The sequence below is a fragment of the Mesoplodon bidens genome (genome assembly GCF_964165515.1).
Source record: "Mesoplodon bidens genome assembly, chromosome: 2".
NCBI lineage: Eukaryota > Metazoa > Chordata > Mammalia > Artiodactyla > Ziphiidae > Mesoplodon > Mesoplodon bidens.
Genome location: NC_138177.1, coordinates 181,216,080 through 181,288,158, shown reverse-complemented (window position 1 = coordinate 181,288,158; position 72,079 = coordinate 181,216,080). Strand labels below are relative to the sequence as shown.

The 72,079-nt window shown below is 41.0% G+C and overlaps 2 protein-coding genes across 4 annotated transcripts in view; one reads left to right on the top strand and one right to left on the bottom strand.

The window, feature by feature from the left end:
- Positions 1 to 23,685: 23,685 nt before the first annotated feature.
- On the bottom strand, positions 23,686 to 50,360 carry TNFRSF9 (TNF receptor superfamily member 9). The gene is made up of 8 exons (XM_081225406.1): positions 50,296 to 50,360; positions 49,386 to 49,566; positions 48,321 to 48,428; positions 47,564 to 47,701; positions 46,955 to 47,021; positions 45,274 to 45,404; positions 44,623 to 44,757; positions 23,686 to 25,194 (listed from the first exon to the last, which is right to left on the bottom strand). Exons 2-8 carry the CDS (start codon positions 49,498 to 49,500, stop codon positions 25,106 to 25,108), a joined length of 783 nt encoding a protein of 260 aa, XP_081081532.1. The 5' UTR covers positions 49,501 to 49,566; positions 50,296 to 50,360; the 3' UTR covers positions 23,686 to 25,105.
- Positions 50,361 to 66,675: 16,315 nt separating this feature from the next.
- Positions 66,676 to 72,079, top strand: part of PARK7 (Parkinsonism associated deglycase) — a 16,083-nt gene continuing 10,679 nt past the window's right edge. The window contains exons 1-4 of one of the 3 annotated variants that reach the window (XM_081225649.1): positions 66,676 to 66,775; positions 67,889 to 68,006; positions 69,412 to 69,513; positions 71,307 to 71,366. In XM_081225649.1, the coding sequence (XP_081081775.1) occupies positions 67,917 to 68,006; positions 69,412 to 69,513; positions 71,307 to 71,366 (252 nt within the window). In that variant the 5' untranslated portion in view covers positions 66,676 to 66,775; positions 67,889 to 67,916. Of the gene's footprint in view, positions 66,891 to 67,888; positions 68,007 to 69,411; positions 69,514 to 71,306; positions 71,367 to 72,079 lie in introns of all 3 variants that reach the window. The other 2 variants (XM_081225648.1, XM_081225650.1) reach the window with 2 other exon arrangements.

Genomic DNA, 72,079 nt, shown 5'->3' with positions numbered 1-72,079 from the left:
TGGTCTCTGGGTTTGCACCTCTTCACTGATTTCTTAGTGTAAAGGCTGGTGGATAATCAGCTCACTGGTCCTTCTGCCAGGGATGCCAGGGGACAAACAGCAGTGCGGTTTGGATGCGCTGCTCACCTAGAACTATTAACGAAGGAAAGACACTGGGGTACCAGAGCCTGCTCAGGACCACCTGAAAGCTCTCAGAGAACCCATCTGAAATTTGTAGTTCACGTTCCTTTACATTTTGAGAATGTTAAAATTGTGTGTTTAATAAACATTGAACCTGGCTCTCACTGTGCATCAAACTCCCTGCAAACGTTAACTCATGCATCCTCACGACAGCCCCTACCTTCTCATCTCATCCTATGGATGAGAACATGGGCACGGTGAGGTGAGGGGGCAGGTCCAGGACTCAGCAATGAAGTAGGGAGAAGAGTTTGAGCTCAAGCGGAATCTTGTTCTTGACCGCGCTGCTCTGGCTGCCTCTATAACACCAGCTTTAGAAATGAACGACAGGCAGACTGATGGGGCACAGCTCACTGAGAGAACAGCACTGAGTACCAACGTGGAACACTGAGCGTTTGGTGCCACATCTACCTGTGTGAGTCCAGGGATGGATGTCCAGGGACCCCATAGCTGGTTTTGCTCTGGCGAGATGTTCAGTGAATGATCCCCCCAAGTGTTTCCTTCCTGCGTGATCCATATACCTTCCAAGCCCCCACATACTTGTGAGGGAAGAACACACCTGAGAGAAGATCAACTCTGGGAACAGGGAAGCGGCCACTGAGAAGGCTGCAAGAGTCCAGATGGAATCCAGAGGGTCTGGATGAGAAGTGCATGGATGACATCAAGGGACCCTGCTCACAAAACCAGAGATGGAAACTGATGTGTTGTGAAGTGTATGGAGGGTCCCTCTGTGAGAAGAAAAGAAAGAGAAGGTAGGGAGGACATGGATTATGTTAGTTTGATCTCTAACTGACACAAGCTGACGATGAGCTCATGCTGTCTGCCGTCCCCCACTTTGCTAAAGGATGCACAATTCCTCCAGACACCTGTTCTGTGAGAGTCAGGGATCAGACCCCCTCGGGGCCGACCTTTCAGGCTCTGGCAGCACATGGCAAGAAGAAGGCCCCTCCCTCGCCTTCCCTCTCATGATTGGCTCCTCACACTGTGCCTCCCAGCCCCACCCACTTCATCTGGGACAATGACCTCCTTGCCCTTGAATCCATGGCACCATCAGATTGAAATCCAACAGTGGGATTTACTTTAACAGATCCAGATGCTTCTATGGGGTCTTCACTACATTCATTGGGAAACATCATACAGAAAAGAAACAAAGTCAATAGAATATGTGAGAAGTTATAGGAAGGAGTTTTTCAGATCACTGAGAAATAGAGGGGAAAAAAACATGCTGCTCTTCAGACCTGGAAATTGCTTTTAATCTTTTATTAATTTTTTGCCTTCTATTACTTTTTATGTCTTTAAAAATGGCTAGATGTTTAACTTAGATCTTCTTCATCAGCTTTGTGCAGAAAAAGAAATACACCATTCAGTGCATCAGTTACAATTGGCCACATGGTAACTGAAAACGTCTGAAGGCGTTATTACCTTAAAGGTGATGGTATTACCTCTTAACACCATCACCTTTAACTCTCAGGAAAAAGAGTGATTCAAAGCTGGGGCACTCAGGAACTTCCCTGGTGGTCCAGTGGTTAGCCTCTGTGCTTCCATGGCAATGCTCCCAGGTTTGATCCCTGATCGGGGAACTATGATCCCACATGCTGCTCAACACGGCCAAATAAATACATCAATTAATTAATTTTAAAAAAAGACCTCCCTGGTGGTGCAGTGGTTAAGAATCTGCTTGCCAATGCAGGGGACACGTGTTCAGGCCCTGGTCCAGGAAGATCCCACATACTGCGGAGCAACTATGCCCGTGCACCACAACTACTGAGCCCGTGCTCTAGAGCCTGCTGGCTGCAACTAATGAGCCTGTGTGCTGCAACTACAGATGCCTGCGTGCCTAGAGCTCATGCTCCACAACAAGAGAAGCCACTGCAATGAGAAGCCCACGCACCACAACGAAGAGTAGCCCCGCTCAATTCAACTAGAGAAAGCCTGCACACAGCAACGAAGACCCAATGCAGCCAAAAATAAATAAATAAATAAATTTACTTTAAAAAATTAATTTAAAAAAAAGCTGGGGCACTCAGTTCAGGAAGAAATTCACAGGACAGACACTGTTGGCAAAAGGAGGTGAGGAGCAGTGCAGTGCTGTTTAGAATCAGTAACTTGTCAATGATTAATTTAAAGACAACTATCATCTGACATGATCAAAACTGAGAAATAGTCCTCCATAACAAGAGTCAAACAAGGGCGTGAATGGCCCAACCCTTGAGAAACAAAAATGGAGCTGGAGGAATCAGGCTCCCTGACTTCAGACTATACTACAAAGCTACAGTAATCAAGGAAGTATGGTACTGGCACAAAAGCAGAAATACAGATCAATGGAACAGGCTAGAAAGCCTAGAGATAAATCCACTCACCTATGGTCACCTAATCTATGACAAAGGAAGCCAGAATATACAATGGAGCAAAGATAGCCTTTTCTTTTTTTTTTTTTTTTTTTTTTTTTTTTAAATTCATTTATTTATTTATTTTCGGTTGCATTGGGTCTGCGTTGCTGCGCGCGGGCTTTCTCTAGTTGCAGCCAGCGGGGGCTACTCTTCGTTACGGTGCGCGGGCTTCTCATTGTGGTGGCTTCTCTTGTTGCTGAGCACGGGCTCTGGGCGTACGGGCTTCAGCAGTTGTGGCACACAGGCTCAGTAGTTCTGGCTCACGGGCTCTAGAGCGCAGGCTCAGTAGTTGTGGCACACGGGCTTAGTTGCTCCGTGGCATGTGGGATCTTCCCGGACCAGGGCTCGAACCCGTGTCCCCTGCATTGGCAGGTGGATTCTCAACCACTGCGCCACCAGGGAAGCCCAAGATAGCCTTTTCAATAAGTGGTGCTGGGGAAACTGGACAGCCACATGTAAAAGAATGAAATTAGAATGCTCCCTAACACCATAAACAAAAATAAACTCCAAATGGATTAACGACCTAAATGTAAGGCCAGACACTATAAAACTCTTAGATGAAAACATAGGCAGAACACTCTATGACATAAATCACAGCAAGATCCTTTTGGACCCACCTCCTAGAGCAATGGAAATAAAAACAAAAATAAACAAATGGGACCTAATGAAACTTAAAAGCTTTTGCACAGCAAAAAACCCCATAAACAAGACAAAAAGACAACTCTCAGAATGGGAGAAAATATTTGCAAATGAAGCAACTGACAAAGGATTAATCTCCAAAATATACAAACAGCTCATGAAGCTCAATATCAAAAAAAAAAAAAAACAACCCAATCAATAAATGGGCAGAAGACCTAAGTAGACTTTCCTCCAAAGAAGACCTACAGATGGCCAACAAACACATGAGAAGATGCTCAACATCATTAATTATTAGAGAAATGCAAATCAAAACTACCATGGGGTATCACCTTACACCAGTCAGAATAGCCATCATGAAAAAATCTACAAACAATAAATGCTGGAGAGGTTGTGGAGAAAAGGGAACCCTCTTGCACTGTTGGTGGAATGTAAATTGATACAGCCACTATGGAGAACAGTATGGAGGTTCCTTAAAAAACTAAAAATAGAACTACCATATGATCCAGCAATCCCACTACTGGGCATATACCCAGAGAAAACCATAATTCAAAAAGACAGATGCACCCCAGTGTTCATTGCAGCACTATTTACAACAGCCAGGACATGGAGGCAACCTAAATGTCCATCAACAGAGGAATGGATAAGGAAGAAGTGGTACATATATACAATGGAATATTACTCAGCCATAAGAAGGAATGAAACTGGGTCATTTGTAAAGACGTGGATGGACCTAGAGACTGTCATACAGAGTGAAGTAAGTCAGAAAGAGAAAAACAAGTATTAACGCATATATGTGGAATCTGAAAAAAATTGGTATAGACGATCTTATTTACAAAGGAGAAATAGAGACACAGACATAGAGAACAAACGTATGGATACCAAGGGGGAAAGGGGAAGGGGTGGGATGGATTGGGAGATTGGGATTGACATATATACACTATTGATACTATGTATAAAATAGATAACTAGTGAGAACCTACTATATAGCACAGAGAACCCTAGTCAGTGCTCTGTGGTGACCTAAATGAGAAGGAAATCCAAAAAGAGGGGACATATGTATACATATAGCTGATTCACTTTGCTGTACAGTATAAACTAACAGAATATTGTAAAGCAACTATACTCCAATAAAATTTTTTTAAAAGAGAGGATGATTCTGGAACAGACTGTTACACTGATGAAACAGGTTACTTCTGTACTTTTTATTTATTGTGAATTTTTTAAAAAAATTATTGTGATATAAATTGACATTAAAATTTTTTAATGCTAAAAAAAGAAGGTGAGGAGCAATGCAGTGCTGTTTAGAATCAGTAACTTGTCAATGATTAATTTAAAGACAATGATCATGTGACACGATCAAAACTGAGAAATAATCCTCCATAATAAGAGTCAAACAAGGGTGTGAATTGCCCAGACATCGTTTCTTATTCAAGAATCACTAGAGTTCATTCAGGAATTTCATTTTGTAACTGAAATAAAAGAGTTGAATGTACATTGCAGGATGCTCTCTCCAGTTTTCAGGCCAGTGTTTGAGATGCTAAATCTCAAAGGCAACAGAGATTTTTGTATCAGTGCTTGAGATGATAAATGACATTCTGTGTTCTGTCATCCAGACAAGAAACGTGGCAGGGGGGTGGGGTGTAGTGAATGTCACTTTCCTCCTTTCAATTCATTCTGAAAACCCCTTCCAAGGGAAATATAACAAGTGCTTAGTGGAACATTTTTCTAGGCTTTATTTGATTTTAATGTGTTAATTAAGCCCCCAAACTCTGTTTTCACTTCATCTGTAATTAGATACTTGAGTTTTTGAAAGTGACATTGCAGCTAAGTGGGGAAAGATTAGTCATCTAGTAACCAAGCAGGACCCTATGAGGCCTTCCCAGAATAGACCCCCCCACCCATGTCCTCCGCCTGCCTTTTGTCTGTAGAAAAACTTTAGCCAAAGAATAAATTTAATCAGAGAAGTGAGAAAATGCAGAAAAAATGGGAAACAGTCAATCAAGACAAAATAATAATAACTTAGCCATTAAACAAGTCAAGGACATTTAGTTTTTCCTCAAGGACTGTAGATAATATTCTGAGCCATGTCATTTAAGTTGTTTTGCAGATACTGACACTCCCACCAGGTGGAAGAAATTAACTATATGCTGACCCCAAGCACATTTTTGCTGTGGCGCACAGTTTGCGGGACCTCAGTTCCCTGACCAGGGATTGAACCCAGGCCAGAGCAGTGAAAGCACCAAATCCTAACCACTAGACCACCAGGGAACTCCTAGGACACACAGTCTTGAGCGTACTAGCCAACTGTGGCCCCCTTTGCCTGGCAAAGCAATAAATCTACTCTTTTCTACTTCACCCAGCACACTGTCTCCACATTTCTACTTGGCACTGGTAAACAGAAAGCAAGTTTTGGCAACAATCCATGTAGGAGAAAGAATGAAATGGAATCCCTACCTCACACCAAACATAAAGATCAGTTCTAGATGAACTAAGTAAAACAGGTAAAAACTTCATCAAATTAAACCCTGAATCCAAATGGCTTTACTGGTATAATGCTGTTCATAGTATTCTCTTACTATATGACCAAGTTCTATAGTTTATAGAATCAACCCATATTACAGGCATACCTTGGAAATATTGCAGGTTTAGTTCAAGACCACTGCAATAAAGTGAATATCCAAATAAAGTGAGTCATACAATTTTTTTTGGTTTCCTAGTGCATATAGAAGTTATGTTTATACTGTAGTCTATGAAATGAGCAATAGCGTCTTGTCTAAAAATATAATGTATATACCTTAATTTTAAAAAATACCTTCTTGGGAATTCCCTAGCAGTCCAGTGGTTAGGACTCTGAGCTTTCACTGCCAAGGACCTGGGTTCAATCTCTGGGCTAAGATCTCACAAGCCACATGGCATGGTCAAAAAAAAAAAACTTTCTTGCTAAAAAATGCTAACCATCATCTGAGCCTTCAGCAAGTCATAATCTTTTTGCAATAGCAACATCAAAGATCACTGATCAATGAGCCAGCTCTCTCTACCTGTGACTTGTGAGAGTGGCACCTCCAGTGGAATCCTGTGGGACATAACTCATTTCCCATGTGGATAGGAATTACCAAAGCAAAAACTGCACTGGGCAGAGTTATAGAGATTTCAAAAATTTTTTCTTGAAGTGGACCTTCAGGATGGCGGAGGAGTAAGATATGGAGATCACCTTCCTCCCCACAAATACATCAAAAATACATCTACATATGGAACAACTCCTACAGAACACCTACTAAACACTGGCAGAAGACCTCAGACTTCCCAAAAGGCAAGAAAATGCCCACGTACCTGGGTTGGGCAAAAGAAAAAAGAAAAAACAGAGACAAAATAATAGGGACGGGACTTGCACATCTGGGAGGGAGCTGTGAAGGAGGAAAAGTTTCCACACACTAGGGAGCCCTTTCACTGGAGGAGATGGGGGTTGAGTGGGGGTGGGGTGCGGGGAAGCTTCAGAGCCACAGTGGAGAGCACAGTAACAGGGGTGCAGAAGGCAAAGCGGAGAGATTCCCACACAGAGGAACAGTGCCAACCAGCACTCACCAGCCTGACAGGCTTGTCTGCTCACCCACCAGGGCAGATGGGGACTGGCAGCTGAGGCTTGGGCTTCAGAGGTCAGATCCCAGGGAGAGGACTGGGGTTGGCTGTGTGAACACAGCCTGAAGGGGGCTACTGCACCACAGCTACCCAGGAGGGAGTCCGGGAAAAGGTCTGGAGCTGCCTAAGTGTCACGAGACCATTTTTTTCGGGGTGCACGAGGAGAGGGGATTCCTTCCCTGTCTGCCCACAGAAGGCAGAGCACCACCTAAACGAGCTCCAGAGACGGACGCGAGCCACGGCTATCAGCTCAGACCCCAGAGACGGTCATGAAATGCTAAGGCTGCTGCTGCAGCCACCAAGAATCCTCTGTGCAAGCACAGGTCACTATCCACACCCCCTGGGAGCCTGTGTAGCACATCACTGCCAGGGCCCTGTGATCGAGGGACAACTTCCCAGGGAGAACACACAGCGCGCCTCACGCTGTTGCAATGTCACGCCAGCCTCTGCTGCCACAGGCTCACCCTGCATTCCAATTATAACTACTGTACCCCTTCCTCCCCCCGGCCTGAATGAGCCAGAGCCCTCTAATCACCTGCTGCTTTAACCCCGTCCTGTCTGGGTGGGGAACAGACGCCCTCAGGCGACCTACACACAGAGGCGGGGCCAAATCCAAAGCTGAACCTCAGGAGCTGTGCGAGCAAAGAAGAGAAAGGGGAATCTCTCCCAGCAGCCTCAGGAGCAGCGGATTAAATCCTCACAATCAACATGATGTACCTGCATCTGTGGAATACCTGAATAGACAACGAATCATCCCAAAATTGAGGCAGTGGACTTTGGGAGCAACTGTAGACTTGCGGTTTGTTGTCTGTGACTGATTTGTTTCTGATTTTCATGTTTATCTTAGTACAGTTTTTAGCACTTGTTATATTGGTGGATTTGTTTATTGGTTTGGTTGCTCTCTTTTTTAAATTATTATTTTATTTCTTTATTTTAATAAATTTTTATTTATTATTATTTTAAAATTTTTTCTTTCTTTTTTCTCCCTTTTCTTCTGAGCTGTGTGGCTGAGACAGGGTCTTGGTGCTCCAGCCGGGTGTCAGGCCTGAGCCTCTGAGGTGGGAGAGTCAAGTTCAGGACATTGGACCACCAGAGACCTCCCAGCCCCACATAATATCAATCAGCAGGAGCTCTCCCAGAGATCTCCATCTCAATGATAAGACCTAGCTCCACCCAATGGCCAGCTAGCTCCAGTGCTGGACATCCCATGGCAAACAACTAGTAAGACAGGAACACAACCCCACCCATTAGCAGAGAGGCTACCTAAAATCACAATAAGTTCAGAGATACCCCAAAACACACCACTGATCACAGCCCTGTACACCAGAAAGACAAGATACAGCCCCACCCACTAGAACACAGGCTCCAGTCCCCTCCACCAGGAAGCCTACACAACCCACTGAACTAACCTCACCCACTGGGGGCAGACACGAAAAACAGCAGGAACTATGAACCTGCAGCCTTCAAAAAGGAGACCCCAAACACAGTAAGTTAAGCAAAATGAGAAGACAGAGAAATATGCAGCAAATGAAGGAGCAAGTTAAAACCCACCAGACCAAACAAATGAAGAGGAAGTAGGCAGTCTACCTGAAAAAGAATTCAGAGTAATGATAGTAAAGATGACCCAAAATCTTGACAATAGAATGGGGAAAATACAAGAAACATTTAACAAGGACCTAGAAGAACTAAAGAGCAAATAAACACTGATGAACAACACAATAAATGAAATTTAAAATTCTCTAGAAGGAACCAATAGCAGAATAACTGAGGCAGAAGAATGGATAAGTGACCTGGAAGATAAAACAGTGGAAATAACTACAGCAGAGCAGAATAAAGAAAAAAGAATGAAAAGAATTGAGGACAGTCTCAGAGACCTCTGGGACAACATTAAACACACCAACATTCGAATTATAAGGGTCCCAGAAGAAGAAGAGAAAAAGAAAGGAACTGATAAAATATTTGAAGAGATTATAGTTGAAAACTTCCCTAACATGGGAAAGAAGGTAGTCAATCAAGCCCAGGAAACGCAGAGAGTCCCGTACAGGATAAATTCAAGGAGAAACATGCCAAGACACATATTAACCAAACTATCAAAAATTAAATACAAAGAAAAAATATTAAAAGAAGGAAAGGAAAAGCAACAGATAACATACAAGGGAATCCCCATAAGGTTAACAGCTGATCTTTCAGCAGAGACTGCAAGCCAGAGGGAGTGGCAGGACATATTTAAAATGATGAAAGGGAAAAACCTAAAACCAAAATTACTTTACCCAGCAAGGATCTCATTCAGATTCAACTGACAGAGAATTTAAAACCTTTACAGAAAAGCAAAAGTTAAGAGAATTCAGCACCACCAAACCAGCTTACAACAAATGCTAAAGGAACTTCTCTAGGCAGGAAACACAAGAGAAGGAAAAGACTCACAAAAACAAACCCAAAACAATTAAGAAAATGGTAATAGGAACATACATATCTATAATTACCTTAAATGTAAATATATTAAATGCTCCAACCAAAAGACATAGACTGGCTGAATGGATACAAAAACAAGACCCATATATATGCTATCTACAAGAGACCCACTTCAGACCTAGGGACACATACAGACTGAAAGTGAGGGATGGAAAAAAATATTCCATGCAAATGGATGTCAAAAAAAAGCTGAAGTATCAGGGCTTCCCTGGTGGCACAGAGGTTAAGAATCCACCAGCCAACTTAAGTGTCCATTGACAGATGAATGGACAAAGGAGACGTGGCACATATATACAATGGAATATTACTCAGCCATAAAAGGAAACGAAACTGAGTTATTTGTAGTGAGGTGGATGGATCTAGAGTCTGTCATATAGAAGTCAGAAAGGGAAAAACAAACACCGTATACTAACACATATATATGGAATATAAAAAAAAATTGGTTCTGATGAACCTAGGGGCAGGACAGGAATAAAGATGCAGACGTAGAGAATGGACTTGAGGACATGGGGAGGGGGAAGGGTAAGCTGGGATGAAGTGAGAGAGTAACATTGACATATACACACTACCAAATGTAAAATAGATGGCTAGTGGGAAGCAGCTGCATAGCACAGGGAGATCAGCTCGGTGCTTTGTGACCACCTAGAGGAGTGAGATAGGGAGGGGGGAGGGAGATGCAGGAAGGAGGGCATATGGGTATATATGTATGCATACAGCCGATTCACTTTGTTATACAGTAGAAACTAACACAACATTGTAAAGCAATTATACTCCAATAAAGATGTTAAAATTAATTAATTAATTAATTAATTTAAAATGCCTGGAGAACAATGAAAATGGAAACACAACCATCCAAAATCTATGGCACACAGCAGAAGCAGTTCTAGGAGGGAAATTTATAGTGTTACAAGCCTACTTCAGCAAACAAGAAAAATCTTGAATAAATAATCTAACATTATGCCTAAAGAAATAGAAAAAGAAGAAAAAAACAAAACGCAAAGTTAGTAGAAGGAAAAAAATAAAGATCAGATCAGATAAATAAAATAGAGACTAAAAAATAGAAAAGATTAATAAAACTAAGAGCTGATTCTTTAAAATATAAACAAAATTAATAAACTTTTAGCCAGATTCATCAAGAAAAAAACAAGGTCTAAATAAATAAATTCAGAAACAAAAGATGAAACATTACAACTGATATCACAGAAATACAAGGGATCATGAAATATTACTATCATACACCAATAAAATGAACAATCTAGAGTAATGGGTAAATTCCTAGAAATGTGCAGTATCCCAAGACTGAATCAGGAAGAAATAGAAAATATGAATAGACTGATTACCAGTAATGAAATTGAATCAATAATAATAATTTTAAAAACTCCTAACAAACAAAAGTTCAGGACCAGATGGCTTCACAAATGAATTCTACCAATCACTTAAAGAAGATTCAACACCTGTCTTTCTCAAGCTGTTCTCAAAAAATTGAAGAGGAGGAAATGCTTCCCAATGCTTCAAAGCTAGCATCACCTTGATACCTAAACCAGACAAAAACACCACACACACAAAAAGTATAGGACAATATCACTGATGAACACAGAGGCAAAAATCCTTAAGAAAATATTAGCAAACCAAATTCAATAATACATTAAAAGGATCACACAGCACGATCAAGTGGAATTTATCCTAGAGCTTCAAGGATGGTTCAATATCTGCAAATCAATCAGTGTGATACATCACATTAACAAATTGATTAACAAATTCATTTTCAAAGAATGAAAATCATATGATCATCTCTATAGATGCAGAAAAAGCTTTTGACAAAGTCCAATATCCATTTATGATAAAAACTCTCAACAAGTGGATATAGAGGGAACATACCTCAACATAATAAGAGTCATATATGATAAACCTACAGACAACATCATACTCAAATGTGAAAAGCTGAAAGAATTTCCTCTAAGACAAGGAACAAGCAAGGATGCCCAATCTTGCCACTTTCATTCAACAAAGTATCAGAAGTCCTAGCCATAGAAATAAGACAAGAAAAAGAAATAAAAGATAATCAAATTGGAAAGGAAGAAGCAAAACTGTCACTGTTTGCAGATGATGAAATATTATTATATATAGAAAATCCTAAAGACACCAACAAAAAACTATTAGAATAAGCAAATTCACTAAAGTTGCACGATATAAAATTAATATACATAAATCTGTTGCATTTCTATACACCAACAACCATCAGAAAGAGAAATTAAGAAAGCAATCTCATTTACAATTGCATCAGAAAAATAAAATACCTGGGAATAAATTTAACCAAGGAAGTAAAAGACTTGCACTCGGAAGACTATAAGGCACTGATGAAATAAATTGAAGACAACACAAACAAATGGAAAGTTATACCTTTCTTATTGATTGGAAGAATTAATATTGTTAAAATGACCATACTACCCATGGCAATCTATAAATTCAAAGCAAAGTGTGTATGGAAACACAAAAGACCTCAAATAGGGGCTTCCCTGGTGGCACAGTGGTTGAGAATTCTTCTGCCAATGCAGGGGACATGGGTTCGAGCCCTGGTCTGGGAAGATCCCACATGCCGCGGAGCAACTAAGCCCGTGCACCACAGCTACTGAACCTGCACTCTAGAGCCCATGAGCCACAACTACTGAAGCCCGTGCACCTAGAACCCATGCTCCACAACAAGAGAAGCCACCGCAATGAGAAGCCTGTGCATGGCAAGGAAGAGTAGCCCCCGCTTGCCACAACTAGAGAAAAGCCCTCATGTAGCAACGAAGACCCAATGCAGCCATAAATAAATAAATAAATAAATAAATGAAATTATTTTAAAAACAAAAAGACCTCAAATAGCAAAAGCAATCTTGAGAAAGAAGAACAAAGCTGGAGGTATCATGCTCCCTGATTTCAAACTATATTACAAGGTGAATGTAATCAAAACACTATGGTATTGGCACTAAAACAGACACATAGATCATTGGAACAGAATAGAGATCCCAGAAATAAACCCACATGTATATGGGCAATTAATCTGCAACAAAAAAGGCAAGAAAATACAATGGGGAAAAGATAGGCTCTTCAATAAATGGTTTTGGGAAAACTGGACAGCTACATGCAAAAGAATCAAACTGGACTACTTTCTCTTACCATATACAAAAAAAAATTCAAAATGGATTAAAGACTTAAATTTAAGACCTGAAACCATATAACTCCTAGCAGAAAATATAAGCAGAACACTCTTTGACATCATTCTTGGCAATTTTTTTGTTTTATCTCTCAGGCAAGGGAAACAAAAGCAAATATAAACAAATGAGACTACATCAAACTAAAAAACTTTTACACAGCAGAGGAAACTATCAACAAAAGGAAAAGGTAGCCTATAGAATGGGAGGAGATATTTGCAAACAATATATCCAATAAGAGGTTAATATCCAAAATATACAAGGAACTCATTCAACTCAACATCAAAAAAACCCAATTAAAACATAGGCAGAGGACTTGAATAGATATTTTTCTATAGAAGACATACAGATGTTCACAGACACATGAAAATATGTGCAACATCACTAATTATTGGGGAAATGCAAATCAAAACCACAATAAGATATCATCCCACACCTGTCAGAATGACCATCATTAAAAAGAACAAATACCAAGTGTTGGCAAGGATGTGGGGAAGAGGGAATTCTTGTGCACTGTTGACAGGAATGAAAATTGGTGCAGCCACTGTGGAAAATAGCATGGAGGTTTCTCAAAAAATTGAAAATAGAACTACCATATGATCCAGCAATTTCACTTCTGGGTATTTACCTGAAGAAAACAAAAACACTAATTTGAAAAGATATCTGTACCCCAATGTTCACTGCGGCATTATTTACAATTGCCAAAATATAGAAGCAACCCAAGCATTGATAAATAGATGAATGGATAATGAAGATGTGGCATATGTACAATGGACTATTACTCAGACAAAAAAAATAGAAAAAGAAGAAATCTTGCCATTTGCAACAACATGGATGAATCTAGAGGATATTATGCTAAGTGAAATAAGTCATACAGAGAAAGACAAATACTGTATGATCTCACTTATACATGGAATCTAAAAAACAAAACAAAAACAGACTCACAGATACAGAGAACAAATAGTTGGCTGCCAGAAGGGGGGACTGGTGGGGTTGCAAAATAGGTGAAGGAGAGTAAGAGGTACAAACCTCCAGTTATGTAATAAATAAGCAACAGTGATATAATATATAGCATAAAGAGTATGGTCCATAATATTGTAATAACTTTGTATGGGAAGAGATGGTTACTAGAATTATTGTGCTGATCATTTTATAATGTATGCAAATGTCAGATCATTATGGAGTACACTTGAAACTAACTTAATACTGCATGTCAACTATATTTCAATAAAAAAGAACTGATTGAATTACAGGAAACTCTATTATAAACATGTCATTAGAAAACTTTGGGAAAAAAATGAACATTCACAACGTTGTGTAACCATTGCCACTATTTCCAGAACTTTTTCATCATCCTTACCCCCAGCCCCTGTTAAAGGGCGATTTTGCAACACCTGTAAACATATGATTTTATTTCATTTTATTTTATTTTAAAATGCAAAATATTTTGATTTTTGTTTTAATCAATTTGGAACATGTATTGAAATATAAAACAAATAATAGCTATTTCCTCTCAATTCATCCATATTTATAATAAATCTGGATAGCACATGGAAGAGGGTCTCTCTGAAAGTAATGATTTAGATATGCCAGGTTATTTGGTATTCGAAATACCTTTCAGAAAATTTTTGTTAAATACCATGAAAAACACAAAACTGTAGAAAGTTTAATGGAATTTCATTGAATCTACAGGTAAATATTTTAAAATATTACTTTTTTCTTATCAGAAAATATGGCTTTTCTTCAGGGTTTTCTCCCTATATGTGTACTTTGCATACCTTTTATATGATTTTTTTTAGTTTTTATTGGAGTATAGCTGATTTACAATGTTGTGTTAGTTTCTGCTGTACAGCAAAGTGAATCAGTTATCCATATACATACATCCACTCTTTTTTAGATACGTTTCCCATTACAGAGTATTGAGTAGAGTTCCCTGTTCTGTACAGTACTTATAAACATTTTAAATTCACATGCCCTATAATCCAGCAGTTTCACCTCCAGGGCTCTATAAAAATATTCATAAGCATGAAAGAAGAAATTCATTGCTGTATTAATATTCAACTTAGGGACTTCCCTGGTGGTCCAGTGGTAAAGAATCTGCCGTGCATGCAGGGGACATGGGTTCGATCCCTGGTCTGGGAACTAAGATCCCACATGTCACGGGGCAACTAAGGCCACGCGCCACAACTACTGAGGTCGCCCGCCTCAACGAGAGAGCCCACGTGCTGCAAAACTATAGAGCCCACGCACCACAACTAGAGAAGAGAAAACCCGCACGCCACAACTAGAGAGAAGCCCGCGTGCAGCCACAAAGAGCCCACGCGTCTCAATGAAAGATCCCGCATGCCTCAACGAAGATCCCGCGGGCCGCAACTAAGACCCAACGCAGCAAAAAATAATAAATATATATATATTATGAAATAGCACAAAAAATTCAACTTAATAATTAATAAGTAACGGTAGAGTGGTATGGCCTAATTTTAAAATATCATTGCAAATGCATCATGGAAAACAAATTTGTTTTTACTAATTATCTGCAGCAATTTAAGCATTTATCATTTGAGACAGTTTTGACACTCTTATTCCATATCTTTATTTAAAATTTATATCTTAAAAATTATTAAGGCTAAGCACTGATACCTAAAAATTCTAAAAGAGCAGTATTTTTCCACAGTATTCCCTATGAACATTTAACTTTATTTTAAGAATGCTTCATATTTGAGATCTATAGGCCAGAAGAAGAATTCTATTTTTAAAAAGTGTTCTTGTGGGCTTCCCTGGTGGCGCAGTGGTTGAGAGTCCGCCTGCCAATGCAGGGGACATGGGTTCGTGCCCCAGTCTGGGAAGATCCCACATGCCACGGAGCGGCTGGGCCCGTGAGCCATGGCTGCTGAGCCTGTGCGTCCGGAGCCTGTGCTTCGCAACGGGAGAGGCCACAACAATGAGAGGCCCACATACCGCAAAAAAAAAAAAAAAAAAAAATGTTCTTGTGACACAGGAATAAGCATAGTGTAGGGTAATTTCATGTACCAAACATATTTATTCATTAACATTACACAAGCCATGAAGGAATTTTTCTTTTAAAATAAGGGAACATTGTTCCACTGTCAAACATATACACAGAATTCATTTGTAAAGCTTAATACATGGAATGTTTTACTTTAGATGGAAGTCCCTGCTATTTCAACTTCCTATATTTTTTTCAGTGAAGAAGGAAGAATTGGAACACAGCCATGGTTATCAGACTGAAAAATTGCACAGGAGGTAAGCAGGCATCCCCACATCGGACAGCTGTGCTAGGATTGATTTCTTGGGGCCTCTTAGAACCAGACCAGCCAGTGTCTATACTTGGAAACACCATAATTGCAGGATGTGTGATTATAATTACACTGAGTTATCAGCATTTGTTGCAATCAGAAATGTTAAATTGCTCAATAGAAGTAAGTGTTATTGCACTGAGCATGGCTAAACACGCTGTACATGCTTATTTAATAAGAATATGATAAGATGGTTTCTTGAGTGCTTGGCTTGTGAGGGACACGGTGCCACATGTCTTATTTATGTCATCTTAGCAACTGCCCCATGTCATTTTACAAAGGAGGAAACCAAGGTTTAGAGGATACGTTGACTCAGTCACAAGGGGTGAGGGCAGTGATCAAACCTCAAACTGGCTGAGTCCAACACCCATGAACTTAACCCCAATACTATATGGTCTCAAGCTGTCTTAGTAGGTGTATCAGATGGAAGAGTTCTGAATAGATTCTGGCTTGTTGTGTGACTTTAATAATAGTGAAAAGAAATCTTGAAAAAGCGCAACCCAGGATTTCTTATGTATGCCAGCATGTGCTGGTCTAATGCCATCTCATCTCAGCTCTCTGTGTTTGACAGCTTGTCTCTTCCACACTGGGGTGAGTTGTTTATTTCACAGGATCTTGCCAACACCGAGAGCAGAAAATGAAATCCCATCTCAGACCCTCTGAACAGAAGCAAAATCAGAATGCAAAGGGAATGATATGCATCCCAAATGGAAGATAAAATCGTTAACTTTTCCCCAATCACCCCAAAGTGGAAAAGAACACTTATATGTTGCTCAGCCTTCTTACAAGTCCCTCTCCCTGCTAAGACCAGCAATCATGATCGAAGTTGGAAGAAAATAAACCGCTATCAATCTTAAAGCTCTCAGTAACCATAGGGAGCTACTCACCCAACCTCTGTCTTCGCTGGGTAAAAGGTAGAAGAGAATTTGGTGGGAACTTATTACAATAAATGAAAGGAGTTGGTGTTGCAGAAATATTTTCTTGAAAATTATGTAAAAAGCGGGTGGTTCCCAGTGTGCCTTCTTTTTTTTTTTTTTTTTTTTTTTTTTTTTTTTTGCGGTACGCGGGCCTCTCACTGTTGTGGCCTCTCCCGTTGTGGAGCACAGGCTCCGGAGGCGCAGGCTCAGCGGCCATGGCTCACGGGCCCAGCCGCTCCGCGGCATGTGGGATCTTCCCAGACCGGGGCACAAACCCATGTCCCTTGCATCGCCAGGTGGACTCTCAACCACTGCGCCACCAGCGAAGCCCCCAGTGTACCTTCTTGATCTCACTCATTCACTCCTTCATTCAACCCACAGTTACTGGCACTTTCCAAGGGTCACAGCAGAAATTCAGTGGTTGGCAGACAATAAAGAAGAAAGGAATATACAATGTGATGTTAGGGGGTGAGGAGGATGTCTGGTTACAGTGAGTTCTCTCCAGTGTACAATGTATACAACAGTCTGTATACCCAGTCTTTGTCATGGTCAAAGCCATATTCTGGTATCAAAGGCTCTGAGCTCTTCTTATCCCATGCAGGCTGGGGGCGGAGTGGGAGGTTGAAAGTGGGGAAGGAGGAAGGGGGGCACTTTTCAGCTGACTTCTTTCCCTTGCTGATGTCCATTTCCTCCTTGAAATTCTCATGCACTAGAGGAGGCTGTTTTGCTGGATGCTGCTGCCGGTGCCCTAACATTACCCTGTGAGCTTAAGTGTTTTTGGTAACCTGTCTTCAGAAAGATTGAATGATGTATTATAATGGCCTTTATAGAAAGTACCTAGTTTGTGTGTAAAATCTGAACTTGGAATCGTTTTGCAACTCTCTTGCCAATATCTTCAACTTCCTTCTACCGCTGACCTCTGTCACTCCCTCCTGGAAAACCCCAGCCCCAGGGGCGGGGGGGTGGGCAGTTCACTCGGTGTCTTCTGAGACCTTGCAGGAAGCTCAGCCCTAGTGGATCAGGACCCGCTGCCCCTGCAGGGTGAAGCTCTTACCCAGAAGGAGCTTGCCAACCCTCCAATAAAATGAGCTCTTTGTCTCCCATCCTTCAGCCTCCCCTACAGCCTCCACACCAGCAGAGGAACCCAGAGAACCTTCTGTCAGGCAACCCCCCTCCCTCCATCTAGCACAGCGCCTCCATCCCTGCGCTCCCGCCACACCCTGTCCACCCATCAGGCACTGCCCGCCTGCCCGCCCCCCAACCTGACTCCAGTTCTAGGCTCTCTCTTATTTAGTTATTTAGTTAGTTAGTTAGTTAGTTAGTTAGTTAGTTGCACCGGGTCTTAGTTCGGCTCCAGGGCTCCTTAGGTGCGGCTTTCCAGCTCCTTAGTTGCAGCATGCATGTGGGATCTAGGTCCCCCATCAGGGATGGAACCCAGGCCCCCTGCATTGGGAGCACAGAGTCTTATCCACTGTGCCACCATGGAAGTCCCTAGACTCTCCTTTTAACATCTGCATCTCACCTTGCTCAAGTCTCTCTGATTAAAAGAGAACCAAATACTCCCCCTTCATGAGGTTTGCCAAATTTAGCAAATAAAAATACAGGTCACCCATGGGAATTCTTTCCAGTGGTTAGGACTCTGAACTCTCACTGCAAGGGCCCCGGGTTCAATCCCTGGTCAAGGAACTAAAATCCCACAAGTCACGTGGCCCAGCCAAAAACAAAAAACAAAAAAAACCAGGATGCCAGGTAAATTTGAATTTCAGATAAACCACAGACAGTTTTCACTAAAAGCATGTCCCAAATAGTGCATGGGACCTATTTATACTGAGAAATTATTCACTTCTTCGCTAAAGTTCAAATTTAACTGGGAGTGCCGTGTTTTATTCGATGACCCTACCCCAGGACCCCAGGTGGCTGGCTCCCCGGTTGCCACGCCATCACCTTTCTTTCCCCGTCTAACTTTTGAAAGGTTTGAGTTCACCTGCTGTCTCTTACCATGCATTCCCATGGCCTGGCTTTCCCCTGAAAGAGTTCCCATTAAGGTTAATGCCTTGTAGCTAAACCCAGTATCTGTTTTATTGTCAGCTCTCCTGGCATCTTGGTGGCCTTAGATGGTCCTGACTCTACCGTCATCTGCTGGATTCTGGAGACCCCACCCTTGTCTCTGCGATGCCCCTTTCCACATCCCCCATCTCCCCCCCAACCCCCTGCACCATGGGGCCCCTCCGCTGGGGTATACCACAGGGTCTGGGACTGACACTGGACCTGCCCTTTCCTCCTCCAGGGTTTCTTTCTTCTGCGGACAGTACCACTGTCTTCCCAACTGCCCAAGCCAGGAACCAGGGCCCTGTGCCCCATCTCCAGATGTGTCTCTCCTGGAGGAGCCCCCCATCCCTTTAATCCATTTTCCTCACTGTAGTCAGGGAGATCTTTTGAAAATGCAAATCACATCAAATCCCTTCCCTGACTCCCCAGTCAGTGTCCACAGTTTAAAATCCGAGCGTCTAAATTTAGCTTCTAAACTCTGGGTATTTGGTCCCTGCTGACCCTGCAGCTCCCTTCATCTCCCCTCCACTCCCTGACCCCAACTCTCACTCCCATTTGCCTGGGACCCTCACTTCTTCTGGAAAACACACAGCCTGAGTAGATACCACCTACTCCTCCCATTTGTCCTCACCATCCCCAGGAAGTCCTCCCTCCACCCCTGCTGTGTGTGCTTTTCCCCCTTCCCCACCAAACACGCAGGCGCCCTAAGGCACAGCTGTCTCTTTACCAGGCAGGAAATTCCAGGAGGTCAGCGCTCTTGCCTCCTACTTCACGAGTCTACTCCTGGCACGTAGTAGGTCCTGGTAACATTGTGTCTCTTATCAGTCCCCTGGCCTCAAAGCCCTCAAGGGGGAGGTGGGTCTGTTGTCTTCGTGTCCTAGCATGGGGCTGATCAGAGCATCTAGGGGATGCCGGTCCAATGAAGAGGTCGTCTATTTCAGAGTCATCCCTTCAGTGGGTTTGTCAGAATCAGCCTCTTCCATGAATTTGTGAAAGATGTGTTAATTGAAAGGCTTCAGTGACAATTTGAAATACAGCTATCTGAATCAATATTGATATAAAAAAACAGCATTCATGTTTGTATGTGACTAAAAAGTCAGGTGTTGGGAGACAAAGAAATCCCAAACTTGAAATCTTTCTCGTACCTAGGCACTAAAGTCTGTTTCCATCGTTTACAAAGAATAGCACGTTATTTCACTATTAATTAGCCTTTATGATTTGACATTGCAACAGGAATAGAACTTTTTAAAAAATAAGCGTTTTTCTTAGATATTCTTTTCTTCTGTGAAATGATCAATGTGTGTTTTATTATAGAGGTTTTTTTAAAAAGAGAGGTAGGGCTTCCCTGGTGGCACAGTGGTTGAGAGTCCACCTGCCGATGCAGGAGACACGGGTTCGTGCCCCGGTCCGGGAAGATCCCGCATGCCGCGGAGCGGCTGGGCGCGTGAGCTATGGCCGCTGGGGCTGCGTGTCCGGAGCCTGTGCTCCGCAACGGGAGAGGTCACAACAGTGAGAGGCCCGTGTACCGCAAAAAAAAAAAAAGAGAGAGGTAATGACTGCTCTGCTGGCCCTACCACACACAGACCACACATAACTCACACTCTCTGTGGTCCGTGAGCACACCTCACCCACAGTGGAAAGATCGGCTCTGAAGAGGAGGGAGACACCCACTTCAGCCACCATATGCCCCTCATATCAAAAGTTTCCATCAGAGTGATACCTTCCACCAAAAAAGAAAATCCAAATTTGCTTCAGAAGTAACCGAAGCTTGTTTTGCAGCATTTAGAAAACTGTTTGCAACTTGTACATCCCTAAATATGTTCATTTATTTGGATCAGAGAAATTTCCATGCATTTCTATTAAACTTAATTATTGGATTTCCTAAATTAATCTTCAAAGGGGACCATTTAATTCTGTCTTGATTTTCATTCTTTGTTAACTGTCATTTAGGGGGAAAGGTGACTCATACCCCCAAGTTCCTGTGTTTTTCATTTATAACATTTAGACATTATACCAAAATATACTATGATAAGAGTATGGTACAGTCTGTGTAATAAACACAGCGTCTGTCAGATAAGCAGAGTAAATGGTGGATTTTCTGTGTTTATAACCTGGGACAAATGAATTAGCCGGGGTGACCCAAGCCTGTGGGGCATGACCGGTCCCTTTGTGTTTGTGGATAATGGACAACAGAGAATTAAACATCAAAAGTCCAAAGCTGAGAGTGAAAGCCACGTTGGAATTTAGTGCTGTAGTTTGGAAAAAGGAGAAAAATGTTATACCTAGCTCTGTTCTGAAGCAGCACTGGTGAACGCCCTCAGCTTTGCTTTGCCTCTTATTTTAAAAGGATTGTAGCACCAAAGACTGTTCTCTTATTCTTACCAGAATACCAGGTTAACAGAATTTTTCCTGAAAACTCCCGGTCAGGCTCCCAAAACATCAACCGGCTCCACCCAGAGACCGCATATGAGGCATTCAGAGAAGGTCAAAATGCTCAAGTCAAATCTCAAATGTTCTTGTTCTGGAAAAGTAATCATGCCCGTTCGTACTTTTTCATGTGTTTGGTGAGATTGGCTAGAAAGTTTCAAAAAATCCTCCATAAATATTACCTTCATCTTTTACTATAAATAACAAACTCTTATCAAAACAGTAAAGAAAGAGCCAAATGGAGGTACTTCATCTATTTAAATTAAAACAAAAAATGTTTCTGAACACATTATTATATCATACACCAAAGCATCCTTTAAGGGGGAGGGAGGAATACCTATTATTACACTCGTTATTGCATTAAATTTCTTTCCGGCAGTAATTTTCTTGGAATCTGACCAAAGTGCAGATCCAAGTCAATGTGATGGAACCATTGACTGAGTCATCTGCAATCAAATGCTTTTGTTTTCTTCCAGAAAAATCATTTGATATGACTCAACACCCTTTCATGATTACAAAATGAAAACTAGCCCTCTGCACTAACCAGGAATAGAAGGGAACTTCCATAACCTGATCAAGTATATTTACCCAAAAAATACCCTGAAAGTATCCTCTATAAATAAGATTAAAAAAACAGACTATCACATTGTACTGGAGGTCCTGACAATAAGTCAAGCAGTACCCCAAGCAAAAGAAATAAATGACAAAAGACTAGAAATGGAAGAAACTATTATTATGACAAATACCATGATTGTCTATATAGAAGACCCCAAAGAATCTACATACATACTATTAGAAAATAAAAGGAAAGCTTAGGAAAGAGGCAGGCTCTAAAGAAATATACGCAAATCAACGACATCTCTCTACTCCGACAACAAAAGAAACTGCTTCAAAAGCAACAACAATGAACCTAGAGATAAATCTAACTAAAGGTGTACAACTTCTGGAGAAACTTTATTGAAGGACATTAAAGACTTGTCCTGCCAGGTATCAAGAGCTATTATTAAGCTACTGTAACAAAGACAGTGCGTATTGGCACACAGACAGACAAACTGACAAATGGAACAGAATAGAGAGCCTAGAAACCACCCGTGGATAGATGGAAATTTGATAAATGACAGAGGTGTATGGCAGATCCATAGGGAAAAAAGGGACCATTGAATAAATAAATAACCACTGGGACTAGTGGTTATCCACATACAAAAGTCAACATTGGATCATTACTCACCACATACACAAAAATTATTCCTGATAGGTTAGAATTAAATACAAAAGACAAAACTTAAAACTTTTAGAATAAAATGTGAGGAAATATCTTTATGATATTGGGGTAGGGAAGCATTTCTTTAATCAGTGCACCAAAAAAAATTATTAACCATGTAAGAAAAGAGTTTTAAACTGAACCATATTAAATTAAGAACGTTTCCTCTTATTACCACAAAGACAAAGAGAGACACAGTTAAAAAGAGAAAAAACAAATTGCAAACAAATATTTATTACACATATAAGTAACCAAAGATTATTATCTAGACTACATAAAGAACTTTTATGAATCAATAAGAAAAAGAGAAATAACCAAGTTTTTTAAATGGTTTAAAAAACACGAGCAAGCATTTCTCAAAAAAGAATCACAAAATGTATAAAAACGTGACAGAAATGCAAAATAAGACCATGGTGAGATGCCATCCTAAACCCACTAGGTTGGCAAAATTGAGTCTGAAAATGCCTGAGGGTGGCAAGGATGGGACTCAGTGGGATGCTTGTACGCTGCTGACAGGAGCACAAATTAGAACAACCATGGTGAAAAGCAGTTCAGCCCTGCAGTAGACTTTTTATTGTTCAGAAATATTTGCTGCCCCTCCTTGTGTGAAGATTATACTTTCTGCCCTATTATTGCCGAGCTTGGCAGGAATTTTTCTTAAAGTTAGAATCTAGCCAACTACATATGAGTGTGTTCCTTTGCCACAAGATGGTCAACGTCCCAAGTAGAAGCTGCTCTCTCCACCTAAATCCCGGAGTGAAATAACATGGGACAGAGTCACAGCCAGACTTCAACAGGCATGTAATGACATCCAGAAATGCACCTCTGTTGTGTGGTTGTAATCCGTTAAGATTGGGGTGGGGGGGCCACTCATTTGTCATTTCTGCATAATTTAGCATATCCTTACTGATATGGGACTAGCTCACAAAGTTGAACATTCATACGCCCTAAGATCCAGAAATTCTACTTTAAGCAAGTTTCCCTAGAGACACTCCTAAATAGAAAACATATAAAAGAACATTCATAGCAATATTTTCCATAATTGAAAAAAAAAAACCTGGAAACAACCCAAATGTCCTTTGGTTCAGAGTGGATTGATAAATAATGGTATATTTGCAAAGCTGTACAGCAGTCAAAATGAATGCATTCTAGCTAGTTACACACAATGACATGAATGAGTCTTAAAAATATACTTCCGAGTGATTAAAGCACAAGTTTCCATATAGCACAATACCATTTTCATAAAGCTCAAAAACAAACAAAACTAAGTAAAATAGTTGTGGGGTACATAATTATACGATACATGATTTTCTTTTAAGCAAGGAAATGAGAGACAACATTCCTGTGAGAAGTTGCGTGGAGTTGGGGTGGGGAGGTAGACAGGAGATGAGGGAGGGAAGCAGCACACAGATGGATGCTCTGACCCTGACTTTGACCCTATAAAGGGTCAGTTATTAAATATTCTAGGCTTTGTGGGCCATACAGTCTCTGTCACAACTACTCAACTCTGCTGTTGTAATGCAAAGGCCACCTGAGCGTGCCTTGTGTGCTCCAGGAAAACTACTTATGGACTCTGAAATTTGAGTTTCAGATAATTTTATGCGTCATGAGGTATTATTCTTATTCTGATTTGTTTTTAATTATTTAAACATGTAAAACCATTCTTAGCTCATAAACTATACAAAGGCACATGGCATCTCAGATTTGGCCCATGGGAGTTTGGCAACTCCTGCTCTAACGCTCGGGTTGAGCTATGTGTTCATGGGTCTTCACTCCTGTTTCATTTACTAATTTATGTATATCAAATATTACTGTTAAAGTTTTAAGAATAAAATAAAAAGTAAGCTGTGGCTCAGAGGGGTGTAGGACGAAGGCAGAAGACGGGAAGATGGAGAGGACCAAGGATATGCAGGGACATTTGACTCTTTCCAAAACTGTTCCTCAAGGTCTGCTTTTTCTTCTTTTGTTTGTTTGTTTGTTTGTTTGTTTTGGGCCACATTGTGCAGCATGCAGGCTCTTAGTTCCCTGACCTGGGATCGAACCTGTGCCCCCTGCATTGGGAGTGAGGTGTCTTAACCACTGGACCACCAGGGAAGTCCCAAGGTCTGTATTTTTTAGTTTTTTGCTCTTGACCCCAAACTTGGGCAACGATGATGACTGTCCTCATTCTCCCCTGACAACGGAGGATGTCTTGTGTTGAATGACTGAACCGATGGAAAACTTGATGGGGGATAGTGCCTGCACCTTATGGCTTATTGCCATATGTCATATTAGCACCAAAAAAAAATGATTTTGATTATAATTTTAGCTGCACCATTGGCCTACATGATTAAATTTAAAATACAATTCTCTTTGGAATTCAAGAAAACTAGCCCAAACCTCTTAAGCAGTATCTAGAAAATGTCACTTTTACCACCATTTCTGTCCTATTTTTCTGTTCTGTTAAAAGTGGTACATCTTGAAAGGCCAAGTCATTAGCATTTAGAAAAAAAAACTTGTTAGGGTAACCCTTGGTATTATCCAGTATGGAGCTTTTAAATTTGATAGGTACGGTAGTGGGATCCCTCATATTTCTCCTGTGATTCTTCTCAAGAGAGTTCCAACATGTCTTTGGATTTCCTCTTCACAGTTCACACTCTCCTTCCTCTTCTTCTGGAAACCGGCAACTGCAGGCATCTTCCTCTTGGGCTGTTTGTACTGGTCTCATAAATGCTGAAAAGTAATTTAAAAGAGAGTTATCTTTTGTTGTCTGTTTGAATCATTTAACGTTCATTTTCCATAAATCCCATTTGCAGAACATCTCTCAGCAGCAAACATTTTCAACTTTAGTTTGAACCAACTCATCAGCAAGAGAGGTAATAGCAAGTATAAACTTTTTTTCAGGATTATTTAAGATTTTTTTTCGTTTTACCAAATTCTTTTTTATTGGTCTTGAAAAAAACTAGTTTCTTTATTGTCTACAAAGTCTAAAAACAGTCTTGAGCATGAATCATTATAGCATAAAATTAGTCATGTGCCAAATGTAACTGTAGTTTCAATTCAGCAGCACATGTTTTAGTCTTGAGGGTTACTTAGATTACACATTAGATGGTTTCTTTTGAATGAAATGCTTATGGCATCAAGATGTTAAAGTTACTCCCACTGCTTCAATCAATTAGTAAGTAAAGAACTGATTTATGCACTAGCTTCCAGATTTTCATTTACATGGTAGTCTATAGTATTTTTGTTATTGCCAAGCAACTTTCAATCCTAAAATATATATTAAATTATATATATATATATATATATATATATATATATATATATATACACATACACACATATATAACTATGTCCCCACACCAAAGCCCACCAGTAAATATAAATTATTTTTATAGCCTGTCAAAGCAAAAGGTCCTACCCCAATTTTACATGCTTGTTACTATTAAAAATAAAAAATAACCAAAACCCAACAAGCACACTATCTCCAAGAACTTATGAAAAACTGGCAAGACATCCAGGAATACCAATGAGACGTTCTTTTCCTTTGAAATAGCATCAAAGATGAAGTTTTAAATGGAAATCTGCTTCTGGAAAAATACAGTAGTCATACTTTTCCCTATTCTTCCTGCCAAGTATTGCTGAAAAGGCTGGATGTTTTATATATAACAAACATAAGAGGAATCTGAAGGGTGGCTAGAAAACAGACCAGTTAAGGAGCTTGGAACCCAAGGAAAACTATGGCCTTGAGTGCCCTGAGTATTCTCTCTGTTTCGTATGTCCTAGACTGGGAACTGGAGAAGTAGGCTAATAAAAAAAAATGCCCCAAGGAAAGTCTGATCTCTCTAGCTATGAAACCAGGAAAAGAGCAGAGTAACAAGACTAACAGCTTTTAGATAATCACAGCTCCTACTCTAGCAAAACTAAAAAACAAAAACAACCCCATGGACCCACACCCAAGCACACCACTAAAGACCCAGTAGAGAGCATAGACTTACACCCTTGCCAAGCTCTATCAAGGCTCACTGCCCCATCCTCACTGGGGCAGCATCAGAGGAGTCCGAGTGGAAAGCTAGGACTTCACCACCACTCAACAGTAACAAGGCCACCCCCACCCCCCACCCATTCAGTGTCAGTGGAAACCACGTGGGGAGCAGGAACAAAGTATCTTTCCTCATCCCAGACAGGGTAGTATCAGTGGGGGCTTAGTGGGGAGCAATAACAAGGATCTACCACCCCCAGGAGGTCTAGTATAGACCCTGGACTTCCACCTCCACCTGGCAGCATCCTTCTTCCTCTGCCAGAGTGGTGTTAGAGGAACCCTGAATAAACACCAGCTTTCAATTATATCCAAAGTCTGATAACATCATAGCCAATGTCTAGGTTTCAATTTTTAAAAAATCACTTGTCATTCTAAGAACAAGGAAGATCTCAACTTTAATAAGAAAAGGCAACAGATGCTAGCATCTAGGTGATATAGATGTTAGAGTTATCTGGCAAGGACGTTAAAGCAGCCATCATAAAGATGCCTCACGGAATTCCCTGATGGTCCAGTGGCTAGGACTCAGCGGTTTCACTGCTGAGGGCCCAAGTTCAATCCCTGGTTGGGGAAACTAAGATCCCACAAGCTGTGTGGCATGGTAAAAAAAAAAAAAAAAAAAAAAAAAAAGAAGCTTCAACAAGCAATTGGGAACACATTTGAAACAAATGAAAAAAAGAAAAAAAAGAAAAGAAAAATTTAAAAAAAGAACCAGGTGACAATTTTAGAACTGAAAAATTACAATAACCAAAATTTAAAATATCAGTGAATTGGGCTCAGCACAAGAATGGAGAAGACAAAGGAAAGAATCATTACCCAATCTGAACAACAGAGAGAAAAGACTGGGAAAAAATGAACAAAGCCTCAGAGACATGTGGGGCCATAGCCAAAAAACTTAATATCATGTCATTGGAGTCCTTGAAGAAGAAGAGAAAGAGAGTAGGTCTGAAAAAGTATTTGAAGGAATAATGGCCAAAAATTTCCCAAATCTGGAAAAAGGCATAAATCTACAGATTCAGGAAGCTAAGTGAATACTAAACAGGATAATCCAAAGAAATCCACACCAAGATACATTGTAGTTTAAGTTAGGAAAATGAAAAACCAAAAAAAGAAAAAGAAAGAAAGAAAGAAAGAAAGAAAGTCCTGAAAGCAGCCCACGAGAAGCAACACATCACTTATAGGGGAAAAACAAATTGAATGACAGTGAATTTCTTACCAGAAACCAGGCAGGCCAGAAGAAGTAGCACAACATTTTTCAAGTGCTGAAAGAAAAGGACTCTCAAGCCCAAATTCTATATCCAGTGAAAATATCTTTCAGGAGTGAAGGGGAAATTTTCAGACAAAATAAAACCTACCCTAAAAGAATGGCTCAAGAAAGTTCTCTGAACACAAGAGAGATGATAAAAAAAAGATATCTTGGAACATCAGGAAGGAAGAAAGAACAACAGAATGAGCAAATATATGGGTAAATAAAATAAACTTTCTTTCTCTTGAGTTTTCTAAATTATGTTTGATGGTTGAAGTAAAAATTATAACACTAAGATGGTTCTCAAAGCATGTAGCAGAAATATTTTAGGCAAGTATATTATAAATTGGAAGAGGTTAAAATGATGTAAAGGGAGGTAAGATTTCTATACTTTTTTCAAACTGTTAAAATGTTGATGTAGACTATATAAATATATATGATACTTAGAGCAACCACACAAGAGTTATACAGAGATACACTAAAAAAAATATACAGATAAATCAAAATGGAATTCTAAAACATGTTCAAGTAATCCACAGGAATGCAGAAAAGGAAAACAGAGAAAGCAAACAGAAAACAAAAAATAAAATAACATCTTGAGCCCTAACATATAAATAATTACAATAAAGGTACATTGTTTAAATGTACCAATCAAAAGATAGAAATTAGTAGTGTTACCATTGTATGTAGTCTATAAGAAATTCACTTCACTGATGAACATAGATGCAAAAATCCTCAACAAAATACTAGCAAACAGAATCCAACAGCACATTAAAAGGATCATACACCATGATCAAGTGGGGTTTATCCCAGGAATGCAAGGATTCTTCAATATACGCAAATCAATCAATGTAATACACCATATTAACAAGTTGAAGGAGAAAAACCATATGATCATCTCAATAGATGCAGAGAAAGCTTTCGACAAAATTCAACACCCATTTATGATAAAAACCCTGCAGAAAGTAGGTATAGAGGGATCTTTCCTCAACATAATAAAGGCCATATATGACAAACCCACAGCCAACATTGTCCTCAATGGTGAAAAACTGAAACCATTTCCACTAAGATCAGGAACAAGACAAGGCTGCCCACTCTCACCACTCTTATTCAACATAGTTTTGGAAGTTTTAGCCACAGCAATCAGAGAAGAAAAGGAAATAAAAGGAATCCAAATTGGAAAAGAAGAAGTAAAGCTGTCACTGTTTGCAGATGACATGATACTATACATAGAGAATCCTAAAGATGCTACCGAAAAACTACTAGAGCTAATCAATGAATTTGGTAAAGTAGCAGGATATAAAATTAATGTACAGAAATCTCTGGCATTCCTATACACTAATGATGAAAAATCTGAAAATGAAATCAAGAAAACACTCCCATTTACCATTGCAACAAAAAGAATAAAATATCTAGGAATAAACCTACCTAAGGAGACAAAAGACCTGTATGCAGAAAACTATAAGACACTGATGAAAGAAATTAAAGATGATACAAATAGATGGAGAGATATACCATGCTCCTGGATTGGAAGAATCAATATTGTGAAAATGACTCTACTACCGAAAGCAATCTACAGATTCAATGCAATCCCTATCAAACTACCAATGGCATTTTTCACAGAACTAGAACAAAAAATTTCAAAATTTGTTTGGAAAAACAAAAGGCCCCGAATAGCTAAAGCAATCTTGAGAACGAAAAACGGAGCTGGAGGAATCAGGCTCCCTGACTTCAGACTATACTACAAAGCTACAGTAATTAAGACAGTCTGGTACTGGCATAAAAACAGAAAGATAGATCAGTGGATCAGGATAGAAAGCCCAGAGATAAACCCACGCACATATGGCCAACTTATCTTTGATAAAGGAGGCAGGAATGTACAGTGGAGAAAGGACAGCCTCTTCAATAAGTGGTGCTGGGAAAACTGGACAGGGACATGTAAAAGTTTGAGATTAGATCATTCCCTAGCACCATACACAAAAATAAGCTCAAAATGGATTAAAGACTTAAATGTAAGGCCAGAAACTATCAAACTCTTAGAGGAAAACATAGGTAGAACACTCTATGACATAAATCACAGCAAGATCCTTTTGGACCCACCTCCTAGAGAAATGGAAATAAAAACAAAGATAAACAAATGGGACCTAATGAAACTTCAAAGCTTTTGCACAGCAAAGGAAACCATAAAGAAGACCAAAAGACAACCCTCAGAATGGGAGAAAATATTTGCAAATGAAGCAACTGACAAAGGATTAATCTCCAAAATTTATAAACAGCTCATGCAGCTCAATAGCAAAAAAACAGACAACCCAATCCAAAAATGGGCAGAAGACTTAAATAGGCATTTCTCCAAAGAAGATATACAGACTGCCAACAAACACATGAAAGAATGCTCAACATCATTAATCATTAGAGAAATGCAAATCAAAACTACAATGAGATATCATCTCACACCAGTCAGAATGGCCATCATCAAGGAATCTAGAAACAATAAATGCTGGAGAGGGTGTGGAGAAAAGGGAACACTCTTGCACTGCTGGTGGGAATGTGAATTGGTACAGCCACTATGGAGAACGGTATGGAGGTTCCTTAAAAAACTACAAATAGAACTACCATATGACCCAGCAATCCCACTACTGGGCATATACCCTGAGAAAACCATAATTCCAAAAGAGACATGTACCAAAATGTTCATTGCAGCTCTATTCACAATAGCCCGGAGCTGGAAACAACCTAAGTGTCCATCATCGGATGAATGGATAAAGAAGATGTGGCACATATATACAATGGAATATTACTCAGCCATAAAAAGAAACGAAACTGAGCTATTTGTAATGAGGTGGATAGACCTAGAGTCTGTCATACAGAGTGAAGTTAGTCAGAAAGAGAAAGACAAATACCGTATGCTAACACATATATACGGAATTTAAAAAAAAAATGTCATGAAGAACCTAGGGGCAAAACGAGAATAAAGACACAGACCTACTTGAGAATGGACTTGAGGATATGGGGAGGGGGAAGGGTAAGCTGTGACAAAGCGAAAGAGAGGCATGGACATATATACACTACCAAACGTAAGGTAGATAGATAGTGGGAAGCAGCCGCAGAGCACAGGGAGATCAGCTCGGTGCTTTGTGACCGCCTGGAGGGGTGGGATGGGAAGGGTGGGAGGGAGGGAGATGCATGAGGGAAGGGATGTGGGAACAGATGTATATGTATGACTGATTCACTTTGTTATAAAGCAGAAACTAATTAAAAAAAAAAAAAAGAGAAATCTAGAAACAATAAATGCTGGAGAGGGTGTGGAGAAAAGGGAACACTCTTGCACTGCTGGTGGGAATGTGAATTGGTACAGCCACTATGGAGAACGGTATGGAGGTTCCTTAAAAAACTACAAATAGAACTACCATATGACCCAGCAATCCCACTACTGGGCATATACCCTGAGAAAACCATAATTCCAAAAGAGACATGTACCAAAATGTTCATTGCAGCTCTATTCACAATAGCCCGGAGCTGGAAACAACCTAAGTGTCCATCATCGGATGAATGGATAAAGAAGATGTGGCACATATATACAATGGAATATTACTCAGCCATAAAAAGAAACGAAACTGAGCTATTTGTAATGAGGTGGATAGACCTAGAGTCTGTCATACAGAGTGAAGTTAGTCAGAAAGAGAAAGACAAATACCGTATGCTAACACATATATACGGAATTTAAAAAAAAAATGTCATGAAGAACCTAGGGGCAAAACGGGAATGAAGACGCAGACCTACTTGAGAATGGACTTGAGGATATGGGGAGGGGGAAGGGTGGGCTGTGACAAGGCGAAAGAGAGGCATGGACGTGTATACACTACCAAACGTCAGGTAGATAGATAGTGGGAAGCAGCCGCAGAGCACAGGGAGATCAGCTCGGTGCTTTGTGACCGCCTGGAGGGGTGGGATGGGGAGGGTGGGAGGGAGGGAGATGCATGAGGGAAGGGATGTGGGAACAGATGTATATGTATGACTGATTCACTTTGTTATAAAGCAGAAACTAATTAAAAAAATAAATAAATAAACTTAAAAAAAAAAAAAAAAAAAAAAAAAAAAAAAAGAAATTCACTTCAAATATAAAAACGTGGGAAGGCTGAAAGTAAAAGGATGGATAAAGATATACCATGTATATTATTAATTTTTAAAAAGCAGGAGTGGCTGTATTACTATCAGATAAAGTAGACTTCAGAGCAAAGAAAACAACCAGACATAGAGAGGGACCTTACATAATTATAAGAGTTAATTCACCAAGAAGGCATAGCAGTACTAAATATGTATACAACAAGCAACAGAGCTACAAGATAGGTGAAACAAAACTGAAATGAGAAATATACAAATCCAGAATTATATGTGAAGAATTAAATGGCCCTCTCCCAAGAGTTGATAGAAAAACTTAACAGAAAATCAGCAAGGATATAGAAGAACTCAACAACATCATCAATTAACAGGATCAAATCAATATTTAAGAACACTCCACCCATCTTTTCAAGTGTCTATAGAACATAGACCAAGATAGACCGTAACCTGGACCATGAACCAAACCTCAGCAAATTTAAAAGAAATCATACAGAGTGTGTCCTCTTATTATAGTGGAATTAAAATAGACATCAACAGAAGAAAGAAAACAAGAAAATCACCAAAAACTTGGAAACTGAAAAACACATTTTTAAATAATCAAGAGAAAAACAAAAAATACACCAAACTGAATGAAAATGAAAAAAACAACATATCAAAATGTGTGGATGCAGCTAATTCAGTACCGAGAAAGAAATTTATAACGTGAAGTTCTTATATTAGAAATACAAAAAGTCTCAAGATCTGGAACCAAGATGGCAGAGTAGAAGGACGTGCTCTCACTCCCTCTTGTGAGAACACCAGAATCACAACTAGCTGCTGGACAGTCATCGACAGGAAGACACTGGAACTCATCAAAAAAGATGCCGCACATCCAAAGACAAAGGAGGGCCTCCCTGGTGGCGCAGTGGTTGAGAGTCCGCCTGCCGATGCAGGGGATACGGGTTCGTGCCCCGGTCCGGGAGGATCCCATATGCCACGGAGCGGCTGGGCCCGTGAGCCATGGCCGCTGAGCCTGCGCATCCGGAGCCTGTGCTCCGCAACGGGAGAGGCCACAACAGTGAGAGGCCCGCATACCGCAAAAAAAAAAAAAAAAAAAAGCAAAGACAAAGGAGAAGCCACAATGAGATGGTAGGAGCGGTGCAATCACAGTTAAATCAAATCCCATAACTGCTGCGTGGGTGACTCACAGACTGGAGAACACTTATACCACAGAAGCCCCCCCACTGGAGTGAAGGTTCTGAGCCCCACGTCAGGTTCCCAACCTGGGGGTCCGGCAATGGGAGGAGGAACTCCTAGAGAATCAGACTTTGAAGCCTAGTGGGATTTGATTGCAGGACTTTAACAGCACTGGGGGAAACAGAGACTCCACTCTTGGAGGGCACACACAAAGTAGTGTGCACACTGGGACCCAGAGAAGGAGCAGTGATCCCATAGGAGACTGAACCAGACCTACCTGCTAGTGTTGGAGGGTCTCCTGCAGAGGTGGGGGATGGCTGTGGCTCACCATGGGGAGAAGGACACTGGCAGCAGAAGTTCTGGGAAGTACTCCTTGGCATGAGCCCTCCCAGAGTCTGTCATTAGCCACAACAAAGCGTCCAGGTAGGCTCCAGTGTTGGGTCGCCTCAGGCCAAACAACCAACAGGGAGGGAACCCAGCCCCACCCATCAGCAGTCAAGCGGAATAAAGTTCTACTGAGTGCTGCCAACCAGAGCAACAGTCAGCTCTACCGACCACCAGTCCCTCCCATCAGGAAACTTACACAAGCCTCTTAGATAGCCTCATCCACCAGAGGGCAGGAAGCAGAAGCAAGAAGGACTACAATCCTGCAGCCAGTGGGACAAAAACCACATTCACAGAAAGATAGACAAGATGAAAAGGCAAAGGGCTATGTACCAGATGAAGAAACAAGATAAAACCCCAGAAAGACAACTAAATGAAATGGAGATAGGCAACTTTCCAGAAAAAGAATTCAGAATAATGATAGTGAAGATGGCCCAGGACTTCGGAAAAAGAATTTAGGCAAAGATCGAGAATTTGCAAGAAATGTTTAACAAAGACCTAGAAGAATTAAAGAACAAACAAACAGAGATGAACAATACAATAACTGAAATGAAAACTACATTAGAAGGAATCAATAGCAGAATAACTGAGGCAGAAGAACAGATAAGTGACCTGGAAGACAGAATGGTGGAATTCACTGCGGCGGAACAGAATAAAGAATGAAAAGAAATGAAGGCAGCCTAAGAGACCTCTGGGACAACATTAAACACAACAACATTCGCATTATAGGGGTCCCAGAGGGAGAAGGGCAAGGGAAAAATGACAAATAACATACAAGGGAACTTCCATAAGGTTAACAGCTGATTTCTCAGCAGAAACTCTACAAGCCAGAAGGGAGTGGCATGATATACTTAAAGTGATGAAAGGGAAGAACCTACAACCAGATGACGCTACATGGCAAGATCTCATTCAGATTTGATGGAGAAATCAAAAGCTTTACAGATAAGCAAAAGCTAAGAGAATTCAGCACCACCAAACCAGCTCTACAACAAATGCTAAAGGAAATTCTCTAGTGGGAAACACAAGAGAAGAATAGGACCTACAAAAACAAACCCAAAACAATTAAGAAAATGGTCATAGGAACATACATATCGATAATTACCTTAAATGTGAATGGATTAAATGCTCCAACCAAAAGACACAGGCTTGTTGAATGGATACAAAAGCAAGACCCATCTATATGCTGTCTACAAGAGACCCACTTCACACCTAGGGACACATACAGCCTGAAAGTGAGGGGATGGAAAAAGATATTCCGTGCAAATGGAAATCCAAAGAAAGCTGTAGTAGCAATACTCATATCAGATAAAATAGACTTTAAAATAAAGAATCTTACAAGAGACAAGGAAGGACACTACATAATGATCAAGGGATCAATCCAAGAAGAAGATATATCAATTATACATATATATGCACCCAACATAGGAGCACCTCAATACATAAGGCAACTGCTAACAGATATAAAAGAGGAAATTGACAGTAACACAATAATAGTGGGGGACTTTAACATCTCACTTACACCAATGGACAGATCATCCAAAATGAAAATAAATAAGGAAACAGAAGTTTTAAATGACACAATAGACCAGGTAGATTTAATTGATATTTATAGGACATTCCATCCAAAAACAGCACATTACACTTTCTTCTCAAGTGTGTATGTATCATTCTCCAGGATAGATCACATCTTGGGTCACAAATCAAGCCTCAGTAAATTTAAGAAAATAGAAATCATATCAAGCATCTTTTCTGACCACAATGCTATGAGAATTAGAAATCAATTACAGGGAAAAACCGTAAAAAACACAAACACATGGAGGCTAAACAATACGTTACTAAATAACCAAGAGATCACTACAAAAAAGATACTACAAAAAAAGAAAATTACAGACCAATATCACTGATGAATATAGATGCAAAAATCCTCAACAAAATACTAGCAAACAGAATCCAACAACACATTAAAAGGATCATACACCATGATCAAGTGGGATTTATCACAGAGATGCAAGGATTCTTCAATATACGCAAATCAATCAATGTGATACACCATATTACAAATGTAAGAATAAAAACCATATGATCATCTCAATAGATGCAGAAAAGGTTTTTCACAAAATTCAACACGCATTTATCATAAAAACCCTACAGAAAGTGGGCATAGAGGGAACTTACCTCAACATACTAAAGGCCATATATGACAACCTCACAGCAAACATCATTCTTAATTGTGAAAAACTGAAAGCATTTCCTCTAAGATCAGGAACAAGACAAGGATGTCCACTCTCACCACTATTATTCAACATAGTTTTGGAAGTCCTAACCATGGCAATCAGAGAAGAAAAAGAAATAAAAGGAATACAAATTGGAAAGGAAGAAGCAACACTGTCACTTTGCAGATTACATGATACTATACATAGAGAATCCTAAAGATGCCACCAGAAAATCACTAGAGCTAATCAATGAATTCGGTAAAGTTGCAGGATACAAAATTAATGCACAGAAATATCTTGCATTCCTATATACTAATGATGAAAAATCTGAAAGAGAAATTAAGGAAACACTCCCATGTACCATTGCAACAAAAAGAATAAAATACCTAGGAATAAACCTACCTAGGGAGACAAAAGACCTGTATGCAGAAAACTATGACACTGATGAAAGAAATTAAAGATGGAGAGATATATCATGTTCTTGGATTGGAAGAATCAACATTGTGAAAATGACTATACTATCCAAAGCAATCTACAGATTCAATGCAATCCCTATCAAATTACCAATGGCATTTTTTATGGAACCAAAACAAAAAATCTTAAAATTTGTATGCAGACACAAAAGACCCCTAATAGACAAAGCGGGCTTGAGGGAAAAAAACGGAGCTGGAGGAATCAGACTCCCTGACTTCAGACTATACTACAAAGTTACAGTAATCAAGGCAATATGGTACTGGCACAAAAACAGAAACATAGATCAATGGAACAGGATAGAAAGCCCAGAGATAAACCCACGCACCTATGGTCAACTAATCTATGACAAAGGAGGCAAGGAGAAGAGACAGTCTCTTCAATAAGTGGTGCTGGGAAAACTGAACAGCTACATGTAAAAGAATAAAATTAGAACACTCCCCAACACCATACACAAAAATAAACTCAAAATGGATTAGAGACCTAAATGTAAGACTGGACACTGTAAAACTCTTGGAGGAAAACATAGGAAGAACATTCTTTGATATAAATCACAGCAAGATCTTCTTTGACCCACCTCCTAGGGTAATGGAAATAAAAACAAAAATAAACAAATGGGACCTAATGAAACATAAAAGCTTTTGCACAGCAAAGGAAACCATAAACAAGATGAAAAGACAACCCTCAAAATGGGAAAAAATATTTTCAAACGAATCAATGGACAAAGGATTAATCTTCAAAATATATAAACAGCTCATGCAGCTCAATATTAAAAAAACAAACAACCCAATCCAAAAATGGGCAGAAGACCTAAATAGACATTTCTCCAAAGAAGACATACACGTGGCCAAGAAGCACATGAAAAGCTGCTCAACATCACTAATTATTAGAGCAACGCAAATCAAAACTACAATGAGGTATCACCTCACACCAGTTAGAATGGGCATCATCAGAAAATCTACAAACAACAAATGCTGGAGAGGCTGTGGAGTAGAGGGAACCCTCTTGCACTGTTGGTGGGAATGTAAATTGGTACAGCCACTATGGAGAGCAGTATGGAGGTTCCTTAAAAAACTAAAATTAGAATTACCATATGACCCAGCAATCCCACTACTGGGCATATACCCTGAGAAAACCATAATTCAAAAAGACACATGCACCCCAATGTTCATTGCAGCACTGTTTACAATAGCCAGGTCATGGAAGAAACCTAAATGCTCATCAACAGATGAATGGATAAAGAAGATGTGGAACATATATACAATGGAATATTACTCAGCCATAAAATGGAACGAAATTGGGTCATTTGTAGAGACGTGGATGGATCTAGAGACTATCATAAAGAGTGAAGTAAGTCAGAAAGAGAAAAATAAATATCATATATTAACGCATATATGTGGAACCTAGAAAAATGGTACAGATGAACCAGTTTGCAGGGCAGAAATTGAGACACAGATGTAGAGAACAAACGTATGGACACCAAGGGGGAAAGCGGCTGGCGGGGGAGGTGGTGTGATGAACTGGGAGATTGGGATTGACATGTATACACTGATGTGTATAAAATTGATGACTAATAAGGACCTACTGTATAAAATAATAAATAGAGCTTCCCTGGTGGCGCAGTGGTTGAGAGTCCACCTGCTGATGCAGCGGACACAGGTTCATGCCCCAGTCCAGGAAGATCCCACATGCCGCGGAGCGGCTGGGCCCGTGATCCATGGCCGCTGAGCCTGCGCGTCCGGAGCCTGTGCTCCACAACGGGAGAGGCCACAACAGTGAGAGGCCCGCGTACCACAAAAAATTAATTAATTAATTAAATTTTAAAAAAGATAATCCCCCCCAAAAATAAATAAAAATAAAGCACTAACCTTGGAAATGGTCATTATATCATTAAAAAAAAAAGAGGGGCTTCCCTGGTGGCGCAGTGGTTGGGAGTCCGCCTGCCGATGCAGGGGACACGGGTTCGTGCCCCGGTCTGGGAGGATCCCACGTGCCGCGGAGCGGCTGGGCCCGTGGGCCATGGCCGCTGGGCCTGCGCGTCCGGAGCCTGTGCTCCGCAACGGGAGAGGCCACAACGGTGAGAGGCCCACGTACCACAAAAAAAAAAAAAAAAAAAAAGAAAGAGAAAATGTCTCAAACCAATAACATAAGCTTCCACCTAAATAGAAAAAGAACAAAATAAATCCAAAGCAAGCAAAAGAAAGGAAATAATAAAGATAAAAGCAGAAACTAGTGAAATTGAAAACAGAAAAATAATAGAGCAAATCAATGAAACAAAGAGCTGGTTCTTTGAAAAGTTCAATAAGATTGACAAATCTCTATCAAGACTGATTCAGAAAAAAAAGAGAGAAGACACACATTACCAATATCAGTAGGTGATATCACTACAGACCTGCATATAACAAAAGAATAAAAAGGAAATAGCATAGATAACTTAACATAAGTTAAGTCAAACAAATTTTGTCAAACATAAGTTTGACAACTTAGATGAAATGGACCAAGTCCTCAAAAAACATAAACTATCACAATTCACTCAGTATGAATCAAATAACTTGAGTGCCCTATAATTATTAAGGCAATTGAATTTGTAACTAAGGAGCTCCAAAAAGAAAGCTCCAGGTTAGATAGTTTCACTAGACAATTCTATAAACTATTTAAAGAAGAATTAACACCAATTCTACACAGTCTCTTCCAGAAAACAGAAGAGGGAACATATCTCAACTTATCTGAGGAAGTCAATATTACCCTGATATCAAAACCAGACAAAGACAGTCTAGAAAAGAAAACCACAGATCAATATTCCTCATGAATATAGCTGCAAAAATTCTTAACAAAATATTAGTGAAGAGAATTCAGACATATATAAAAATAATTATATACCATGACTAAGTGGAGTTTAGTCCAGGGATGCAAGGCTAGTTTGAAATTCAAAAATCAATCTATATAATTCATCATCTCAACAGGCTAAAGAACAAAAATCACATAATCAAATCAATTGATACAGTAAAAAGCACCTGACAAAATTCAACCCTCATTCATGATTTAAAAAAAAACATCTTCAGAACACTTTCTCAACTTGATAAAGAATATCTACTAAAAATCTGTAGCTCACATCATACCTACTGGTGAAAGACTGAATGCTTTTCCCCAAAGATTAGAAGCAAGGCGAAGATATTCCCTCTCTCCACTCTTATTCAACATAGTACTAGACATTCTAGCCAGAATAATAAGGCAAGAAAAGAAATAAAAGGCATATAGATTGGAAATGAAAAAAAATAAAGCTTTTTTTTTTTTTTTTTTTTGCAGTTGACACTACGGTCTATGTAAAAAACCCCAAGGAATCTACAAAATACCCTAGAACTAGTAAGCAAGTTCAGCAAAATCACAGGACACAAAACCAAACTACAAAAACCAACTGTATTTCTATATACTAGCAATGAATGTGTCAAAACCAAAATTTAAGATACAATATCATCTGCAATTGTTAAATTTAAATACTAAGGCCTAAATTTAACAAAACATGTGTGGGACTTGTATGCTGAAAACCACAAAATGCTGATAAAAGAAATCAAAGAAAATATACATAAACGGAGAGACATACTGTGTTCATGGATTGGAATAGTTAACGTAGTAAAGATGTCAATTCTCCCTGAACTGATATACAGATTTAACACAATTGCTATCAGAATCCCAGCTAACTTTTTGCAGATAGGGATAAGATTATCTAAAATTTATATAGAAATGCAAACAAACTAGAATAGCCAAAATAATTTTGAAAAAGAAGAATAACGTGGGAGGACTCATTCTACGCTATACCCAATTTCAAGACTGTTTTACAGCTACCGTAACCAAGACTGTGTGGTATTGGCAGAAGGAAAAGCACACATATCAGTGGAACAGAAGAGAGAAACCATAAAGAGTCTCCACACAAGTACAGCCAACTGATTTTTGACAAAAGTGAAAAAGCAATTCAATGGAGGAAGGATAATCTTCTCAACAAATGATGCTGAAGCTGTTGGACACCCATCAGCCAAAAAATAATAATAATAATTTTAAAATATTGACCTGAAACTCTCACACCTTATACAAAACTTAACTAAAAATGAAGCATAGATTTACATATAACACATTTGGTAGATAACATAGGAGAAAGTCTAAATCTTTGGGACCTAGGACTTGGTAAAGAGTTCTTAGGCATAATCCCATAAATGAAAAAAATTGGCCAATTGGACTTCATCAAAATTAAAAACTTTTTATCTGCAGAAGATCATGTGAAGAGGATGAAAAGGCAAGCTACAGACTGGGAGGAAATACTCACAAACCTCACGTCTGATAAAGGGCTCATATCGAGGAGATAAAAAAATCTCTCAAATGTCAAAAGTAAAACAAACAGTCCAGTTAGAAAATGGGTAAAAGACATGAAGGAACATTTCACTGAAGAAGATATACAGATGGAAAATAAGTACATGAAAAGATGTTCAACCCTTAGGGAAAGGCAAATTAAAACCACAGTGTAGGGCTTCCCTGGTGGCGCAGTCGTTGGGAGTCCGCCTGCCGATGCAGGGGACGCAGGCTCGTGTCCCGGTCCGGGAGGATCCCACATGCCGCGGAGCGGCTGGGCCCGTGCGCTATGGCAGCTGAGCCTGCGCGTCCAGAGCCTGTGCCCCGCAATGGGAGAGGCCACAACAGTGAGAGGCCCGCATACCGCAAAACAAACAAACAAACAACAACAACAAACATACATACCTATTATAACAGCTGAAATTAAAAATTGCTGCAATACAAACTGCTGGTGAGGATGAGGAGAAACTCTCCTATGTTGCTGGTGGAATGTTAAATGGTACAACTCCTCTGGAAAAGTGTTTAGTAGTTTCTTAAAAAACTAAATACACACTTACCATATGACCCAGTAATTGCACTCCTGGGCATTTATCTTAAAGATATGGAAACTTATGTCCACACAGATCTGTACTTGATTATTCATAGCAGCTCTAATGTAACAGTCATAAGCTGGAAACAACCAAAATGTCTCTCGATAGGTGAATGGTAAAACACACTGTGGTACAATCTCACCTTACAACACTAGTCAGCAGTAAAAAAGAATCAATTATTGAAACACAACTCAGACGGATCTCAATGGCATTTGCTGAGGGGAAAAAGCCAGTCTTAAAAGGTCTCTTGGGCTTCCCTGGTGGTGCAGTGGTTGAGAGTCCGCCTGCCGATGCAGAGGACACGGGTTTGTGCCCTGGTCTGGGAAGATCCCACATGCCGCGGAGCGGCTGGGCCCGTGAGCCATGGCCGCTGAGCCTGCGCATCCGGAGGCTGTGCTCTGCAACGGGAGAGGCCACAGCAGTGAGAGGCCCGTGTACCGCAAAAAAAAAAAAAAAGTTCTCTTATTTATGATCCATTTATATATCATATGATACCATTTATATAACATTCTTGAAATGACAAAATTACAGAGATGGAAAACAGATCTGTAGTTATGAGGGGTTAGGGATGGTGGGGAAAGGGAGTGTTTGGACTATAAAGGAGTAGCAGGAGGAGACCTCTGTGGCGATGGAATAGCTCTGTATTTTGATTGTGCTAGTGGTTTACACCAATCTACACCTGGGATAAAATGACATACACTAAACTAAACACACGCCATGTGCCAATGTCAGTTGCCTGGTTTTGATATTGTACTGTAGTTATGTACGATGTAACCCCATGAGTGGCACATAAGACTTTTCTGTACTGTTTTTACAACTTCCTGTGAATCCCTATTTCAAAATAGAAAGTTTTAAAAAAATAACCTAAAATTTTTTTAAATGGATTACTGTTCCATTGAAACTCACTAATTACTCATAAGTACTTTTGAAAATCATTTTATAAAGACCTTTATTGTAGATTGGGGTAAAGCTGGGAGGGATAGTTGTTTAAAACAGAGGTTTCAGTGAGAACTTAGAGCTTAAATCAGAGGTTTAGACCTCAAAAAGAGAGTCAAAGAACAAACCACAGGGTCGGAAAATATATTTGCAGCACATGAACAGTAGACTAAAACATTCCTATAGATGAATAAGAAAAGGACAAACAACCCAGTAGGAAAAGGCTCAAAAGATCAGGCACTTTGCAAGAGAGGAAATCCAAATGACCAATATAACATGAAAAGATGTCCAATCTCACTAGGAATCAGGGAAATGCAAATTAAAACCACGAGATACTACTATACAGCCACCAGACAGATAAAAATTAAGAAGTCTGATGATACTAGGTAGTAGCAAGGATTGGAGCAAAAAGAACGGTCATATGCTGCTGTGAAAGTGTAAATGAGGTCTAGTATTCTGGAAAACAGTTCGGTAAATCTAGTACTAAGGACCAAGATACACATTCCTCATATCCCAGCAATTTTATTCCCAGGTTAAAAACAAAACAAAAACAGAAACATGTGCTTATGTGTACTGAGATATGTAGACAAAAATATTCAAATATCACTGCCTGTAAGAGCCCCAAATTGGAAACAACCCAAGTGTCCAGGAATATTAAGATGGATAAACAAACTATGATACAGTCATTCAAGAGAAGAGTATTCAACACTGGAAATCAACTAAAGATAAATGCCACACGTGGATGAATCATAAAGATACAAAGTTGAGTGAAAAGGGGAAGGAAAATGTAGAACAGATACAGTGTGATTCCACTTGTCTGAAGTTCAAAGCAGCCAAATTAAACCCTGTTCTTAGGTAACAAAGCTATAAATAAGAGCAAGGAAGTGAGCACCGTAAGAATCTAGTTGTGGTTAGCACTAGTGGAGGGAAGGTTTTCATCTGGAAGGAACACCAGCAGCGCTTCTGGGAAGCAGAGTATGTTCTGCTTCTTGATCTGGGTAGTTACACAGGTGTTCATCTTACAGTTTGTTAAACTTTATGCCTATGCATTTTCCTGTATATTTCAAAATGTTCAAAAGGTTTTATATTGTTTTCAGAAAGACACTTTATACAAATTAGTGTACTGCATCTTTAGATAAGACTTTACTAATACTTCCCCTCCTATATTTTTAACAACCCACAAACTGACACTCTCCAGTCTTATTATGGTGGCTTGGGCTACATCACAGAGCTCTCAGAGCGCTCCTCCTATACATGAAGCCCTCTTAGTAAGTCTAGCCTGCTATCTATGGTTCTGTTCTCCACAAAGACAAAAATGCAGGGCTTCCCTGGTGGCACAGTGGTTGAGAGTCCGCCTGCCAATGCAGGGGACATGGGTTCGTGCCCTAGTCCGGGAAGATCCCACATGCTGTGGAGCGGCTGGGCCCGTGAGCCATGGCCGCTGAGCCTGCGCGTCCGGAGCCTGTGCTCCACAACGGGAGAGGCCACAACAGTGAGAGGCCCGCGTACCACAAAAAAAAAAAAAAAAAAAATGCAGATTGCCCCCATCTTTAAGCCTTTTGGAATAAATGTTATTAGCGTTCGTTTAGTGAGTATTGACCCTGTGCCAGGCACTTGCCCAGTTCCTTTTAGAAATAGTATCTGGCTTAATGAATGGAATCCATTATTGAAATTTCTCATTTAATCCAGATCAGTGTCCTAATAATTCATCTCATTAAACCCACTTTAAGCTCCCTCCTTGTTCTCTAGGCTTTCTTCTAGTTGTGGGTCTAGTTCAGGTTAAGGCCATTCATCAGCCAGAGGAGTAGTGCTAGATGGGGCAACGTTATTTTTGATTCCTCTTTGTCCGTGTCCTGTATCCACAACTGAGTGGCCACACACACACACACACACACACAGTTGTCCAAGGCCGCAGCATACTTAAAGTGGTCATTTTTCTGGAATCCTCGGATTATGTTCTGCCATCACCAGGCTTTCTCCACGTCAGCACCATTGACATCTGGGGACGGCTAACTCTTTGTTGTGGGGCTGCCCTGTGCACTGCAGGATATTTAGCAGCATCACTCAACTCCACTCACTAGATGCCAGGAGCAAAGCACTCGCTACCCCACCGCTTAGACTGTGGCCACCAAAACTGTCTCCAGGCCATGGCCAAATGTCCCCTTGGGGGCCAAATTGTCCCACTTGATAACCACTGTGCTATACTAACCTAGCTTCTGTAACTTAAAACAAATCATCTTTCTCTTTCTACTGTAAAAAGCCTAGCCTCAAAACGCTCATAACGAATTTCCCTGGTGGCACAGTGGTTAAGAATGCACCTGCCAATGCAGGGGACATGGGTTCGAGCCCTGGTCCGGGAAGATCCCACATGCCGTGGAGCAACGAAGCCCGCGAGCCACAGCTACTGAGCCCGTGTGCCACAACTACTGAAGCCCTCAAGCCTAGAGCCCGTGCTCTGCAGCAAGAGAAGCCACCGCAATGAGAAGCCCGTGCACCGCAATGAAGAGTAGCCCCGGCTCACCACAGCTAGAGAAAGCCCGCGCGCAGCAACGAAGACCCAATGCAGCCAAAAATAAATAAATAAATAAATAGCTTTTTTTTTTTTTTTAAAAAGGCTCATATGTAACACTTTTATGTTCCTCTTACGTTGTTTGAATATATACAGGAGCTTCTTTCTGCCCTGTTTAACCACAGAGAAACGGAGCACCACGAAGGACGCCAAGAAGAGCACTGCAGTCGATGTCAGTGCAAGAAAGAAGATAATGATCCGGGTGCTGTGACCTTTAAAACAGAACAAAAGGAGAAATTCAGACAAAAATAAAAGTTTGCAAATATGCTGATATTTGTATTTGCATCTGTAAACCCTTAAGCATGAAAAGTCGTGCCTTGGGCATCTCCCACCCGCTACCTTAGTAAACTTGCCTGCTTGTTAAGAAAACTTTTTTTACAACCTTAGTCATTTTCCTAGAAGCCCACAAAAATTAAGTGGTTTGGCCTTTGTAGCCTATAGGAAACATGGAACTCTATAATCGCCATTACTTGGCATTATCAAAGGTGTAGCGTCTGTTTGGATGCAGTCTCACCTTGCTCTGCATACTAATGTGGAATTCAGAGTGAATAAAAAACACCGGAAGAAATGGAGGGGTCCCTTGAAGCCAGGGTAAGAGAAGGAGGGCATGTCGAGGTGCCTTCCTCGACAGAGGCAGAGATGCAAGGCATCAGGATCTTGGAGTGACTTAGACACCAATCCGAATGGCCACATACATTCATTTGATTTAACAGCAACAAACCAGCTACCTGGCTCTCCCCCAGGGGCAGGCATGACGGTGGAGGATGCACCTGGAGAGAAGTCAGCTGACGCTGGTCCACATACCACATCGCTTTCCTTCGTCCCATTCACAAGGACAGACTTCCCATCCAAAGAACAGCTGAGATGGCCCAATGAAGAGTTCAAATAATTAATTCAGGTACAGATCATTCTAATTAAAAAAGACTGACATTTCCTACCCAGTAAAGCAGTTCTGGTGAAAAAGATGTGTGGATCTGGGTTCATAGGCAAAGCAAAGATATTTTGAAAAACTTCTACTTGACCTTCTGGGCTTCTTCCAATGTTCACTTGGCTTTCATGGCTCTCCACAATTCATCCCACTCTATCTACCTAACTGGATTCTTCTTTCTTCCCAGGCTGGGGAGTCCTGTCCCACGACAGCTTACTTCAGGCTGTTGCCTGGTTAGTCTCTCACCCCCACCTTCTTAAGCATATTTGATCATCTCTGGCACACAGGAAGGACAGACAAGTTAGCCTAGGGTTAGGAGCTCCTAACCCTATGATGTGTTGGCATCAGACTGACCAGGGTTTGAGCCCTGGGTCGGTCCCTTTGTAGAATGACCTTGGGCAAGTTGGGAAATCTCTCTAAGCCTCAGTTTTCTCATCTGAAAAATAAGATATACATGTCCCAAGGCTGTTGTGAAGAGTAAACGACACTATGTGCCTGACTTACCCCCTGTAAATGGTAGCCATCCATCATCACTGTCATCATCACCATCATCATTGTCCTATGTCTTTCCCCTGCCTCTTTTTACCTAAAACAAACCCACCTATTCTCCAAAGCCCAGTTCGATCCCACTGTCCATGCAGACTCACTTCCGTGCTCTGAGCTATTTGTGTCAAAAGACAGACAAACATCAGGGGCTTCCCTGGTGGCACAGTGGTTGAGAGTCCGCCTGCCGATGCAGGGGACACGGGTTCGTGCCCCGGTCTGGGAAGATCCCACATGCCGCAGCGCGGCTGGGCCCGTGAGCCATGACTGCTGAGCCTGCGCGTCCAGAGCCTGTGCTCCGCAACGGGAGAGGCCACAGCAGTGAGAGGCCCGCGTACCGCAAAAAAAAAAAAAAAGACAAACAAACAAAAAAAAACTTTCTAATCTGTTATGGACCAACGCTTTTGTAACACACAATTAGAATGTAAATGTAAAATAATGATAAAAATGATTTTCTAGTAAGAAGATCAAATGCAAAAAGAACAAAGGTGTACAAAATACACTGTTGGCTATTTTACTACTTGTGATAGTCTTGTTTGCTCAAGACTATGTTAAAGCTTTTGAGGGAAGGAAACATACTTTACCCTCTTCTATATTATTATCAGTGCTGGCACTGAATACTTGAAGGTGGGCTGATCAATGGGGGAAGGTCAGAGGCAGCAAAGAGATTGGAAGAACACAGAAGAGCACCTGGGGCAGACAGTAACTAAGTTCCACTGGCAAATCTGACCACATTGCTCTGGGCATTACTTCTGGAGAAAATGCCCACTTTGGCAATCTAGTCACAATTACCCCATACTGTTCCCCTACCACCTATTTGCATGTTATTCTATGTCTACGCTTGATAGGTTTAAAAAAGCATCAGTGATCACATTCCTTGTCTTTAGAAAAGTTAACCCAGATCCTTTATTTTGTAAGCAGAAAGAAATGATACATACTCTGTCCAAGGTTTACAGTCACCATGTTCCCGATCATTAAATGTCCCAAAGGAACAGTCTTTACAACCTTTTGTAAAAATTAAAGGAATAATAAAAAAGGAAGCATTTTAATCATTTTTAACTTTCTCTGTGATGAACATGATCACATAATAATAAAGTCATTAACTTAATAAAATCTGTACCGATTGTCTAACAACCCTTCCTGAATTTCATTAGTGATGAACAATTCTTCTTGAATAGTTTGTGATGAACAGAATCCCATAATAAAGTCATTAACTTAATACAATCTACATAGATTGTTCAACAGTTTTTCTTGAAATGAAACCTTAATACCACTAAAGGTTTTATTCTAATTGTACATAGAGTATTGTATATGCATGTATACGATGCATGAAAAGGCATGGTTCTGGTGAAGAACAAATATTTTTATTTCAAATTATTTCCATTGATTGAGAAATAATTTTGTAAATATCAGATACTTAGCAGTTCATTATTATTACTTAAAGGTTCTACAAATCTACGTTTTATTTTGTAATCAAAGGACCAAGAACTAAGTTAACAACATACGACTAGACAACAAATTGGCACTAGATAGAAGAGGAAACCTACCCTCTTTTGTTAATTCTTGACCTTGTTTACAGTCCTCTTCACACATGGCACATCCTTCCCCCAGGCAGGAGAATCCCGACACACACTCACACTCTGCATTGCTGGTGGAGGAACATGCTTTCTTGGTCCTGAAAACACCTACAAAGTCCCCCAGTGTTACAATACCCTTGATCTCCAAATCCAGGAAGCAAATTTATGTTCTGCAATAAAAACCATGCTTGTTCTACTTAGAATGGTCCTAAAGGTCTCAGAGTATAAAGTTTACTTTTAAATATCTATAGAAGACTTTTTTACATTTTGCTAATTAAAAAATTCTCTCTTGGGCTTCCCTGGTGGCGCAGTGGTTGAGAGTCCGCCTGCCGATGCAGGGGACACAGGTTCGTGCCCCGGTCTGGGAAGATCCCACATGCCGCGGAGCGGCTGGGCCCGTGAGCCATGACCGCTGGGCCTGTGCGTCCGGAGCCTGTGCTCCGCAACGGGAGAGGCCACAACAGTGAGAGGCCCACATAACGCAAAAAAAAAAAAAAAAAAAAAAAAAAAAATTCTCTCTTGTCTAATGAATATTTCCTCTAATATATAAAAAGCTCAATCCACCAATAGTTGCTATTACAATAAATTATTTTACTGGACCTGCCTATTAACAGAGGAACCAGCCTATTTGACACTTCAGAGTTTCAAAAGAGATCAGTATGCTCGGGAATAAAAGCTTGTCTTCCCAACACATTTCTGGATGAAGAATATATCTTTTAAATCATACCTTCACACTTCCTGCATACATCACAGGCCTTTTGTCCACTTGTGCTGGAGAAACTATTTGAAGGACAAGGAGTGCAAAGCTCATGCTTATTTTTCCCGCAGAAAGTACCTAAAAAGGGTAGATAAGAGCTGTACATGTTTGACAATGGACCATCATCACCCAAAACATTATGAGGCTCACAAGAAAACCAGAATATGAAACAAAGATTCGTTTTCTAGGTACTACAGTGATAGACTTTATTTGTTGATTGACTGTTTTAAATTACCCATTTGCAAGATTGCCCTAAGCATAATCACAGAATTAAAAATAACAAAGTATAGATATTGCAACAAAAAAATCAATGGAAAGAAAATAGTTTCCTTTACCTATTGAATAAAACAGAATTATTTCTCTTGATTGATCCAGGACATCGGTGACTGGACTCAGGAGATCAATGTCCTTTATTGGCACACTACAATGTAAAGGTGTCTGCCTTTTCCCACTCTGTTAAGCCTCCTGCCACTTGCTTATTCCCTGCTGCGCCCCCCGGTCTGAGCACTGTCCTCACACACAAAACTAACATTTGTTGAGGTCTTTCCCTGTGCCGTGCACTGATCTAAGCCCATCATAGGATCCTCCCAGCAATCAATCTTATGAGATAGGTTCTCATATCATCCCCAGATGATGAAGCTGGAGCACAAGAGTTTAAGTGACAAGCCTGCATTCACACAGCTAAGATGTAGCATTCAAGAAATATTTGTAAATGAATGAATAAAAGATCATTTATTGGGGGAGAGGGATAAATTAGGAGTTTGGGATTAGCAGATACACACCACTGTATATAAAATAGATAAACAACAAGGACCTACTGTACAACCAAGGGGACTATATTCAATATCTTGTAATATACATATATATATATCATTTTGCTGTATTCCTGAAACTAACACAATATTGTAAATCAGCTATAGTTCAATTTTTTAAAAAAAGATCATTAAAACAGAGCTCATAAGCCCTGACTACCAGACTAACTGAACCATGTTTTCAGCAGAACAGATCAAGCACACATGTTAATTTGGTCCTTACCCGCTGAACAGTTACTACAGAAATCCTGCAATGATCTTGTCCTCTCGAAATTCATGACCAACAGCACAGTAGCCACTATGTTGTAATAGCAATTTCCCATGACGAAATCTTGCATAGACGTATTAGCCAAGCAGATTCCAAAAGAATTTTAATCAAAGTAGCTGGTTTCACAAGTACCACTCTGCAAAAGGTGAAAGTTTCCTAGGATGAGGTGGTTTCTCCTTTCAGAATTACCTACAGTTCAGCTATCACCTGTACAATTCTACACGATCATAACTCAGGGTTTGCAGGAAAAATTAATGATGGAATACCATGGAAAAGGTAGCAAATTCATAGAAACTTCTAGGATAAGAGAAGCGTGACTCAACACTTAGCTTGCTGTAGATTTGCCAAAGTCTAAGAGTGTACTTTCCAACATGCTTTGCCAAAATGCAGAAATAACAATAGCAAGAACTTTTGGGGACTTTCATAGATATTTAGCATTAGCATCTAGATTTCAACAATGCCTGTGGCTTGCTGCCCTTGAAATATAGTCCTTAAAGAGAGAATCTGTCAGGGGCATCCAACAGTTCAGCTCAGTGAGAAGACATCTCATTATTACTATTCTCCCTTTGTCCAAACAGCATGTGGAATTTCAACACCTAGTTGCTAAAATGTTAAAACACCTCCTTGTTCAACTCATTATCACATTTTCTTAATAGACATGTACCTGCTCATTTTGAGATTTGAAGCTCATCTAGTCATAAAACTAAAGAGTCCAACAATCTCTATAGGCCAGGTTCTTGATCCTTATTTAATGGGCTATGGAATAAAAGTTATTAGAAGGGGAAAAGTCTAGAAATGGACAAAGGGAACAAAGCTTCATCCTCATCCCTCCTCGGTTCCCCCCATCTTCCCCAAATGGACAAACCTTGAGATCGCAGGAATGGTGGAGAACTTTCCTTCTCCTTGATCTTCAGAGCAGTGAGTTTCTGCAGCTGACAAGGGCTGCAGGTCAAAGACTCAAAGAGGGGAGTTTGGTGACTCAACCGGGGGCGGGGCCTCGTGGGAAATCCCCAGAGACAGCTCTGTGAGGTAGCTCACTTGATATTTGCTGACCACAAAGTCCCCTAGAGCTTCTGTCCCCACTTAATAACACACTTCAAACTAAGAGCAGCCCTCTGCTGTTAGGGCATTTTTCAGATGACTTTGGCAAACAGATTTTGTCACTTAAAGTAGTTCTCCATGTCAAAGCTTTTAAGGCATCCTTAAAATATTTGAGATTTGAAGGATGAAACCCACTTCTAAAGAAAGGTCAGCACTCCTGTCAATTACTACCCCTTAACCCTATAATAATAGTGATGCTACAGCTATAACTTATTGACTGCAGCTGATGTACCAGGCATCAGATAAGCAACTTAGCTGCAAATGAACCCTAGGTGTTGATGTGATGAGGATGAGGATGAGGATGAGGATGCGTATGACAGCATTATGCAAATAAGATCATTGAGCTATGAGTCTGGCCAGATTATCAGCAGGACGGGGAGCCGGGATTAGAAACAAAGATGACCTGACTCCTTTTGACTGTTCCTTGCTATCTGGGTGAGATAGAGGAAGAAGGAGGAAGAAATGGAGGGGAACTGGAGACAAAGGAAGCATAGAATTTATATGGCGGCTGACTTTATTGGGTGCAGTTAGGATCTATGAGGGCTTTTAGAAAGCCATTATTTCAAATTTAAAAAAAAGAAAGAATAAGAGAAGAGGAAGAGGAGGAGGATGCTTTCAAGATGCTAAAACTCATCCAGTATTGAGTGGCTAGGGGCCCTCAGGGAGACGACCAGGGGAGCCAAGAGCAGGAGTGGTTTTCAATAAAACAGATGGTTTTCTATTCGGATCCAAACAGAAGAGTTCCTTTTCCACAGGAGACAGAGTGGTTTTGTCTTGAATTGGGGGCTGAAGGGGGAGGGGAGCAAATATTTATTAAACACTTGCTGTGCGCTAAGCACCTTACACATCTCCATGACCCCTATGATGCCATCAACCTCCTTAGAAACTTTCAGTGGCTCCCTGTTGTCCACAGAAGAAAACCTGGACCCTATAGTCCAGTATTCAAGGACATCCCAGATCTGACCTGAAGTTGTCTTTAAAAAATATATATATATATATATATATATAGTTCACGTAAATGTCACCATTTTAAAGGGTACATTTCAGTGGATTTTAGTATTCAGTATGTTGTGCAACCATCACCAGTATATAACTTCAAAACATTTTCATTGGTCCCAAAAGAAACCCCATATCCATTAGCCGTCACTCCTCAATCTCCCTCCCCCCAGCCCCTGGTAGCCACTAATCTGCTTTCTGTGTCAATGAATTTGCCAATTCTGGACGTTTCATATACATAGATCATACGATAGCTGGTCTTTTGTATTGGGCTTCTTGTACTTAGCATAATAGTTTCAAGGTCCTTCCATGATGTAGTACATATCAGTACTTCATTCCTTTTTTAGGGCTGAATACTATTCCATTCTGTAGATTTACCACATTTTGTTCATCCATTCATCAGCTGATGGACATATGAGTTGTTTTCACTTTTTGACTATTACGAATAACACTGCTATGAAGATTTGTGTACAAGTTTTTGTACGAACATATGTTTTCAGTTCTCTTGGGTGTGGAATTGCCCCATTGTGTGGTCATCCTGTTTCACTTTTTGAGGAATTACCAGACTGTTTCCCACAGCAGCTGCAGCATTTTACATTCCCACCAGCAATGTACAAGGGTTTCAATTTCTCCACATCCTTACTACCACTTGTTGGTTTTCTGTGGGGTTTTTTTTTTTAACAACAACAAAAATTTTTTTATTATAGCCATCCAAGTAGGTGTGAAGTATCTCATTGTGGTTTTGATTTGCTACCCATGCCCCAATTTTATCAACCCTCACCCACACCCCATGTAATGGGAATAGTAGAGTATAGCACATGGTTAAGAGTCCAAGCTTTACTATCAGGCTGATTTGGATCGAATCTAGGCTCTGCCATCTTGATGGTCACGCAACCTTGGGCAAGTTTCTTAACCTCCCTAAATCTCAGTTTTTCCAACCATACCTTACATATACAGGAACGCTGTACCCCATCCTTATTTAGTGAGGATTAAATGAAACAATGAATATGAAATTCTTAGTTCAGTGCCTGGCACATAGTTCTCAAGAAAATAGTAACTGTTATTATGAGACTTATTATTTCAAAAATTTCCCTCCCCAGCCTCCCACAGTGATTAGCAGTAAAGCAACCAGGGCAAGTAGCAAGAGAGAAGGAGAAAAACACATGGGCTATCTACAGAATTTATTCCCCAATTCTGAGCATCATCTGAGAGTCATTCTCCCTGTGATAATTGTGGGATCCCCTCCACCAACTTCAGCAGAGTTGGCCAAATGTAGGAGCATCACACCATAGAAACTGCATAGCTGATAATTTCCTAACACTTTCAGTGTCACCATCTAACCTCATTTAACTGTGGGACTCTGGGTTTAACATGACAGCATGACATTTAACTGGACTATATTTTTATTTAACTTACTGCTACTTGCTAATTTACATTTTGGATATTCTGTGGGCAGAGGTATTACCTCCCCTGAAAGTGATGTGTGTCGTTTCCTAGCACAGTAATTAGCTCACCTTTTGAAGCTAGGCCAATGACATAAGAGTCTTTACTGAGCTAAAAGATTCTCAAGATTAGTTTTACCAGCCGATGGTTAAACAAAATCAGCCACTTCAAAATTCTTCTACCAAAGGTTGTGCACACCTTCATTCAGCTGTGTGAAGAGTTTTATAATGTTCACTTTTCTGCATTTTATTTGATAAAATCATGATAAGAAGCTAAGGCAAATTCTATTGCTAACTAGATGCACATAATATTTAAGCTAGCCAAAGGTGTAATACTCCTTTAGTACAATTTTCATTTGCTTTAAAATATCAATACAAAAAATAAAAAAGCAATTGACGTCGGCTTCCCTGGTGGTGCAGTGGTTGAGACTCCGCCTGCCGATGCAGGGGACATGGGTTCGTGCCCCGGTCCGGGAATGTACCACATGCTGCGGAGCGGCTAGGCCCATGAGCCATGGCCGCTGAGCCTGCACGTCCAGAGCCTGTGCTCCACAATGGGAGAAGCCACAACAGTGAGAGGCCTCATGCACCCCAATGTTCACTGCAGCACTATTTACAATAGCCAGGTCATGGAAGCAACCTAAATGCCCATCGGCAGATGAATGGGTAAAGAAGATGTGGCACATATATACAATGGAATATTACTCAGCCATAAAAAGGAACAAAATTGAGTCTTTTATAGAGACGTGGATGGATCTAGAGACTGTCATACAGAGTGAAGTATGTCAGGAAGAGAAAAACAAATATCATATACTAACGCATATATGGGGAACCTAGAAAAATGGTACAGATGAACCAGTTTGCAGGGCAGAAATTGAGACACAGATGTAGAGAACAAACGTATGGACACCAAGGTGGGGAAAGTGGCGGGGGTGCTACTGGTGTGATGAACTGGTAGATTGGGATTGACATGTATACGCTAATATGTATAAAATGGATAATTAATAAGAACCTGCTGTATAAAAAAATAAATAAAATAAAATACAAAAGGAAAAAAAGAGTATCCCCCTCTTGCCACAACTAGAGAAAGTCTGCACGCAGCAATGAAGACCCAATGCTTAATCAAATCCCTCTCAGAGGCCTAGGATGCGATAAATTCTCGCATAATCTGTTATTATGCAAGAACATTATGGAAATTATAGCTTCCCAGAAGTCCCAAGTGTCTATTATCTTGATGCTACTTATGCTCCCTTTTGTGGTTTTGTAAGTCCTTGTGAATTACCATGGAATTCAAAATAATTGCACAAGAAATCTGAAGAAGGCTTTGCAATATTAAATGATTCATGTGACTGTTAAATCTCCACATATGTAGGAAGTAGCATGAGAACTGTAATAGTGGTTCTTTACAGGAATTAACTAGAAGGACATTGAACCTCAGAAAGGCAAACAGTTTTAATTTTTATAAAAGTATTTAATAAAATTTGATTAAACTTCACAAAATAAAGAGGTCAGGTATATTTAAACAAATTAGATATTTGATTTTATCAAGTATACTCTTTTAATTTTAATAGATAATTTTGAAATTTTCAGAAGAAAAATACTTTTTTTTTTGCTGCACTGTGCAGCTTTCAGGATCTTAGTTCCCCCACCCGGGATTGAAACTGCACCCTCAGCAGTGAAAGTGTAGAGTCCTAACCACTGGACCGCCAGGGAAGTCCCGGAAAAATAACTTTAAAACAAACATGAAAAATTTTTAACTTAATTTAATTTAATATTATGGACCAAATATATACTAATTTATGAATTGTATGTCTTTACCACCCATGCAAACATTTCTAGGCCATCAAAGAACATTGACACCTGTAGTAATTAAATCCAGTCATCTCTGATATTTTCCTACCTTTGTCACATAAAAGCAATTATTTTTTTATTTTGAAGATTTCTCTGTTGAAGTGGAAAAACAGCACATTCAACACTGGCTGGGTTTGCCACTTATTTAGATGTAGGGTGTATGTGCTCCATTACTACACCTGCTCAAGGCCCACAAGTGGTAGTGAATGTGTTGAGAGGCACACAGTAGGAAGTCAAGAAACCTTCCTTGAATGAATGGAGTGATTGAATGAATGAGTGAATGAACGAATAACTCCAGTCTCAGAGTCTGCCTACTTCTTCACGACCTAAGGTTTTACTTCTCCCCCTCTTCCTTGGGAAATCGTTCTGGTGTGTAAACCCCAGCCAAAGCTGTACAGTTTTCCTTTCTCACATTTGCTTTTCGGCAAATGGCTCACATTTACTGAGGGTTTGCTACCTGCGAGACACTGTTTTGTGTTTACATAGTCCCCTAAATTATACCTCACAGCATCCTTCATCCCTAGGGCACAAGAAGCTGGGTAGCCTGCCCAGTGTCGCCTGGCTGGAAAGGAGCCGAGAAAGGGTTCAAACTCAGCTGTCTGGCTCCACAGCCCATGCTCCTACCAAGGACTCTTAACCTTTCATCTTGTAGACCTGCTACTTGTGGTGCCCCACAGAATAATGTTCTTAAGTTTGTAAATATAATACAAAGGATTACAAAGGAGACCTATTGTACTGAAATATACTTACCAAATATTTAAAAACTGATTTGTGATGTAGTAATACATGGACTTCTTCATGATCACATACCTTCAAATTCACCTTTGGGTAAATGGTATTTGGGGATATCTGCAAGAACCGTAATGTGATATGAAAATAACTGATTTCTATTGGTGCAACACCACAGGTACTGTTTCTTTGTCTATGTTTGTGAATTTTTTAATTCAAAATTGAAGGCTAGGGGGCCTCCCTGGTGGCGCAGTGGTTGAGAGTCCGCCTGCCGATGCAGGGGATACGGGTTCGTGCCCCGGTCTGGGAGGATCCCATATGCCGCGGAGCGGCTGGTCCCGTGAGCCATGGCCGCTGGGCCTGCGCGTCCGGAGCCTGTGCTCCGCAACGGGAGAGGCCACAGCAGTGAGAGGCCCACATACCGCAAAAAAAAAAAAAAAAAAAAAAAAAAAAAAAAAATTGAAGGCTAGGTTTCCATTAGAGATTAGTGAAAATGAAAGAGGTAGTTTTCCCCATCCAAATTCACACACCCCTGAACTTTGTGCCCCTTGGGCATCTGCGGACCCTCACATCACAACCCCTGTACCAAGTCCCTTTGCTGCCTTTCAGGCCAAGATAAATGTCTTGTTTTGAGACAGGTACTCAAAGATTAAATAGGTTTAGCTCTGGGAATCTGCTCTGACTCTTAAGAAGAGCCATTGGCACTTTATTTTTTTCAAATCCTTCCATGAAATCCTGTCACTGTATCTCAAGGCAAAAACTCTAACTATACAATTCTTACCCCTCATCTTCTTCACCAAGATGGTACATCTTTATGGCATATCATTTTCTCTGTTCCTCTCCCGTGATCCCATCACCACTGAATTTAAACAGATTGCAACTATGGATAAATAAATGTTTTCTAATCTTAATAATAGCAAATACTTACGGGTTGCTTCCTGCATTGCAGTAGTGTTTCAGCACATTATTTTATGTAGCCTCTTACCAATTCTAGGAGGTAAGAACTAATGTAACTCTTCTAATGCTAAAGAAACAGAAGTTGAGAGAGTTCAAGTAACAGCCAAGTATTAATGGCAGCATTTGAGTATTTATTCTAGGCCAATGTTCTAGCTTTGTCTTTATAAACTCTTGTAATCCTTATGAGAACACTTTGAAGTTATCCCTGTTTTATAGGTGGGGAACCCAAGGCATGAAGGATAAGTAATTTGCTCAGGATCACTTAGCTAGCATGGGGCAGAGCTGGGCTGGACCCCAGACAGGCCACACTCAGAGCAAATATCAATACTTTCCCACCACTCATGCTGCCACATTTAAGGAATGAGGAAGCCAGGGATGGAACGAAGTCTCATTCCAAGGTTGCCTTAACATTTGGCCACCGGTGGTGACTAACTCAAGAACTGCCCGTAATGGAGCTACTCATTCCTGTGAATGAATAAAAAGATGTGCTGACTCAACAACCAAGACTGAGACTGCCAACTCAGTGGTTTGAGAGATGAGTCGAAAACCACAATCTCATATACGTGAATGATTGCCAAGAAACTGAGAGTTTAAACTTGGAGAAATGTTACAAAGAGTGGAATCAATAGCCCATAGTAGCCACTTTTTAGAGGGAGCCAAACTAACCAAAATAATAATAATAACAAAATTCAAGTTTTTTTTAAAAGTCAAGAGCTTGTCATCAAAAACTATTAAGTAAACAAGTGTTCTGTATTTTTAAATTCTGCTGGAGAGAGTGCCATGAGCCACTAAGGGTTGGGCTGCAAATGACAACTGTTGCCACAGCAGTATCACTCCAACAAGCAACGTGACCTTGAAGTTTATGACTTAGAGCTAAAGGTCAAGTTCTGCCTGTAGGGTATTGGCTCCCTGCCCCTAGCATTCCCTCTAGCCCTTGGGAAGGTAGGGGTTTTAAAATGTATCTGATTATCTCATAAACTCAACTTTTGTCAAATAACATTCAAGTATTTTTCCTGCAAATAAAAAGGACAACATCAGGGATGGATTTTGTTTCCTTCCTAAATTTTTTTTTATAATTTTTATTGAAGTATAATTGATTTAAAATGTTGTGTTAGGGACTTCCCTGGTGGCATAGGGGTCAAGAATCCGCCTGCCAATGCAGGGGACACGGGTTTGATCCCTGGTCTGGAAAGATCCCACATGCCGTGGAGCAACTAAGCCTGTAGGCCACAACTACTGAGCCTGCGCTCTAGAGCCCACGAGCCACGAATACTGAGCTCGTGTGCTACAACTACTGAAGCCCGCCTGCCTAGAGCCCGTGCTCCACAACAAAGAGAAGCGTCCACAATGAGAAGCCTGCACACCCCAACAAAGAGTAGCCCCTACTCACCCCAAAGAGAAAGCCCGCGCAAGCAACAAAGACCCAACACAGCCAAAAAAAAAAAAAAATGTTGTGTTAGTTTCTGCTGTACAACAAAATGAATGAATTAAACTTACACAGATATCCACTCTTTAATAGATTCTTTTCCCATATAGGTCATTACAGAGTACTGATGAGTTCCCTGTGCCATACAGTAGGTCCTTATTAGTTCTCTATTTTATGTATAGTAATGTGCATGTGTCCATCCCAATCTCCCAGTTTATCCCTCTCCCCCTTACCCCTGGGAACCATAAATTTGTTTTCTACATCTGTGACTCTATTTCTGTTTTTCTACATAAGTTAATTTGTACCATTTTTTTAGATTCCACGTGTAAGTGATATCATAGATCTTTCTCTGTCTGACTTATTTCACTCAGTATGACAATCTCTAGGTCCGCCCATGTTTCTGCAAATGACATTATTTTGTTCTTTTATATGGCTGAGTAATGTTCCCTGGTGGTCCAGTAGTTGGGACTCCATGCTTTCATTGCCGAGGGCATGGGTTCAGTCCCTGATCGGGGAACTAAGATCCTGCAAGCCATGCAGCATGGCCAATAAAGCAAAAGCGCATTCCCTCTGAACTTTTTAAGAGCAATCGGTGTTATGTACCAAATAATTCCACTCACTGGAGTGATGTCAATCCATTTCTTCCTCCAAGAAATCTACCTCCTCGCCTTCTGGGTTTCCATTCTAATGGAAGATCCCTGCATTAACCATTGGTTTTCACTAAGATTTTTTTCAGTGAAATGTCGCCGCACTAAATAACAGTTCCCACGTATGTGTGTGCAAACTGTGAATACTTTATATATGCCTACTGGGTCTATCCCATCCAAGCCATCTCCAAGTTTCCTTGTTACTGTCATTATTCTCCATGCCTTATTGATTTAATAAATTCAATCCAACAAGCATTTCTCGAATGTCTAATGTAAGTGTGTCATGATCTAACCCCCTACCTTCTCCTGCTTTGAGTCCCACCACTCCCCTCTGGTCTGACTCCCTTGCTGTTTTTAACATACTAAACGCACCTCTGCTTCCTCCTGCTTTCTATATGACTTCATCTTACTCAGGTTTCCTCCTCAGGAGGAAAAAAAAAAAAAAAAAAGGCTTCCTTGACCACTCTCTATTCCCTGTCATTCTCCATCTCCTTTGGAGGACATTGTTTTTTCACTGCTGTGTTCATGGCACCCAGAGTAGGACTGGGCACATGACAGGCACTCAGTAAGTGCTTCCTGAATGAGTTCTGCTGTTTTGTGAGGTATAGATAGATAAGGTACCATCCCAATAGCTTTTACAACCTAGAGAGGGAGGAAGAAGTTTATACACATTAGGTAAGGCCACACAGCCTTATAGATTCTATATTAGGAGGACAAACTACTATGGGAATATAGAGAAAGTTTCCTGGAGGGATTGGCACTGCAACTGGGTTTTGCAGGATGGATAATGCATTGAAAGTATGGTACGGAAGCATAGGGGCATTCCAGTTAAGAGGGAACTGCTATGTGGAAGAATGAAGAAGGCAAGTACAGGGTATGTTCAAGGAACAGATAAAGTGAGTTAAGGGGAGTAAGAGGTCAGAATGTGGAAGATCAGGCAGAAAAGAGGTTTGAACCACAGTGTGGAGGGATTTGAATGTCCTTGGCAAACCTCCTACTGATTTTAATCCCCTACATAGCAGCGCACTGCCAGAGTCCGCAGATCCACAGAATGTTGCAGACATGCAAAAGGTCTCCAGGTTCACACCCTGGTGCCGCCACAGTTTAACAATCTGTGGAGTAAGTGAGCCTCAATAAAAGAAAGGGATACAAGATGTAGGGAGTCAGGAAAGTTCTACTAGGTTCAAATGTGTGTTGCTGGGTGGAATGCTGATTACTTTGCACATTGAGAGAAACGTTGGCATAGCTCCTGGATTATATGAAGACATTACTGAAGCAGAATTAAAGAACTACAACAGGGGGTCTTCCCTGGTGGCGCAGTGGTTGAGAGTCCGCCTGCCGATTCAGGGGACGCAGGTTCGTGCCCCGGTCCGGGAAGATCCCATATGCCGCGGAACGGCTGGGCCCGTGAGCCATGGCCGCTGAGCCTGCACGTCCGGAGCCTGTGCTCAGCAATGGGAGAGGCCACAACAGTGAGAGGCCCGCATATCGCAAAAAAAAAAAAAAAAAGAACTACAACAGGAAATAACAAAAAAGGATTCAACATTTCAATTCCTTTGAGCTTAGCGTTTTAGGTAAGAGAGATCTAGGGCCTCACCAAGCTATGGACAGGCATTACTATTCACATTTTACAACTGAAAAGGGTTTTTAAAGCTTTGATAACCCATATTGAAACCCTAATCAGATCTTACTCTACTTCCAGAAATAAGGTGCCAGTAAGAGCAGAGCACAGCAGCAGCTGTTTTCCGGGAGAAATGAGAAACAAAAAACGGAGCCCACGGCACAGCCTTGTTTTCCCACAGGGCTCTGCAGGTTTTCCCATAAGTTATCAGTGAGGTGATGAATACACAGGATGCTGCAGAGCCTGGGTTTTGATTCTTCAAAACACCCATGGCTCCAGAGACCGGGGACAGGGTCAACGTCGTTGTTCCCTCGCGCATCCACCGGCCTCTGCCACCAATCGGCCACCAGAGCCAATCTGGGACGAGGGGGTGGGGAGCGTCGATTTCCTGCTTCCCCCTCCCAGAGCGCAACCTTCCCCGGAAGTCCGCAAGGTCGTTAAGGGGCAGCGACCCCAACGTGACTGGCCGCGTGGTTCAGGGCCCCTTCTCGCCGCCCACAAGGAGGGGACCTGAGGGATCACGTCGCGCAGCGCCTAGAGGTGGCCACGAACGCAGCCAGCGGCCCAACACCGCGGGCTCCGGAGCCGCGCGCCGCCCCCGCCTCCTCGCGCCCGTCCCGCCCCGCCCAGTGCGGCGCGGCTCGACCAATCCGGGCGCCGCACGACCGGGCCGACGGAAGTGGGTCTGACGTCGCTGTGGGTCAGCCGGTCCGTTTCCGGCGCTCGGCTGGCCGTGGGAGTTGTTCGTCGTGGCCCAAGGCTGGGGGCGCTTTTCACACGGGGTGGGAGCAGAGGCGAAGGCATCCTCCGGGCCCCTCGCAGACCTCGGTGTCAGAATTTCCCCCCTTGAGCCAGCGCTGCCTCAAATGTCAGGGCTCGCCCACTCTTCTCCGGTCTCGCCAGCCTAACCTTTTGGGGGCTCGCAGGGGAAATTCGCAGTTCCTGTCGGACCTCTCTAGGGAGTGCCCTGAACCCAGCCTTTACTGGATATTGAAAAAATACATTTATTTGATGCCACAAATGGCTTCTTTATGCCCAGTAACTGCAATTAGAGCTTCCACCCCCCCCCCAACCCTCCCCTGCCTTTCAGTGAAGAGAAAGGTGAAAATAAAATGACGTGGGAAATAAGATTAAAATAGGAACAAGAAATTGGTTGAAATCACATCGTAAACTTAAGTATCCTACAAATGTAAAGGATTAATCTATAGCCATAGTCAAAGAAAGGAAGGTACGTCTTATAGGGTGAAATCAGGACAACACCTGCAAGAATTTATCGAACACCTGCTATGTGCCAGAAGCTGCAATAGATGCTAGGGATTCCGCAGTGACCAAGACAGGAAGGTCCTATCATAGTGTTCACAGGATTAAGGGGAGACATAATAAATAAGTAAACAAAAGATAAGAAAATGCTGAATAAGTGCTATCGATGAAATAAAAGGATACATTCATACAAAATGAGTGTAATTAAGCAAGCTGTGACCCATGAAAAAATAATAAATAACCTGGCAGCAGTTTCTTTGCTATTTATTGTGATATGGCTACTTCCAGGAAGTTGCTTTGTAGAACCAGTATCAGAAGGGCCATGGTTGGCTGTTGGCTAATGTAGGGGCTGCAAAAACTTTACCTTCTTAAAGCCTCTGGCTGGACCTGAGAATTAAATTGACATAAGATTTAGAAAAAGCATGCAAATTAATATAAACTTTACCATGACCTGGGAGAGTTTGTAAGGAATTGAAGACCCAAAGAAGAGATAAAACCTAGGTGCATATACACTGGGTTGAGCAAAAAGTGGGAATTGTGGAAAAGTTGAAGAAAATGGGGGAAATTAGAGGAAGTTGAGAGTTAATTTTAACAAAGTCTCTTTGTACAAATTCTAACAGACCCATCTCCCTCTCTGGTGATAAGAATGTTTCTTTCTTCTTGGTATAGGGAGGGCAGTTCCTACATAGGAGCCTCATTTGCTTTGGGGAAGAAAAAATGGGAATCAGAGTGCTGATTGTTTTTCATATGCCTTTAACTCAAAATAATCGATATGCTAAAGTGGCATACTTGGAGGTGGCACGTCCTAAAGCCCTTCACTAACATTAGCAATACCGTTTCTCCACTGTTGGATTGTGAGCTCCACAAGGCAGCTCAAGATCTCTTAAATAACTGTTGCAACAGCTGCAAGAAACTGACAATTTTAAGCTCCTTTAAAACAGGGAGAGTCTTTCAGTATGTACTTGCTCCAATGCCTAAAGACTTGTCAAATGTTGAATTAAAAATGTAGTGGATAGGATGGCATTGTTCTACCTGGAAAAAGGGACTGAACTAGGGGATGTCTTCATTTCCAGTACTAGAGCAAGGTTTTTTGGTAAATGGTTTAATTTTTTGGCTTAGTTTTGTAAATGTGTGATGAGAAATAGGTATGAATTCTAAGGCTGAAAGAGTGTTGAGTTGCTGACTTATTAATAAGTAATATTGATAGAGTCTATGGTGGGTAGAGTGTGAAATCTGGCATCAGAATATCTGAATTGGACCAAGACTCTGCAGGACCTTACATAGTCATTTCACCCCTCTGGACCTCAACCTCTGCATCTGTGAAATGAAAATTATGTTAATACCTGCCAGGAAGTCTATATATAATGTCTAAAACCAACACGTGAGAAATAACAGTATTAGCGTATTGTTTTAAAATAGAGATAATTACCAGAAGAAATCATTTAAAGAGCTGAAAATATTTGCCTCTGGAGAGCAGGGCTGAGGAGTATGAAGGACAGAGTCAGAAGGCTGCTGTTTTTTCCTGATGAGCCTTTGAAGGCAGTCATCAGTGGGCTATTACTGTGCAACAAAATCTGGGTACTGCATTCTGTTCCCTGGGGGGCAGTCTCTTCCTATGGCAAGGCAAAAGTACAAGCCAGCAAACCTAATCCTCAGGTCAGTGCTTTTCAAGGCTTTGATCAGGTCATGCCTGTTACACAAAGCAAGGACAAACCCAAAGTCAAGGGGCTGCAGGTGGAGAGGAAAGAGGAAATATTTCTGAAAAATAATCCAATCTACCCTAAGTAATATTGGGTTTTAAAAATTGTAAGTAATGTATTCATTTGGCAAAAATTTACACTGACTCAGGTCCATTTCAGGTCCTGATGCTGATGCAGATGTCCCAGGAGTGTTAACTCAGATTCTCTCTCTCTCTTTTACTGAACCTTTGTCTTGCCATTTTTATTGTCCTGGTTGTCTCATGCTGTGGCAGGCCACCAGTATGGTTGTCTCCTTACAAGAGTTTACCATGGGCACTAGAGCAAAACAGCCTGTCTTCTCTTAGTTTTCCTTCCATCCATCTAAATCCCTCCTTGGTTCTTTTTTTTTTTTTTATAAAACAATTTTTTTTTTTTTTTGGCTGCATTGGGTCTTCATTACTGTGTGCAGGCTTTCTCTAGCTGCAGTGAGCAGGGGCTACTCTTTATTGTGGTGCTCAGGCTCTAGATGCGCGGGCTTCAGTAGTCGTAGCACACGGGCTCAGTAGTTGTGGCTCTCGGGCTTGGTTGCTCCACAGCATGTGGGATCTTCCCAGACCAGGGCTTGAACCCATGTCCCCTGCATCGGCAGGCGGATCTTAACCACTGCGCCACCAGGGAAGTCCCCTCCTTGATTCTTGAAGTGTGTCTGACCACTTGTCTCCTCTCCTTCTTTGTCTCCCCTATTTCCCACACCCCTTCAAATTTAAAAGGGGGCAACTTTTGCCTGCTTCCTTCACAAACAGCCACAGGTGAAGTCATTCCAGAACTCCCAAAACACTTTCTTATTAAAATGCAAAATGACTGGAGGCACTTAAATTTTTTGCATGAGTGCAGAGTGTTGCATAAATTAATAGTTACAATTTTTAAAAATTAAATAAAAACCACTCTCACCACCATTGTAAGGATAACATGAAATATATGAAAGTGTTCTGCAAATAAAAATGGCATGTTATTTCTTGAAAAGAAACAGGTTTTTAATATCTAAATAACAACTTTAAAAACACTGACATTTAAAAATACTGTTTGATCTCATACGTTAATGGTGAGAATGCTAAGTGATTCAACTTGTATGGAGTTGCTCAAATTTATTTCCCACTTCTGGGAATTTACCCTCCAGTTATCCTTGCACAAGTAGGACATATGAATATGGTCAGTCAATGCAGTGCTTTTGGCAGAAAACGACTGGAAATAACCTAAGTGTTGACGATAGGGCACCAGTAAATAATCTACAAAACGTGTCCACGATGGCATACTATTTATCCCTGGGGGAAAAAGTGAGGAACTTCTTGATATGGAAAATCTTCAAGATATTCTTAATATGGTAGTGGCAGCAGGTAGGGAAGTGCAGAACAATATAGAGTCTGCTACATTTCTATGAGAAAGAAGGAAAATAATAGTATATACTTGTATTTGCTTGTGCATGCATAAATACTGGAAGGATGCCCAAGAAACTAAGAACATTGTTACCTAGGAGGTGGGAATGGAACTGGCTGGGGACCCGGATAGGAGTTGTCTGTTCAGTGTAACCATATCATTTTGGATTTTGAAACCAGTAGAAGTATCACTAACCAGAATTTTAAAAACATAATTTGAGATTGTTGACCTTAAAAAAAATAAAATAACAAGAACTTTAGCTAGCCAAGATGAGTTTACTTGGGAATAGCAGAGGAATTGCAATTCAGGACAAGCCAACTATGGTGAAAACCACAGGCAAGTTCAAGGAGGCCAAGGGAAGGTCAGTTTTTACTAGATTTTAGAAGGAAATTGGGGAGGGCTGTGGCGGGTTTTTTATTGGCTGCAATTATGGGCAGCTTGCTCCTGTGTCAGAAGGAAATTTTCTTTCTTTCCCTGGGGCCTGTAAGATGCAGTGAGTGATACGTGTATTAGAACCCTCCCTTCATGGTTTCCCCAGCCCATTTTGATTTAGGTTTCCTTTGTGCATTTTCACAAGATTATAATTTCAATAAATTAATTAATCAAATACAGACATACCTCATTTTATTGCACTTCAGTTTATTGTGCTTCGTAGACATTTCATTTTTTACAAATAGAAAGTTTGTGGCAACCCTGCATCAAGCAAGTCTACCAACACCATTTTTCCAACAGCGCTTGCTCCCTTCGTGTCTGTGGCACATTTTGGTAATTCTCCCAGAATTAAAAGTGGAACCTGAAAATGTAACTCAATTGCTGCGATCTCATGATCAAACTTTATCTTAAGGAGATGAGATGCTACTTCTTATGGATGCGCTAAGTAAGTGGTTTCTTGAGATGGAATCTACTCCTGGTGAAGATGCTCTGAAATTATTGAAATGACAACAAAGGATTTAGAATATGATATCAACTTACCCGACAAAGCAGTGGCAGGACTTGAGAGGGCTGACTCCTATCTTAAAAAGTTCTAAAGCATTTGGTAAAATGCTACCAAACAGCACTGCATGCTACAGAGAAATCCTTCATGAAAAGAAGAGTCAGTTGATATATTTTCATTGTTTTAGTTTAAGAAATTGCTACAGCCGACCCCAACCTTCAGCTAGCATCACCCTATTCAGTCAGCAGCCATCCACATCCCAGGCTCCACCAGCAAAACCCTTTCATCAGCAAAAAGATTAGGACTCCATGAAGGCTCAGGTGATGGTTAGCATTTTTTTAGGAGTATTTTTTTAAAAAGCGCATATACTCTTTTTGGACGTAATGCTATTGCGCACTTAACAGACTACAGTATAGTGTTAATATAACTTTTATTTGCACTGGAACACCAAAGAACTCGAGCGTCTCGCTTCACTGTGGTGGTCTGGGACCCGACCTGCAGTATCTCTTAAGTACACCTAGACGTGCCTGATTTACGTGCTCAGCTCCCTCCCTAATTCTGTGGATGCAGAAGCAGCTTTGGAATCTCTAAAAAATACTATTTTGAGAAACGAATACACGTGAAATTAGCCCCCGTAACCAAATTAGTCACAGGGGATCGGGTGACAGAACGCAGGGAGACCCTGAAGAGTCCTAATAGAGCGGGGGCGACGAGGGAAGGCGCTCCAGGAAACAGGAACAATGCAGAGGGAGCCCTAAGTGCACAGATGAAGCGTGAAGGAACAATTCTACAGATAGTTTGTGAAAATGCGTATTTAAAGGAAGCCGACGCACTCTCCAGACCGGCACAGCAAAAAACGTATGGGCTGCGGCAAAAAAAAAAAAACCGGGTTAAATTCAGCGTGAGCCGGGGGCACGCCGGACCGTGCCTCGGATGCGGGAGATTTCGGCAAGATACGTGAGTCCACAGGATTCCCGCGGTGCCGGTTGTTCCAAATGGAATCAATCCCATGATGCGCACAATCTCCACGCTGAAGGGAGGGTGCCCCCACCCCGTTCTCCAGGGTGGGTTCGGCCGGATGTGACGTAACTTGATGCGAACGACACGCGTCTGCGCAGTGCGAGGCTGAGGAGCCGGGCCGGACGGCGCGCGTCTGCGCAGTGAGGGGCGATGAGAAGCCGGACGGCAAGCGCCTGCGCAATGAGGGGCTGAGCCCGGAGCGTGGCGGCGCGCGTGCGTGCTGGGTTGCGTGCCTGCGTGCGTCCTGGGTTGCGTGCCTGCGTGCGTCCTGGGTTAGTTCGGTTCTGGCCCTGTCGTCCTCCGGGTAGAGGTGCCACCGGAACGGGCTGAGGCTCCGCGTCCTTGGGAAGAGGCGAGGTTCAGGTCGGGGCCTTGGGGGAACCCGGCGTGTGCGCAGGCCGTGGCGCCGCGGGCGGCGAGGGCGCGCGGGCCGCCCGCTGGACCCTCGGGGGGTCCCGGAGGCGGCGCGGACCCGGCCGGCGTCTCGCAGCGTTTGAGGAGTGGGCGGCCTTCTGAGATAAGCAGACGGCGCCGTTAGGCCGCCAGCGTAGTAGCAACGCTAAAGCTGCCAGAATTTGCGTGCATAGCATCCCACCAGCCGGGAGCTAGTTAATCCTGTGTGTGTTAGCATCGTTTTACCAAGATCAGTTCACGGAAGACAAACTGCGGAAAGAGAATAGGCTAAAAACTGTTCAGACCCTGGCTTAGCAGCCGTCGTTTACAACGGCGTTTGCTAAGTGCAAAGAGAGAATCTAGCTGCATTGAGCGTAGTGAGGGGGAATTACCATTTTTCTCCGTTATTAAAAAAAAAAAAGTGTGTTCAAATATTTAACACTGTTAACCTCCCCCGAATTTTTAGTGCAGTTATTGGAACTAAAAAAAAAAAAAAAATCCCCTCCAAAAATCTCAGGAGCTAATTGCTAAAGAGTGTATTTCGTTTCTCACCCAGGTAATTAAGTTTAGTCGTTTCTCTGTGAAATAGTACTTGAAAAAAGACGACTTTGTACCTCCCCCGCATCGTGTGAAATGAAAGACCCATGTACTTGTGTCTTGGAAATTTTCATTTGCAATATATTATTAGAAATTGGATTTTTAAAGACATGATAGAGGAAAATCTAAACAGTACCAGCGTGTTGGCAACCTTACTGTGTTTTCATCTCAAAAAGCATCAGTTGAAATGCTGTGAAAACCAGTGTTAATCTAAAATGCATTTTTCATGTTCAGTTGTGTTTGTGTATCAAAACCTTTTCCTTAGGAGGCACTTAGTTCCTCTCCTTAAAAATGTTCCTAAAATTGAGGTTGTTGGCTCTTACAGAGTCGCAGTGAAAGTTTTTCGAAAATCTTTTGTTTTTTTTTTCCAGTTACATCTTTAAAAAATCCAACATCAAAATGGCTTCAAAAAGAGCTCTGGTCATCCTGGCTACAGGGGCAGAGGAGATGGAGACGGTCATCCCTGTCGATGTCATGAGACGAGCTGGAGTATGTCCCCCAGAGTTTTCTAGCCCTCCTCTCCTTTAAAACATTGTTGGATCTTTGTAAGGCATTTTGAATAAAGTAATGTTCCGTGTACTTTATGAAGTATTTCAAACGGACACGACAGTACAGGGACTAATTCCACCTGTTTATCTACTGTGCACATTTACTACTTGTTAACCTTTTGCTGTATTTCTTTCTGACCTGTGCCTTGCAGAACAGGTGCTTTAAAGGAAGCAGGCATTGCAAAGCCCTCTTTGTAAATTTCCCTAATCCCTTTCCCTTTCTTGCCCCAGAGGTAACTGCTGTCCTCACAGTGAGGTGGATCCATTCCATGCATATCTTTAAAGTAGCATTAGAGTGTGGTTCTCATTTTGCATGTCTGTGGTATAAACCTATATATACGCATACAACCATAGTGAATGCTTAAATAGCATTTACTGAGTGGTAGGTATCATTCTAAGCACTTACATGAACTTTTTTACATTTTATAACCTCATGAGTTATTGCCATTCTCGTTTTACAGTTGAAGGAACTGAGGCACAGAAACAATCAATAAAGTAATTAAATGAAGTGCCCACGTTGTAGTAAAGGTATAGATCCAGTTTGTCTGTTTAAAAGTGCTGCGTAGAGAATTCCCTGGCAATCCAGTGGTTAGGACTCCGTGCTTCCCCTGCAGGGGGCACGGGTTCGGTCGCTGGTTGGGGAGCTAAGATCCCGCATGCCGCACGTGGCACGGTCAAATAAAAAAAAAATAAAACTGCTGCTTAGTATTGCACTGTAGGAATATGCCAATCTATCCATTCCTTTATTGTTTCACAGCGTTCTAATACTGTAATGTTTTTGTACAGGTTTCACTGTTCACAGGTGTAGCAGGTTTTCTAGGCCTAAAAGGAATTGCTAGCTACATGGTTGATGTCACTAGATTTTGTCAAATGACTCTCCAGAGTACTAATGTGTGGGCCCACCAGCAGTGAGGAAACTTCCCATGTTTTCCAGTATGTCCAGTCAACTTCGTAAATTTTGGCAAGGCGGAGTAGTATTTCGTTGTTTTAACTTGTATTTCTACCTTAAGAAAATACCAGGAGGGTTAAATGGCAACAGCAACTTTGCCAGGCGGATTATTGATAGGATGATCATATAATTTATCACCTAAACCAGAACACTTGTGGGAGAAAGGACGCTCAGCAGACAGGGTGCTGGGACAGCATCTTTAATTCATACTGTTCCAGGCAAACTGGGACAGACCTAGTGATTAAATCTATTTAGCCATCTAAATAGCCTAAGGTCAGCATGGTTTGGTTGCAGTATTTCCTGCCCAGTTATTTTAAAACACAGGGCAGCTGTGGAAATGTTACTCTAAATTTATGTTTCAGTGTTCTTAAATATCGTGATGATGTCTTTCTCTTAGATTAAGGTCACCATTGCAGGTCTGGCTGGAAAAGACCCGGTACAGTGTAGCCGAGATGTTGTCATTTGTCCTGATGCCAGTCTAGAAGATGCAAAAAAAGAGGTTTGTTCCATATACGTGGAATTATTCCTTCCTCTGGCTTCTTCATCGGTTTCTTGAACTGTCTCTTGACTACATCTAAGACTGTTGTTAGCACAGACTTATTTTAAGAAAGTTACTTTGCTTGCACGTCTTTGGTACTAAACTAAGCCCTGGGAAGTGGAGGACTTTGCCGTTTTCCACTGTGTATCCAGGGAACCTGGCAGGTCCCTGATACCACGTGTGCGCAGTGTGGGTGGATGGGCGGGACCCTTTCATCAGTGTTCTGGCTCATACAGGCAGCCTGTCCTCTGCTTATAATTATGTTACCTAATATATAAGAGTCAAGTGGACATTTCCCATTCCTTTTTTACTCGAAAGCTACTTCTTATCTTTCCTTTATCAGTGACATAGAGACGTGGTTGTGTGATTCATGTTACATGGAACGACTCATACTTGATTTGTGGTTGGATTAAGGGAAGGGTAAGAGGTCCCCTGAAATTGTGTCACTTTTTCAGTATTGCGGTTCTTCCTTTTGAGGGGAACCAACACTTCTGGGAATCTGTCAAGAGCTGTGGTCCCTTTCCTCAGAAGCATGACCCCCGCTACGTATACCAGACACCTCTGCACACGGTTTCACCGGGCTCAGGCTTCAGGGGCCGGTGTGACAGGAGTGTAGGCTGTACCCTGTTGGATCAGAGCTGTGGCAGAAAAGCAAGCAGAGCCCTCTCATGGACGGCCATCTCTGCCCTCCTGGGGAACCTGGAGCCTGATTTCCCTATGCCTCACTCTCAAATGCATAGGAAAAAGTGTATTCCTTGCTAATCCAAATATTTCAGATTTATTTGCTAGATTGTGGAGTGTAAGAATATTGGTATTTCACATAAATTGTTGAAACTTTCTAAATAGCAGGTTAAAAATGAGAGACTAGAAGTAAATATTCCTTCCCTGTTCGTTTTTGTCCTGTGGTGTCTGGTATTGTTTAGTTCAGTTTCTGAAAGGAGTGAAAAAAATTCCGTACTTCACAAATATTGTTCTAAGCTTTGCTTGGTTTTAAAACAACATAGGACATTTTTACAGTCTTTAAAAGTAACTCTAAATAGTATACGTTGGACTAAAAATGTAAATTTTCATTTCGTAATTTGCTTAATGACTAAATTTTTAAAGCTTTTAACAATTTAAGATATTGTATTAAACCAATTTCTATTTGTAATTTCAGCAAGTTTGAAATCATTAGACTTCTAGGCTGTTTTGGTATCTGGGATACTAAAATATTACATCATTTTTATCCTCCAAGTTCCATTTTTCATAAGGTTAAAAAAAACTTTTTGTGCCTTTTAGAGTTTGTTTTGTTTTTAGTTATTTATTACTGTGTACATTCTTGTTGAACACAATTCACGCGGTGTAGACAAACGCAGAATCAAACGTGAAATGTCCCTTTCTTGTTCTCGCCCAACCCCCACCGTGCCTCAGTTGGTGATCTCCTTTGTCCGTGAGTGTCTGCATACTGTACACATGTATGTGAGGGCATTGAGAGGTGTGTACACACGTGCATCTACATGCGTGTGTATATTTATTCTTTGTACAGGACTGAGGTCATGATAGGCTTGCAGTTCTGCAGCATAGACATCATTTCAGGTTCCTGTACACAGATTTTCTGCATTTTTTACTAGTTACAGTATCCCATCGTAGAGAACCCCCTAAGTTAACTGTTCTTCTGTGAGCGGCTTTTTGCTCTGATATGAAAGTGTTCCTGCTTAACGCACACTTCAAGTGAAACATCCTCACGTCCTTTTTCATTTTTTGAACTGTTACAGGGGCCTTACGATGTGGTGGTTATGCCAGGAGGTGGTCTGGGTGCACAGAATTTATCCCAGGTAAATCTGGGGGGCTTCAGCGTCTCCTACTCTGCTGGGTTTGCTGCTAAAATATTTCAGGAAGGAGGCTATGAATAGATCAGGAGAAGGTGAAATTAACAAAGTGGTGTTCTAGCTTAATTTTAAAAAAACCGTTTCTAATAACATTTACTATGGAAGTAAGCGGAATTGGCGAAACAGTTATGAACAGATTCTGTGAATACAGTCCAAATGTAAGACTACTTGTTTTTTTCCCTCAACCGCAGCAGAGTGATGAATTTTGTGCTTGTGAAGGGTTAAGCCTAGAAAGGTAAAGAGATTGGCTGTCTACTCAACCATCGGGGTTGGGGAGGTCGCAGGGGGCTGGAGCTGCCAGCTTGAATGAAAAATGGCATAAAAGAAGCCGCTGCTTCTTCATTTTGTCTTATGTGAAGAGTCAGCCTGCAGGAAGAAGAAGAGAGAGAGGTGGCGGGGGCAGGGCACACAGAAGCTCATGAGGCATTTGGGACTGCTGAGCTCCATTCCCTGCTTTGCTGTCTGAAAGCACCCAAAACAACACATTTCCTCCCTTCTGTGCCTTTCTCCCTAGAGTACAAAATGGCAAGGGTTAATATGCCCAAGGGAACTTGCTTTTCTTATCTTTAAACATCTTTAAGAAAAGGGTACCTTTTTCTTATAATAAATGCCTTGATTGGGTTTAACGATGTAGAAACACTACGAATTTGGTAGTTTTT

What these genes read in the sequence shown, in the direction of transcription:
- TNFRSF9 (XM_081225406.1), bottom strand. Translation starts at nt 49,500, where the DNA reads ATGCAAGATTTCGTCATGGGAAATTGCTATTACAACATAGTGGCTACT. An exon ending in TGTATGCAGGAAGTGTGAAG is followed by an intron (nt 47,702 to 48,320) that starts GTATGATTTAAA and finishes GGGACTTTGTAG; the next exon opens with GTGTTTTCAGGACCAAGAAA. An exon ending in GACTGTAAACCTTGGACAGA is followed by an intron (nt 45,405 to 46,954) that starts GTATGTATCATT and finishes GGGCCATCTCAG; the next exon opens with CTGTTCTTTGGATGGGAAGT.